The 68,906-nt window shown below is 39.6% G+C and overlaps 2 protein-coding genes across 3 annotated transcripts; both read left to right on the plus strand.

Annotated features, from left to right (window-relative positions):
* Positions 1–35,772: 35,772 nt before the first annotated feature.
* Positions 35,773–44,866, plus strand: LOC124137463. The gene is made up of 4 exons (XM_046503763.2): positions 35,773–35,857; positions 42,368–42,605; positions 42,957–43,296; positions 43,404–44,866. The coding sequence occupies exons 2-4, from the start codon at positions 42,396–42,398 to the stop codon at positions 44,864–44,866; spliced, it is 2,013 nt and encodes a 670-aa protein (XP_046359719.2). The 5' UTR covers positions 35,773–35,857; positions 42,368–42,395.
* Positions 44,867–44,879: 13 nt separating this feature from the next.
* LOC124137462 (sterile alpha motif domain-containing protein 9-like) lies at positions 44,880–51,307 on the plus strand. Of its 2 annotated transcripts, XM_046503762.2 has the most exons (3): positions 44,880–47,225; positions 47,721–49,208; positions 50,617–51,307. In XM_046503762.2, exons 1-3 carry the CDS (start codon positions 44,880–44,882, stop codon positions 50,692–50,694), a joined length of 3,912 nt encoding a protein of 1,303 aa, XP_046359718.2. In that variant the 3' UTR covers positions 50,695–51,307. The 2 variants fall into 2 exon arrangements, with proteins under 2 accessions (XP_046359718.2, XP_046359717.2); XM_046503761.2 differs by having other exon boundaries at positions 44,880–49,208.
* The last annotated feature ends 17,599 nt before the right edge of the window (positions 51,308–68,906 follow it).

Raw genomic sequence — 68,906 nt, forward strand, 5'->3', positions numbered from 1 at the left:
AGCACCATACCCGTGCTCGTGGGTTTCACCGTAGTGATAAACGTCACAGACCTGCATCACTTCGGGCTTTCCTCCCACATTAAGCTGACACGCCGCGATATAACTGGAATACTGTTAAAAGCGGCGTTAAACCCAACTCACTCACTCACTACAGCTTCAGTCGTGTTGTAACTGTGAACCCTGGTCTTCCGGAGACGTCTCCAGCAACCGATGCTGGTCGTAGCAGGCGACTATATGGACCGGATGTGGTCAGGCTTGCTGACTTGGTTGATAGCATGGCATAGTTGTTTACAATATCAACCACTGGACTTTCTGGTCTCGTAGTCTGGTCGTGTAATTACAGGCTGTCGTTATATATGTGGCATATTACTGAGTTAAACAACAAACAAATCGATATTTGTGTGAACTAGACCATTGTCTATTTGGGCCCTATCACGAGTGTGTAATTATCTTCCAGCTGGTAGTAGAGTGGTCAGGAGTAATGATATGTTCCTGGTCAGAAGAGGAGAGGCTTCAGTGATGATAAAGGTAATACTTCTAAAACTGAATATTCTTTTCGTTCCATGGCTGTAAACTAGACAAGCTACGTGAACTGACCCTGAGGTCACACGAGCCACACCGCAAAACCACAAACACGAAGCCATATATCGAATGTTCCTAATCCATGTAAGCCGAATACCGCAGGAATTGTGTTACATGACCCGAGTAGTTGTAGCAAAATAGCATATGGCTACCAGCTTGATCCCAGCAAGACGTCCGGTGTTTGCGGTCATCCGACCTTCACCTTGCTTGGCGTATACGCTCGGAGAATCCATTGATATTTCCCCGCCAGGTGGCGGGTCCTGATGCCAGTCTTGGCTAGCGATGGGTAAACGTATGTCTCGCTTACAGACCCTGGAGCAAATTTGTTATAAAACAATCACCCCCATTCCATTCTCATCCCCTTCTCAGCTCCAGCAGCCATTGCTTATCCCCTTTTCAGCTCTGAAATTAATATTCTTGAGGGTTCCTTTCCACTTAAATTTTATTTAACCTTAACTTTATATTGGGGACTATAATATGTTAGTGCATGTATGTTTATCGGATTTCATAATTTAAACGTTTCGGACAGTTTCTCTCCGATGTCATTTCTTAGACGTTAGTGCGGGTAAAAGGCAGTCCTACGTAAATTTGATTCCAGTCCATTTTGTCTATCTGCTCTCAGCTTGTGTGCTTATAAGTATGGAATACTGTAAGGGACATTTTGCGATCTCGCGTTCTCGTGTTTGGGGCATATTTACCTCGTTTCCAAAGGTCGAGATCGCGAGAATGCGAGATCGCGAGAATGTTCCTTACAGTATTCCATATATAAGTGACCAGCACTACAACAAACATTACATACGGTACAAAGTCAACATCTGGACTGGACATGGGCTCCAAGCAGCACAGGCCCCCTTTAATCACTACTCTTGAAAATCTGGGCGGCCTTCTTCATGACATAATGATGGAATTTAAGTCTCATATGCGGCATGTACTTTAGTATAAGACGACGTTAAATCATGTATTCCACGTGTTTCAACGGATGTTTTTATTTCTGCCGCTGTTTTAACTTTAGTTGTATACAGATTTTTATTGCCGGCTAATTTGCAAACAATCACCACCGACTATGGAGATGGTGTAAATCCTGCTTGGGAACCGTGCAGCTAGCCGAGGTATCGTCCATGTACATGCTGTTAGTCCCCATGGTCCCTAGTAACTTTGGTCTCGGGCAATTCACTAACCGCATTTAATATTGTGTCATTGATTTAAGGTTAAAAAATGTTATGATATGATATAACAAGTTTTGGGAATTAAAATGTGATCTTTTATACTGGTTATTCTACTGTGATAAGTTCGTTTATGTAATACAAATGTATTACATGCTCCAGTCACAAAATGGCAGCACTACTGACGACGTGACTTAACATGTTGACTCACTTTCTCACACTGGTGTGCGTGAGCACAGGATCGGTAAGGCAACCCGATAATGTATTGGCGATTTATTGGAATTCTTTAATCATGTAACTAATGACAAAGGATATCGATAAGCACTATTCACACATCTGTCAAACAAGTCACGCACGAGGAAGTGTTTGTTTGATCAAGACATTTCCAATTTGACAAACCGACGATCAAGGCGATCGAAACAATAATTGGTTCATGTTAAGTGTATTTGAAACAAAAACATCCATGTATCATTAGTTATGTCAAGACAGTTTCCTCTATGAAGAAAATATAATTATCAGATTTTGGTTATGTATCCAAGCATGTGCAGTACGTGTGTGTATTGCATGTAAATGTTTGTACAATCACTTGATTGTCTGGTCCAGACTCGATTATTTACAGACCGCCGTCATATAGCTGGAATATTGCTGAGAACGGCGTTAAACAACAAACCAACCAACCAACGATTAATATCATAGGCAGGTGGTCCCCATCCTAGATCGGATAGACGTCCACGCCAGGTTGACTCTCTACATGGGTGGAGACCTACTATACGCTCTCTGTATCCTCGTCCTCATAGTTCTATGATATTCGTAAAATATGTCACCCACTCTTGTCATATAAACCTAATATTATACCATGGACGGGGGGGGGGGGGGGGGGGGGGGGGGGAATTGGTTAGGATTATACCTTGGCTTTGTACCTAGATTAATCTAGTGATGCCTGGCTATATTAGTGTGTCATGGTTCACGCAGGAGTGGATCGATGTTCGTGCTATCGATACTTGGTTCGTCGCCTCCTGTCATCGAGAACATCTACGCACTGTAAATACAATAATGTTGATCAATACTTTAAGCCACCCTATCATTAAATATTCTACCATGCTTTTAAAGAGAATGATCGATTCTATTTGATCAGTTGGATGCTTTTGGTCCCAATAAGCATCTGTGATTGAAATAACTAATTTATAACCACTTGTGATTCAAGTAACTAATTTGACGGCGCCAAATTCGAATAAAGAATATTTCAACCAACCTCGCTGTACTAATTCACTAAGCATATGCTAAACTCTAAATTCATTAAATTAAATACCAACAAACATAATTTTAAGTTCATATTATTAACAGACTAAATGTACTAAATTCATTTAATTAAATACCAACAACTTTAATTTGCCAAATTCATTTTATTGTAGTAAATGTACTAAATGCGTATAAATAGATATCAACAAGCTTCAGTACGCCCCAGTACGCCATGTCTATTAGCTACTGAATTAAATCAATAGACACTCACATGTTGCAGGTTATCAGGGTTTGTAGCGACCGAAACACGCTGACCAGGTTTCGTATTAACTGACTCCTACTCACTGGATACATACTAAATCATGGGGATCGCCGGGGATTCCGGGGCAGGGATCTAGTCGCCAGTACCCCGGTATGTGGGTGGTTTAGGAACATATGTGTTTGGGCCCAGAGTGATGTTAACAGATAAAACAAGGCAAATGCCTGACCCTAGGTATAATCTCAAACCAACAGGGCAACCCGGGTAAGAGACTACGAAGCGGACAGGACTTTAGGGGTAAACAGATTAGTTTTTTCTGTCGAATATGCAATGTGGAAGAGGAAGTCCCATTTTACCGACACGTGTAGTTCTGTCTAAAGAAAAACTCTTAAATGCACTAATTACGATAATTTTATGATAAGACGTTCAAAAGCGTTACTTAATGCTTAATGAGAATTAAATGCAATGTTTTGTGAATGACATATATTGTAAGTTGAGTATATCCCCCCGTCCCCATCCCCACCCCCCCACCCCACCCTACAAAAATGAAAAACTGAAGTGTGCGAGTTGTGTTTTACATCGCAATATTTCAAGCCACAACACGATAGGGTAGACCCTGGATTGGCTTCACTTAGTGTACCTATGTAGGGAATTAAACGCAGATGTGTTTTAATCGATGTACAAACATTTCAACACTAGGCAACCACACTATACCCTAACTAACACTTCCAAGCGTGTTGATGGCATGGTGGAACTCGATATATGCCACATCAAACAAGTTAATAAATTTTCCAATTCGACGATGATTTTTTAAACTGAATTCATAAAATCACTTTAAGTTTGATGGTTATAACTTTCAGTGGATGATGTCGTGACAGAGATGATTCATGCAGATTCCATTTCAGTGCCTAACTATATATGCTTGCATTCAACAAGAAATATTGTTTTTATAATGTTGTCCGTTTCTTTTAGACATCGGTTTATATGCATTTTTACACGTGGAGAAACCCATTTTGGAGAATGTATGTTCATTTCAACACTGATCAAAATAAGTGAATAAAAAAGAAAAACTCTATCAAAACAACAGGACTATTTCGAAGTCATATGTTTTCAAATAACGTTTGACAAAGGGAGGTAATCGACTGCGTTAAGAATCCCGCTATGTTCTGACACGACCAAAAGGTGAAAGTGTATGATTAGCTAAGCGGGTTTATAATGGACTTTATCTCAAGTGTTTCACATCGCAGTACACTTGATGTCAAAACCACCAGTAAGATTGAGATAAATTATGGATGTAGCACCGCAGTGATTCCTGTGTATCTAAACACTGGCCTCTGAGTTTAAGCGCCACATTGACTTGTAAACATCAGGTTATTCCAACTACTGCTACACAACAAACTGGAATCCATGATTGATGGATATGTTTTTGGCAGGTTCCTATGGAATCAAAGAAGATATGCCGAGCTTTGTGAAAGTTCATATCAATAGTTTATTAAAACTTGTGATTGAATATTCCTATTATAGTGATACAGGAGCGTACGTACCTCGTGCGTATCGAGACATGATTGTCAGGATTTGTCTTCATCACACAAACTCAAACACAAACAACAGTAACACAAACACAACAGTAAAACCAGCACAACAAAACACTATCAACACAACGACACTCACATCGTCACAGCAACATCATTACAATGACACTAACATCAACACAACACAACACCATCAACGTTACGACAATAACATCAGAACAAACCAACACAACACCACCAACGGTACGACAATAACATCAGAACAAACCAACACAACAACACCAACGGTACGACAATAACATCAGAAGAAATCAACACAACAACACCAACGGTACGACAATAACATCAGAACAAACCAACACAACACCACCAACGTAACGAAAATAATATCAGAAAAACACAACACCACCAACGACACTAACATCAGCACGACACAACACTATCGACACAACGACACTCACATCAGCAGAACACAACATCGCTAACACACCGACACTAACATCAGCACAACACAACATCGTTAACACAACGACACTAACATCAGCACAACAAAACACCGTCAACACATCATCAGCACAACACAACGGCGCTAACACACCGACACTAGCATCAGCACAACACAACATCGTTAACACAACGACACTAACATCAGCACAACAAAACACCGTCAACACATCATCAGCACAACACAACGTCGCTAACACAACGACACTAACATCAGCACAACAAAACACCGTCAACACATCATCAGCACACACAACGTCGCTAACACAACGACACTAACATCAGCACAACAAAACACCGTCAACACATCATCAGCACAACACAACGTCGCTAACACAACGACACTAGCATCAGCACAACACAAAACCGTCAACACTAATGAGGACAACAACATACGCATAACACAACATCAGCATTAGCAACAGTAACAACGATATAAGAGCAACACAATCAACACAAACTATAACATCACGAACAACAACAAAATTACCAAACTCTCCACCAAAGAACACATGTACTTATAGAAAACATTGCATCTATAATATGGAGGGGGACAATGGTGGGGGTACCTGGGGTCCCTAATTACTTTGAGATGAGGACGTCTATAGCATGGCGGGCCGATGATTACTTTGAGATAAGGACGCATAAGCATGGCGGGCCGGTGATTACTTTGAGATGAGGACGTCTATAGCATGGCGGGCCGATGATTACTTTGAGATAAGGACGTCTATAGCATTGCGGGCCGGTGATTATTTTGAAATAAGGACGTCTATAACATGGCGGAGCCGGTGATAATTTGAGATGAGGACGTCTATAACATGGCGGGGCCGGTGATAATTTGAGATGAGGACGTCTATAGCATGGCGGGCCGGTGATTATTTTGAAATAAGGACGTCTATAACATGGCGGGGCCGGTGATAATTTGAGATGAGGACGTCTATAACATGGCGGGGCCGGTGATAATTTGAGATGAGGACGTCTATAACATGGCGGGGCCGGTGATTATTTTGAAATAAGGACGTCTATAACATGGCGGGGCCGGTGATAATTTGAGATGAGGACGTCTATAGCATGGCGTCTATATCATGGCGGGGCCGGTGATTACTTTTAGATACGGACGTCTATAGCATGGCGACTACAACATGGCGGAACGGTGATTATTTTGAAATAAGGACGTCTATAGCATGGCGTCTATATCATGGCGGGGCCGTTGATTACTTTGAGATAAGGACGTCTATAGCATGGCCTCTATATCATGGCAGGGCCGGTGATTACTTTTAGATGAGGACGTCTGTAGCATGGCGTCTATAACATGGCGGGGCAAGTGATTACTTTGAGATGAGGACGTCTATAGCACTGCGTCTATAACATGGCGGGCTGGTGATTACTTTAAGATAAGGACGTCTATAGCATGGCGTCTATAGCATGGCGGGCCGGTGATTACTTTGAGATAAGGACGTCTATAGCACGGCGTCTATAACATGGCTGGCTGGTGATTACGTTAAGATAAGGACGTCTATAGCATGGCGTCTATAACATGGCGGGGCAAGTGATTACTTTGAGATGAGGAAGTCTATAGCATGGCGGGCCGGTGATTACTTTGAGATAAGGACGTCTATAGCCTGGCGGGCCGGTGATTACTTTGAGATAAGGACGTCTATAGCATGGCGTCTATAGCATGGCGGGGCCTGTGATTACTTTGAGATAAGGACGTCTATAGCATGGCGTCTATAGCATGGCGGGCCGGTGATTACTTTGAGATAAGGACGTCTATAGCATGGCGTCTATATCATTGCGGGGCCGGTGATTACTTTAAAATAAGGACGTCGATAGCATGGCGTCTATATCACGGCGGGGCCTGTGATTACTTTGAGATAAGGACGCCTATAGCATGGCGTCTTAGAAAAGAGTGGTTGGTAGCGAGCTCAGAATAAGTCATGGTATGTACAGGTTTGAATACAAGGATCGGTTAATATTTTAAGGAAAGTTCATGCAGGTATGTGACAACTTGGAGGTAGAGGTTTACAAGAGGCAGCAGAGTAGTATAATGTTTGTAAAATCTATATACGTAGATTTCAGGTTATCATGAAAAGCACTGTCTTGGGGTACACGTGGTTAATATGACGTTTGTAAAAGAAACTTAGTATGACCCAACAATAAGGATTATTAGAAGTCATTCAAATAATGTCAGAAAACACAAGACGTCTCAGGAGGTTTCCCTTATGAACATGTATATACCACGATGGGATGTAATGTTCCAGCTATATGACAGCTATATGACGGCGGTCTGTAAATAATCGAGTCTGGACCAGACAATCCAGTGATTGACATCATGAGCATCTAACAATGCAACTGGGATACGATGACATGCATCGGGCCTGACCACTCAGCCTGCTTAGTCGTCACTTACATCAAGCATGAGTTGCTGAAGACCAATTTCAATCCGGACCTTCGCGGATATTTTGTGGCAAGGACGCCGCAATCAAGTAAGAAACAACTTTAACATTGTATAAATCTTTCAGCATTATTGAAATGTACTTATTCCAAGAAAATAACAGAGTGTCATTTAGCTTAAATAACTCTCACGATTATCAATTTCCTCCCAATCCATTTCCTCGTGGGTTTCACCGAAGTGGTAAACGTCTGAGACCTGCAGCACTTCGGGCTTTCCTCCCACATTAAGGTGACACGCCGTGATATAACTGGAATACTGTTAAAGGCGGCGTTAATACCAACTCACTCGCTCACTCACTCCTACCAATCCATATAACATTTTGTATGAATATAACGAAACTGCCGGGAAAATGAAGGTATACACTTGAAAACTGGATTTTAAAACTGTAATACATTCATTATAATTATATTTTGTGCGTATGAAGTTTTCTGTTTGAAAACCTCCATGAAATCGTCTTACGCTTTTAGGCTACTGCCTGCAAACCTGAGGGTTAGTATCTATATTTAGGATTGTCTTCAAATATTGATTGATTTAATATTTGCTAGTGAGCTGGCATTTCCAGGTGGGCCATAAAACGTGCCGGCGTTGGCCCAACAAATATATTTGACCTTGAAGCGCGCCTGAAGAGGGTCAAGTGAAGTGTCACCGAAGAGCGCCAGCTCCCCAAGCTCTCACTTACAAACAACACTTCCGGTATCAATACACAAATATGAACAGACCGTTTAGCCATCATTTCCGCTCAAGCTGCCATATTGACAAAGTGCCTTCCGAATCAACCAATCACAGCATGACCCATGCTTCAGCCCGGATAACCCAAAGCAAGCGGCATCGAGGCTTGTAGACACTCTCGCACCCAAATCTTCTTCCAACATTGTCTGCTAGTAACACCCACTGTATGTTAATGTTTGGCCCGTCTCAGAAGACGTCTTCAAAGTTTCTGACATTTTGAGATGTGGCCTGAAACCTCGCGACGTGTGCCGGTGGTCAACAGTTTGTCTTTCAATAAAAGAAGAGAAGGATTTGCTTTTCAATCCCTCGTTAAATAATCTGGCGGAAGTTTCAATATGATGGCAGCTTATCCGTGCAGGAAACGTACCCGCCAATGATGAAAACGGTCCATATTGTTTAACTGACATTTCCGTCGAGGAAGCGTGTATCTTTCAAAAGATAACACATCGTGGAATCCTCGTCTGGTTTTCTAATTCACAGGAATTGTGTTCCTGTGCACATATTTGTTTTGCAAATAACTCATGCTATCCATTTGAGGAAATAATGAGAAATATGCAATTCATTCATTCCTCTGAATACAACCATATAATCGTTATATAAATAAATGTAATTGAATAATATATAATAAGTTTTATATACTGCCACATTTGACCAAAAACTTACAAACGTTATCAAAACGTTACTAGGGGGAAAACAGTCGCCCAAACACTGACAATTTGAGGTCGAAAACACAACTATGATATACCCGTATCAAATACATCACCATCGAGTGAGCAATTTCTTGTTAATTTCTTTTAGTTACCATCAAACATGATTGTATGATCTCTTTTGCCCGGCCGTTGATAATGAACAGGCGAATGTAAATACATCTAGGTGTACAGGTTATACATCGACTTTGAATGAAAATGATTAAAATAATACATATTGGTAAGCAGCACGTATTGGCAGCCCCGCGACATGGCGAAGTCAGTGTATATAATGTCACGTACATCCGTCAACAACCCAAGTCCAAATACGTGCAGCAAGTTAGATTAGCAAGAGGTCTAGGTTAGCCTGGGTCTAGGTGGTACCATATAGGTTATTTCAGTACATGCTCCTTCAGGGATCCTTACTGACCCTGATGCAACAATGTTATTTCTAAATATATAAATACATTGCTAGGTATAATTTTGATGTCTAAGTTAGTGGCGGGGTATTGTACCCCAAAGAACACGGACCTTGTGCGATACACGCAAAACTAGTTTTAAGTAGATCGTATTTTTCTTTACAATTTTGTGCAAATATTTAAGCATATTATTTAGGTATTTTTAATCATCTGAACATACAGGTTGGTCAAGTCAACAATAAATATTGAGAATTATATTACTCGTTGTAAATAAAACTCATACGTCACATTTCTCAAAACCTCGTTTAAGTAGTCATAAATCAAAAATTGAAACCGGTAGATATTATACAAATGAAACCCATTACAAGACAATGCAATGTCTTGTATCTATTACAATCAAGAGAGAGAATCACTTCTCCAGATAATCCTTCCACTTTGTTGAAAGAAACCAGTCTTATTTTTTACCAGTATTTATCAAGAAACAATTTGCAAAATCTGTTATATCTACAATTTGAAATATAATTATAATTTCTTGTATGTACAACATCGCCACAATTTTGCGCAATTCTCATACTGTTTCAATATCATTATGTTACATGTGCTTTAACATGACACTGGTAGAGTTGCCATCTTTGTGCCTGAAACACATATGTGTTCGTATTCCTCGAGCTCATATATATATTTTGTAGTTTGTAGAATATTTACACTGTTTCTTCATGGAAAGTTATGCGATAAACATCTGACTCAATGTTCCTGAATCTGGGACTAACAACTCCTATGAGCCAAATAGGTTGTTCTCTTTCACTGAATTTGCAGAAAGAAGAGCAAACTTGTACTCATTTACTTACCACAACTACGAATACACTTTCAGTCTTTTAATCTAAATGGAAATGAAAGGGAAAGGGATTTTAATTCCCCTTTCTGTTAATGTTTACCGAATTGCCAAAATCTTAAAAGCTCTTCCACAGACAGTACATTTGGGTAAAAATATAACAGAAAAAAGGCTTTTAATTTCCACGTAAGTCCCCCGCGCATTATTAGGGATCTGTGGTCCACAGGCTGCCATTGTTGTAAAGTCCCCACGTAAGAGATGACACGCGGAACTACATGTTAATTCCGCGACAATTCACCTGCGGCCCTGTCAACTCCGGGGACAAGTTGGCAAGGCAAGATACTGTTTACCTAGCGACAAACTCAAGCACCCTGATTGCGCACAGGAAATCATCAGTGTGACCTTTCAATTGACACCCTGACCTTTGAAAGAAAACAGCAATTTGCACCTGTCGGGCGTTCCATTCACCATCTCGACGGCTACACAATGGGGCACAGGGGGAGACGGGAGGGGGAGGGGGGCGGGGGCGAACACTCAACTGACGGCGCGTGGGAGCGGGATGAGACAGGGGAAGTGTCGCACGAGGGGTGGATGTGTTTGGTTCTGAGGATGTATATTTTAGTTAATTGAGGGTACATGTTGACGTGTGTTGACTGCTTGTTAGGTAAGGGTGCAACAGTTTCTTCCAGTGTTTGTTATGGTATGTATCAACAAAAGTAAATACCAGAGGCGGATCAACGATTTTTTGTATAAGGGTGCTTCACATTTTCGAATTCTTTGGTGGGGGAGGGGCGAAATCTGGCTAACACATGCTAGCATCTACAGCTGTTCCCTTTTTTCTTCCCATGAGCATATTGCGTCTGTATGTGTATCCGTGCATTCAACGTCATCAATAAACTGTCATTTCTCACCCACTTCAAATAGAAAATGACGGTTAATTATATATTACTTCACATGCCGTCTTACTTAATCGGTTAGGTAATTGAGTTAACCTCAGTTGCGTGAGAGCGTAGAGGAGAGGGGTTGGGGGGTGGGGGAGGATGATGTGATATTAGGCTATTTCTAAGGTGAAGGAATGAGCAAGTGAGAGTGAGTAAGTGAGTGAGGGTATGAGTGAGTGTGGGTGTCAGTATAACTGTTAGAGTGAATTTGTGAGCAACTGTTTGAGTGAGTGTGTGAGCAACTGTTTGAGTGAGTGTGTGAGTAACTGTTTGACTAAGTGTGTGAGCAACTGTTTGAATGTGTGCGTGAGTAACTGTTTGAGTGAGTGCGTGAGCAACTATTTGAGTGAGTGCGTGAGCAACTATTTGAGTGAGTGTGTAAGTAACTGTTTGAATGTGTGCGTGAGTAACTGTTTGAGTGAGTGTGTGAGCAACTGTTTGAGTGAGTGTGTGAGTAACTGTTTGAATGTGTGCGTGAGTAACTGTTTAAGTGAGTATGGGAGCAACTGTTTGAGTGAGTGTGTGAGTAACTGTTTGAGTGAGTGCGTGAGCAACTGTTTGAGTGAGTGCCTGAGCAACTATTTGAGGAAGTGTGTAAGTAACTGTTTGAATGTGTGCGTGAGTAACTGTTTGAGTGAGTGTGGGAGAGACTGTTTCAGTGAGCGTGTGAGCAACTGTTTCAGTGAGTGTGTGAGCAACTGTTTGAATGTGTGCGTGAGTAACTGTTTGAGTGATTGTGTTAGCAACAGTTTGAGTGAGTGTGTGAGTAACTGTTTGAGTGAGTGCGTGAGCAACTGTTTGAGTGAGTGCCTGAGCAACTGTTTGAATGTGTGCGTGAGTAACTGTTTGAGTGAGTGTGTGAGCAACTGTTTGAGTGAGTGTGTGAGGAACTGTTTGAGTGAGTGTGTGAGTACCTGTTGAGTGAGTGCTTAAGTAACTGTTTGAGTGAGTGTGTGAGCACCTGTTTGAGTGAGTGTGTGAGCAACTGTTTGAGTGAGTGTGTGAGCACCTGTTTGAGTGAGTGTGTGAGCAACTGTTTGAGTGAGTGTGTGAGTAACTGTTTGAGTGAGTGCGGGAGTAACTGTTTGAGTGAGTGTGTGAGCACCTGTTTGAGTGAGTGTGTGAGCAACTGTTTGAGGAAGTGTGTGAGTAACTGTTTGAGTGAGTGTGTGAGTAACTGTTTGAGTGAGTGTGTGAGTAACTGTTTGAGTGAGTGTGTGAGTAACTGCTTGAGTGTGTAACTGTTTGAGTTGAGTGTGTGATTAACTGTTTGGGTGAGTGTGTGAGTAACTGCTTGAGTGTGTAACTGTTTGAGTTGAGCGTGTGAGCAACTGTCTCAGTGAGTGTGTGAGCAACTGTTTGAATGTGTGCGTGAGTAACTGTTTGAGTTATTGTGTGAGCAACAGTTTGAGTGAGTGCGTGAGCAACTATTTGAGTGAGTGTGTGAGTAACTGTTTGAATGTGTGCGTGATTAACTGTTTGAGTGAGTGTGTGAGCAACTGTTTGAGTGAGTGTGTAAGTAACTGTTTGAGTGAGTGTGTGAGTACCTGTTGAGTGAGTGCTTGAGTAATTGTTTGAGTGATTGTGTGAGCAACTGTTTGAATGAGTGTGTGAGTACCTGTTTGAGTGAGTGTGTGAGCAACTGTTTGAGTGAGTGTGTGAGTAACTGTTTGAGTGAATGTGTGAGTAACTGTTTGAGTGAGTGTGTGAGTAACTGTTTGAGTGAGTGCGTGAGCAACTATTTGAGTGAGTGTGTGAGCAACTGTTTGAATGTGTGCGTGAGTAACTGTTTGAGTGTGTGTGTGAGCAACTGTTTGAGTGAGTGTGTAAGTAACTGTTTGAGTTGAGTGCGGGAGTAACTGTTTGAGTGAGTGTGAGGGTAACTGTTTGAGTTGAGTGTGTGAGTAACTGTCTAAGTGAGTGTGTGAGCAACTGTTTGAGTGAGTGTGTGAGTAACTGCTTGAGTGTGTAACTGTTTGAGTTGAGTGTGTGAGTAACTGTTTGAGTGAGTGTGTGAGCAACTGTTTGAGGAAGTGTGTGCGTAACAGTCAGTGTGGTCGCTAATGGGTGGGTGGGTGTTTCTTGGGTGAGTGAGTTGAGTTTTATGCATCTTAATATTCCAACAGTAGTATCACGACGGGTACAGACATAATGGGAAATGGAACCTGGCAAATCGGAAAAATTGAAAAATCCAAGTATTCAGCATAAGATATGATAAGATAAGATTTATTGCAGAAACGTTCCATTACGGGACAGATGCAATTTTAAAAGACAAAACATTATGATTCAAATGTACAGACATACAGACATACATAATTTACATTACTGTAGACACACACAAAAACAAAAAAATCAATATTATATATTTGATGATATTATTATACATAAAATGGTTGATTATGAAAGGGTATTTATTGTTTGAAATGATAGACATGGAAACAAATGCAGTTGATATTGACGGCTTCATTATTTGACAGGATGTAGTGAAATAATTTGTCTTCATGGCTGTGGACATTTACATAATTTTACATTTTGTGTGGATAATTTTCAAAAGAGTATATTTCTTTCTTGGGTGTGTTTAATACAGTGAAGTAAGTAGTGTTTTTCAATGGTTGAACATGTAGAGCATAGCCTCTGATGTAGTGGGGTTGGTGCAACAGGTAGGCAGCAGGTGGGAGGATGGAGAAATGGGATATGTGGTAATGTGTCCCAGCTTTATGTTAATAAATGAATTTATTATCCTCGAAAAAAACCTGATTACTGAAATAATATAGTTTTCTTGAATCCCAATTAACATTATTTTAGTACCTAGTTGTGGTACTTTAAATGAATCTATTATTATATAATATATATGATTATTGAAATCTTTTCATTCAAATAACTAAGTCTTCATTCTACGTAACATTAAAAGGAAAGTTAAATGGTGAAAGGACGCTGCACGGTAGATGTTTGAATTAATATCAGTTAATATCAATTATCAATATCATTCATACTAATCTGTATATTCAGCATCTTCTACCCTGCACAGCGTAGGGTTCGTCAGAAGCGAACACGCCTCATTGACAGGCTGGTTGATTGATGGACACGGTGCAACAGGTAGGCAGCAGGTGGGAGGATGGAGAAATGGGGAGAGGAGCGATACAAAGGGAGGGGAGGGGGAATCGGACAGAAAAACATACCACCTGTCTTCCGGACGCGCTCGTGGCTTTGTGATACCTGGGAATAACCCTGGACTATTATTTCGAATAATTGCACTTCATTCTTGCATAAGTTCACAACTTCGTTTTACTTGTTTAATAATGAAATAGATTATTACATTGTAAGCCTACAACGGGAGATAGCAACGATTTGGATGCGTGCACAAAGTGTAATAAAAGTGTATTAACGATTCAGTTTAAGGTGTAACGTCGGATGAATTATTCATTAAGGAAATTGTTATTTATTTGCCTGGTTATTTGGACACAAGCTTTGTGCGGCGGTCTGAAGTCACACTCACGTCGACTGCCCGCGGGGAGCAGAGCTGCTGCACCCTCCACTGAGCGAGGGCAGGACTGACGTTTTCTTCACACCTTTTGTCGACGTACAAAAGAAATTTCATTCTTTCATAAAAGTGTGAGAATTTGCGACAGGTTTAGAAATTATATACTTGTCGAAATATGTGTAAATGTGGTGTCCTTTTCATATTGTTATAATAAGCAGTGGGAACCAAGGCCTGGTTTGACGTGTATCTCTAAATCTATCCCAAAGCTGCACATATAAAGCTTTATGCTGTACTCCTATATTTAATAGCTACGGTTATTATATTCGTATGCAAATCTTTATAATATGTGTAGGAGAATGCGATCATTTTCGAATGAAATGTTTTGTAATATTTGTGGGATACGACGATTACTTAGTATATTTATGCACTTTATCAGTAAGTTTCATACTGCATACACGGGGACCAGGTCGTATGTAAGATTTCATACTGTAACTCAGGTTATGACGTGTTTGTCCATATGCAGCAGTTAACGAGGTAAGATTTGGAACTGACCATGCAGCGGAATAGCGAAGCTGTGGTCATAGGTAAGACTTTAAACTGTACATGCAGCGGTACAGCGAAGCTGTTGTCATAGGTTAGACTTTAAACTGTTCATGAAGTGGTATAGCGAAGGTGTTGTCATAGGTTAGAGTTTGAACTGTACATGCAGCGGTATAGCGAAGCTGTTGTCATAGGTAAGGCTTTGAACTGTTCATGCAGCGGTACAGCGAAGCTGTTGTTATAGGTAAGACTTTAAACTGTTCATGAAGTGGTATAGCGAAGCCGTTGTCATAGGTTAGAGTTTGAACTGTACATGCAGCGGTATAGCGAAGCTGTTGTCATAGGTAAGGCTTTGAACTGTTCATGCAGCGGTACAGCGAAGGTGTTGTCATAGGTAAGACTTTAAACTTTACATGCAGTGGTATAGCGAAGCTGTTGGTAACTCAGGTTACGACGAGTTTGTCCATATGCAGCGGTTAACGAAGGTGTTGTCATTGGTAAGACTTTGGACTGACCAGTCACGGAATAACGAAGGTGTTGTCTAAGGTAAAACACATTCTTACATGCAGCGGTATAGCGAAGGTGTTGTCACGGATAAGAGTTGAACTGTACATGAATTGGTATAGCGAAGCTATAACTAAGATTTTAAACTGTACATGCAGCGGACTAGCAAAGCTGTTGTCATGGGTAAGGCTTTGAACCGACCTAGCACTGGTATTGTGAAGCTGTTGGTAAGACATTGAATTGTACATGCAGCGATATAGCGAGGCTGTTGTCATGGGTAAGAGTGAGAACTGTACATGCAGCGGTATAGCGAAGCCGTTGTCATAGGTAAGACTTTAAACTGTACATGCAGCGGTACAGCGAAGGTGTTGTCACGGATAAGAGTTGAACTGTACATGAATTGGTATAGCGAAGCTATAACTAAGATTTTAAACTGTACATGCAGCGGACTAGCAAAGCTGTTGTCATAGGTAAGGGTTTGAACCGATCTAGCAGATGTATAGCGAAGCTGTTGGTAACACATTGAATAAAATTATACCTGCAGCTGTTTAGCAAAAAGCTGTTGTCACAGGTAACATTTTGAACTGACCATTCAGCGGAATAGCGAAGCTGTTGTCATAGGTGAGAGTGTGAACTGTACATGCAGTGGTATAGCGAAGCTGGTGTCAAAGGTAAGGGTTTGAACCGACCTAGCAAAGATATAGCAAAGCTGTTGGTAAGACATTGAATTGTACATGCAGCTGTATAGCGAAGCTGTTGTCACAGGTAACATTTTGAACTGACCATTCAGCGGAATAGCGAAGCTGTTGTCATAGGATAGAGTGTGAACTGTATATGCTGCAGTATACCAGCGAAGCTGTTTTCATGGGTAAGAGTTTGAACTGTAAATGCTGCGGTATAGCGAAGCTGTTGTCATAGGTAAGGCTTTGAACCGACCTAGCACTGGTATTGCGAAGCTGTTGGTAAGACATTGAATTGTACATGCAGCGATATAGCGAGGCTGTTGTCATGGGTAAGAGTGTGAACTGTAAATGAAGTGGTATAGCGATCGAAGCTGTTGTCATAGGTAAGAATTTGAACTGCACATGCAGCGGTATAGCGAAGATGTTGTCATAGATATGAGTTTGAACTGTACATGCAGCTTTAAAACGAAGCTGTTGTCATAGTTAAGGCTTTAAACCGACCTTACAGTGGTATAGCGAAGCTGTTGTCACATGTAAGATCATTCAGCGGAATAGCGAAGCTGTTTTCATGGATAAGAGTTTGAACTGTACATGTAGCGGTATAGCGAGGCTGTTGTCGTGAATAAGAGTTTGAACTGTACATGCAGCGGTATAGCGAAGCTGTTGTCATGAATAAGAGTTTGAACTGTACATGCAGCGGTATAACGAAGCTGTTGTCATGAATAAGAGTTTGAACTGTTCATGTAGCGGTATAGCGAAGCTGTTGTCATGAATAAGAGTTTGAACTGTACATGCAGCGGTATAGCGAAGCTGTTGTCATAGATAAGAGTTTGAATTGTAAATGAAGTGGTATAGCGAAGCAGTTGTCATAGGTAAGAATTTGAACTGTACATGCAGTGGTATAGCGAAGCTGTTGTCATAGGTAAGGCTTTGAACCGACCTAGCAGTGGTATAGCGAAGCTGTTAGTGAGACTTTGAATTGTACATGCAGAGGTATAGCGAAGCTGTTGGTAAGACTTTGAACTGCCCAAGCAGGCTTCTTCTCAGATCAGTTTGCGAGACTGTGGTGTAATACTGATGATGACAGCCTTCTGGTAGGAGAGCCTAACCTTCCGGACTTTTCTGTTACCTCTATACACAAGGGACATAGCTCTTTAAGGTTGAGATTCGTTCGTCTGGAAGTTGTTAATGGGGTACGTCCGGACTAAAGGGTTCCACTATATTCTTCTTCGTCCGACTCATTTAGTGGTTAGTACTATAAGCTTTAAGCTATACACCATGCCATACGCGGACAGGATGTATGCGCCATTGGCCATCCTAACGTTTCTTATTTTACATACAGCCTGCATGGCATAGTGTGTGATGTGGGTTTGTCATATGAACACGCGAAACATAATAAACCGGAGAGGCTATCAAATACAATATGTGAGTATCCCAGCCCTTGATAACAGCGGTCGACATGCAACGAGACTTCTGCACATGGTGTTCTCGTAGCTTGGCTTCCGGAGGTGCGTGGAGTTCACAGCTCAGTATCCACATAGTGATCAGACAGGCGTTCTGTGTACTCTCCACATCACCGCACTCCGCATTCCGCGCATCCTCACGTAAATATGAAAATGACAACTGGCTGTAGAGATATGGCCCCCCATCGAGTGGTGCCCAGGATGGCGGATATATGTGTTTCCGGTTATATAAGCGTGTAAATGGGATTTAGGGAGGTATATTTAGTACGGAAGTCATAAAAGGTCTTGTCGGGAGTTGAGTTGGTTTGGTCTGACTCAAAGCGGATTAAAAGCATGTCAGATTTCACATTGGTCAGTGGACATTTCGGTTTGCGTTGATAGACGTCTGTGTGATCTGTGACCATTAAATGCTACAAGAATGTTCAAGTTCCAGTTTTATCAAAACTACATTTCTGACATATTGAGGCATTTTGGGTGTTCTTCCTAGAGAGAGAGAGAGAGAGAGAGAGAGAGAGAGAGAGAGAGAGAGAGAGAGAGAGAGAGAGAGAGAGAGAGAGAATGAGAGAGAGAGAGAGAGAGAGAGAGGGAGGACAATATATATATATATATATATATATTGGAGGGCAATATATCTGCCTGGTCAAAGTTGGACAATTTATATGCCTAAATAGTATAACTGTGGCGTAGAACAGTATTCAGTCACTCATCCTGCACACCGCTGATTAACCAATGCAATGATGCTTAACTACTTTCCTATGACGCGTCACTATTTACAATTCAGAGTGAATAAAAGTCCTTCTTCAGATGTGTGACTTATTTACAGTACTCAACAACCAGTGAAAAAAGGCTCACATATCTATTGCTACAAAACAGAACATGTTTTCGGCAAGGCCTTACAATAAACTCTGTTCCCGCCACCCACGACTGGTCCGTATCATCTTCAACGCTGACATTACAGGGCCACCTCCAAGACAATGACCCCCCCTCCCCCCAACACCCCCTTGATTGACAACAAGACGGAAGTTGTGAGCGGTGAAACAACATGTTGTTAGCGCGTCGATAAAACACTGTTTCCCTGACGCCAGGTTTTGACATTTTTCTCCCAAAATTTGACAGAGGAGTGTGGAAAACATTCAACGCGGGGGAGTCGTGTATTTGCACACAGCATCTTCCAAACAACCAATCTTTACTTTTCATCGAGCGTGTCGCGAGTGGATTTGAATTGCAATATTTGTGTAATTGATTGTGTTGGGGTCACTGTTAAACGACATAATCTTGTGAGGGTGACATATTTGTGTTGTGCGGCCTACAGCACACTTAGAATTCAAAGAAAATTCATTTACCGTAAAGCAAAATCTACACACTGTAAATGTCCATAATGAAAGGTAAGGCTTGAGTATGATCGAATTGCTGAAACACAAAAGAGGGATTAGAATTCATCGGATGTAGATTATATTTACTGAGCTCCGTGTTCACCGCAATGATTGAGAGATTGGTCATTGGTTTACTCCGCTTTCAGCTAAATTGCAACTTTACGTCTTTATCAGGTCAAGCGGACGTGCTACACACTGTACTGATCTCCCTCACTGCTTAACCCTTCAAACTGAAATACTTAATTTAAACAAAGAATATATTCATACTTTGTGCATACTTATTGAACTTAATGAATGCCCACCGGATGCTCTCCATAGATGAAACTCAAGAACTTGTATATGGAACTGAAAACCAAGGACGAATATGGGACTTGAACCACGATCAGAAGATCCTTCACTGCAGAGGGACACGACACTGTGCAGCCAACCGCAATGCCTTAGCCCCGTGCTGCCACTGTGATATATACATCACATCATGAAACACCATGAAACACTATGTAACACCATGGCACACAGCGAAACACCATGCAACACAGCGAAACACCCTGCCACACAGCGAAACACCATGACACACAGCGAAACACCATGACACACAGCGAAACACCATGCAACACCATGCAACACCATGACACACAGCGGACACCATGACACACAGCGAAACACCATGACACACAGCGAAACACCATGACACACCATGACACACAGCGAAACACCATGAAACACTAAGTAACACCATGCAACACAGCGAAACACCTTGCCACACAGTGAAACACCATGCCACACAGTGAAACACCATGACACAAAGCGAAACACCATGAAAATCTATGAAACACCATGGAACTCTACGAACCACCATGAAACGAAATGAAACACAACGAAACACTGTGAAACATGATGAAACTCTACGAAACACCATGAAATAGAAGACATTATGAAACACCCCTTAAGAACCCTAACATATGAAACAGCACTATGCACACTAAAATCATTAACTGTGTACACTATGTAACACCTTCAGGCATCATGCACCACTATGAGACGCTGTTGATTCTGAATCATCTGACCAAACACAGAACACCCAACAAGCCTAACATGCAATGTCAGCACGTATCCAACACATACCTATCATGTAATGTGTTCACACCACAGCTAATGTTAGCTTTATGCACTTATTTATTTACTACTATTCAATTATCACGTGACCATATCTTACGACAGCGCGGCGATTGTACGTGCTTTACGCCACACTCCTGTCCAATGCCCTGCGTTACGTGGGGAGGGGTAGGTCTTGGTGTGATAAGATACCTCTGTGTTATTTTTTCTTCATTCAAATATAAAATATTTACTGCTGTCTGTCTCGCCACATGATGTATTGCACAAGGCCGGGCGGGGATAGGCTTCAAGGATAGGTGTTGGCCTTCCGCTCTCTGTTATCATAACCGCGGACTCGTTCAACTTGCAACATTACAAGGCTGCGATGTCATATCTTTTAGCATTGACAGATGCATTATGTATTGAGGCAATTACCAAAAAATATCCATCTTATAATATGTAAAAGCACCGCAAAAGCCACACGTGTATATGTACATATGTTTTTTTTAATGTAAATATAACCGTTTGTGCAAGTTATACGAAAAAACGTTTATAAGGGGTATTGAAATATATATTATGCTGAAATAGGATTTTGCCAACATATGATATTCTTAGACATCTTATATGACTGTACATGACTTGTTGTACATGAACGAGTTGCCAGAGATAAAGTTATGTTATCATAAAATATATATATACAAAATAAACAAAATAAAATCCAAATGGAGCCCTGAACAATCCTTAATTTCAGGCCTAGAGCTGAGGATATCTAGACTTGCCAACTCCTTCTAAAATTGAGTTGGACTCCTATTTCAATTTATTCTCTAGGGTCTGGGGACTAAAGTTGCCCCCAAAAGAGACGACAGCGTCCTAAGACTGTACTGTCCGCTCATCTAGACTTGCCTATTAAAAGGATAGAATTACTTTTCACCCATGGACTTATCATTCAGTACAGTCTTGGAGCAACTCTAGTTTCATGTCAACACAGGGTATCCTCAACAATATGACACTGTGCAGAATTGTGTCCCATAGGCATGCCAGAAACCTATGATCGTTGGTTCGAATCCCGGTTCGCCCGGATTATGTTTCTAGTTTTGTTAGCACCGTACCCGAGTTTCACCAAAGTGGTAAACATCTAAAACCTGCATCACTTCGGACTTTCCTCCCACATCAAGCTGACATGATGGTACACTGAAATACTGTTTAAAGCGGCGTTAAACCAAACCCACACACCCTGCAGATAATCTCCACCTGTATTAAACTCATAATATGGATTATTTAAGTCCGTAACCCTTCCGTCAGAGAGTTAATATCCGTATTATCATACATGTTTATTTCACGTGCGTATTTGTCGCGGAATTAGCGCGGTGCATCTGTCGAATAAACGTGGTATGTGTGTGGAGGAACTTCAGCAGTGCGTTGGTGGAATAACATATCTTACCTCTGTTGTATCGTACAATACGGACATGAACAAATGTTACACATGATATATACTGGTCACTTGTTATATACTCGTCACGTGTCCTTCAAAGCCGATTAACAATCCATTTATATTCTCGAAAATTTATTCAGGGTTTTTATCATGGTTGCTAATGTGTACTGAGGTCGGTATTTTATCCCAACTCCATGGAATATATAAATTACACATATTCGTTTGTATTATGTTCTTTGAGTACCAGATATATCAAGATATATTTTCGACATTTTCTTTGTTTGGCAAATCTGCTCTCCACAGTTACCCATGAATCTGAGCACGGTTTCGAGTATGTATTGACAACTTATCTGTCAGCTGGGATCATCAAATATCTGTTTGATACAGATAAAAGATAAAAAGAAATACTCAACGTAATCCCCTCTTCTCAGAGGAATAATGTCCACCCGAAAATACCTTTGTCGAGAAAGACACCCGCGACAAAAGGTGGTCTTCACTCTATCGCGATACGTTGCGAGTTCTCGCGTGATTTGAAAGTTAATCCGGTGACTGATCCTCAAAGTAGTGTGGCCATTTGAACATGCTTTTGAAAGGAAACGCGGATTTACGTGTTTAAAACAACTGGTTTAACGTCATACCGTGTGATTGATTCGATAAGAGGTGCAGATTGAGCGACTTCAATTAGAAGAGCGAAATAGGTCACTGAGCAATCGTTGCTTTGGCCGGTGACAAAAAAGGTTACCCAGAACCATTCTCGACACTACGTTCGCGGCTAGGGATATAACATAACGATTAATCTTATATTACATCAGTTTGATTTAACTTTTCTTTTTGAAATATTATACTTAATGATTGTTTATCGATTATGAAAAAAAATAAATGGATAACGTAAAGAAAATAAAACAGCACGTTAGTTTAAGACGTGGAATATCAGTGTGTAATTAATGATAGTCAATCTAATACACTAACAAGTACTAATTCTGTGTGACCTGTTAGTTAATACCACAAAACGCGTTAACTCGAAACTCATTACTCTGAGTTGTACGATATAGACTCGACAGGATCATTGTAGGCGCTTATCTTGCAAGTCTGCTTGTCTCGAATTACCTATATTCGATGGCTTAATTGTTATTGTATTACTGTTACGCTTTATTTGGTAACGTTAACGCTTAACGTACCTCCGTAACATTGTAATTATACGACGTTTGCAGAGATAAGCCTTATTGTTGCAGACTGAGTGAGTGAATGAGTTGGATTTAACGCCGCTTTTTAACAGTATTCCAGTTATATCACGGCGTGTCAGCTTAATGTGGGAGGAAAGCCCAAAGTGATGCAGGTCTTACACGTTTACCACTTCGGTGAAACCCACGAGCACGGGTATGGTGCTGACAAACCTAGAAACATAATCGTGGTGAACCGGGATTCGAACCCACAATCATAGGCTTCTGGCGTGCCCAAGGGACGCAACTCTACACAGCGAATTGCGGAGCCCCAGACGACTGGGCCACCCGTGCTCCCGAGTCTTCTAAACGAAGCCTGGTGGGTAGCTGATATAGATACCCCGTAGGTCGGGGGTCAACAGTAGACATTTTGTTTGTGGTTTTACGCCGCACTCAGCAATATTCCATACACAATGGCGTCCTGTAAATCATCGAGTCCGGACAAAAAAAACCAATGATTGATATTATGAGCAACGTCCCACACCGTCAGTGTACGATGACGCGCAATGCATTCGACTTTGGCCACCAGTAAGTTGCCTCTCACGACAGGCCTTAGTTGTTAGGTCCTATCTTGACCCCATGTAGCACCGGGGTGATCCGGGGTGGAATAGGTCTTCAGCAACCCATGTTTGCCGTCAACGGCGACTATGCTTGTCGTAAGAAGCGACTAACGGGATCTGATAGTCATGCTCGCTGACTTGGGTGATCCATGTCATCGATCCCAATTGCGCGTATCGATGCACATGATGTCAATCACTGGCTTGTCTGGTCCAGACTAATTTATCTACGGACCCCCGTCATATAGCTGGAATATTGCTGAGTGCGACGTTGAACAACAAACCAATCAACCAACCATGTTGCACCGACAAGCGGTTACACCGACACTACACTACAGCGACATCTAACTCTGATGGTGCTCCCATTATTCACCACAGGTTAACGCTGCTCCAGACTGCACGTGATGATGAGTGGGGGATGAGTGGGGGATGAGTGGGGGATGGCAACCCCAAGTTTAAAAAACAATGTCGCCATACAATTGAGTGAGTGAGTGAGTGAGTTGGGTTTATTTCGGTTCAGTCAGGACGTGTCACTTCAATGAGGGAGGAATACAGTTATACGTAGGTTCACAACTTTGGTGAAGTACTTGGCCATGGTACTGACAGGCCAAGGATAATAGTAAGGTAGTCCGTCTTACAGACCCTGATACAAATATATCAAATACAACCCATGCAAGTCTATAATGTTACGCAAGTCTAGATTACTGCAGTATCAGGCTGAAAATGAAGGGAGTCTCTGGGCTCCTTTTTATTATATTTTTATTAAGATAATTGAACAACTGGTTTTTTTCTGTACGATATGTTCATTTCAGAGACTAGATGTTAGTTTAATGGTAAGGGTGCATTTGGGATTTAGACACAAGACAAGCCGCTATTATCACTTCTACAACAGGCAACAATGCATGCGTTTTAAAGATTCCCCAGTGTCTAAACTGCACAATAAGTTCAAAACAACTTTGACCAAATGAAGAAAGTATATGATCACAACATGTATAAATAGACCACACGGAAATAGAACGGTATACGACTTATGTACCTATATAAGAACAAGTTCTACAACAATTCGAACACTCGACTCGTCCAAAGCATGTCACCGGCGTTTATCGTGTGCTTCCAGCTTAAAGTACAGGAACAGCCTACCTATAACTTCAACGGGCTATGAACTCAAAAGTGTACTAGGATAAACACACAGAGTCATATTACAGCCAACATCAAAGACCGACCTTCCCCAGGTGTTCCCAGGTGTATGGAAGATTGATTGTGATCAGTGGTGGTTTCTGAGTACCCCTGGTTTGGTCGTGTCTTAGTCGATGTAGCTTACAGATCAAAGCGGAAATTGACGTGTTATAGGTATATTTGCATTTGATGGACAGCTGGTGACAAGAAATTCGCGACCTCTGTTTTAGTAGTGTTTTGAAGTTTGGAACACTTGTGGGTTCTTGTGAAATATTCTGCTGGAGTGTTTTGCAAACACTTGAAAGCGTCGGTTATGGTTGCCGGATTATGTGTTTTCTTTAGACACAACGGCGAAGGGACCCCCATTTTCATCAAGGGGGTCTTATTAGTTTTAGACATACAAGGATCTGTGACGTAAGCAAATTATGAGGAGTTCTTGTACACTGAATGCTGAATAAGCGAAATCTTAAGTTTGTCCTCTTTCGTTCTACTGATCACACGTGAAGGTTCAAACCACTTTGGGAAACTGGATTTTGCGTTATGAACGGGATCCAGGATTCAACACGTATTTGGAAAATAATGTAATTGTTTCGTTTTCATTGCACTAAAATCTTATATTTTCTGTCGTCTCCACAACGTCAAATTCGCTATGTTTCTATAGATTAGCAGCACGTACTTCATTCACATAGCGAAGAAAGTATGTTGAGAAAGTAAATTAATTCGCAGAATATCAGAGCTTCAATTTTATATTCTAACAAGTTCAATGCTTCAAACATTAAAAGACATCGACTGTAGCCTACCGGCAAGTTTAGATCCCATCATGAGTGAGTGAGTGAGTGAGTGAGTGAGTGAGTGAATAGTGTCAAATGTGCAGCTATTCACCATGCTGACAGTCAATTCAATTGTTCAATATACTTCAATTTTACCGTCAGCCCAATCTCTATCTGATATGTCGATATAACGTCTGTCTCGAAGGTGGTATCAGGTCCCGAAAACATTTCCCATATTTTACTCTGATTATGTATGATCTGTCTCGATATAACGTCTGTCTCGAAAACAGAACCTGATCCTAAGGCAGTTGACTACGATTGTCATTACAACTAATGCTATGTTTCGATATCACGTCTATCTCAAAGTAGCATCTAGTCATGGCCTAACATGGCCATATTGTACTCTGTATATCTATGCTCTGTCTCGATATCACGAAGTAGCATCTAGTCATGACCAAACATGGCCATATTGTACTCTGTATATCTATGCTGTGTCTCGAAAACACGGAGTAGCATCTAGTCATGGCCAACCATGGCCATATTGTACTCTGTATATCTATGCTGTGTCTCGATATTTCGAAGTAGGTCTAGTCATGGCCAAACATGGCCATATTGTACTCTGTATATCTATGCTGTGTCTCGATATCTCGAAGTAGCATCTAGTCATGGCCAAACATGGCCATATTGTACTCTGTATATCTATGCTCTGTCTCGATATCACGAAGTAGCATCTAGTCATGGCCAAACATGGCCATATTGTACTCTGTATATCTATGCTCTGTCTCGATATCACGAAGTAGCATCTAGTCATGGCCAAACATGGCCATATTGTACTCTGTATATCTATGCTGTGTCTCGAGAACACGGAGTAGCATCTAGTCATGGCCAACCATGGCCATATTGTACTCTGTATATCTATGCTGTGTCTCGATATCTCGAAGTAGATCTAGTCATGGCCAAATATGGCCATATTGTACTCTGTATATCTATGTTCTGTCTCGATATCACGAAGTAGCATCTAGTCATGGCCAAATATGGCCATATTGTACTCTCTATATCAATGCTCTGTCTCGATATAACGTCTATCTCGAAGGGAGAAGCTCATCATGAGGCAGATGGCCACTTGTCCCTCAAACAAATCATTTGTCTCGATATAGCGTCTACCGTCTACCTAGTCATGACAGCACTTGGTTATAACCATCTTTATTTCTATGGTCAGTCGCCAAACACTGGTTACCACGAAGTGGCGATTCTAAACCCCTGTCTCGAGTTAAAAGGAGGAACTGAGCGGCTTACAGAGCAGATAAGGAATAGTAAGAGAAGGTGCAGGAATCAACTCCCAGGTGTTCGGTAGATTCGTGATAAAATATGTAAGTTACAGCTAAGTAAGACAGTTGCGATGCAAAAGGTTGGATTCTTATCATATTCAAAACGAAAGATTCCTATCTTGAACTTGAACAAATATAATACTCACCAACACTCCAGATCGTTCATTTCATATCCAAACTTCTTATCTTTCAGCAAATGCATCGTGTCACACTAAAGGAAACACTCACTTAAATATTTGCCCAGACTGGATAAAAACACATATAATCTTAAATATCTCACCGTTTCGTAGATCCATCCCTCTTCAAAAGTGAACCTAATACACTCAGACATATTAATAGTAGTTTAGCATATCTTTACCAAATAATAAACCCACGTTTAAAAATTATTTAATCGAACCCTAATCAGTTTTGACAATATTCTATGATATAAAAATCAGTTGCATGGCAAGTACAATGTTAAGACCGATGTCTGCCCGCACTACACCTTTGATCAACGATCAAGATGAGGTCTTTTATCTTTCTTCGTACTATCTCCCTGACAGTATATCTACACTAATAGATTGTCTCTTCCGGTCGTTGCCAATTTGATAGACATTTTGTAGGGACTACACCCATGGTGGGTCCCGGTGCACTTGAAACGACGAGTTGGGTTCATTTCTTTTTGGCAGCAGGCACTAACCTGAAGAGGGGGGCTTTTAAACTATATTGTGCCTGAACGTTTTATTTCGACCAGTGAAAGCCACTTCTCGTTTCACTGAGAAAATATTCATATCGGGATTCCGGGTGAGAACCGGTCCATGTTTTGTAAATTCCGATTAAAATGGGGATCGGGTGGTCAGGGTCTGTCACGTGGGGGATAGCGAGTCAAACACGGAGTCAGGACGCCATTTTGTGATTACAATCTGCAAAGCAGTTTGCATTTACGAGATCACATATATAATTCTGCCATGGATATGTTTAATATGCTCAAAAAGGTGTGTGTGTCTCCATGTGAGTGTGTGTGTATGTCGGTGTATGTGTGTCTCCGTGTGTGTGTGTGTGTGTGTGTGTGTGTGTGTGTGTGTGTGTGTGTGTATGTCGGTGTATGACTGTCTCCGTGTGTGTGTATGTGTGTGTGTGTCGGTGTATGTCTGTCTCCGTGTGAGTGAGTGTGTGTGTGTCCGTGTGAGTGAGTGTGTGTGTGCGCGCGCGCGTGTGGGTATATAGGTGTCCCTATTAAAATATTCCTGCAATGTCACTGCGGGGAGACACAAGAGACGTGTGTGTGTGTGTGTGTCTCCTTCTGCGCGCGCGCGTGTGTATGTGTGTACGAGTTTGTGTGAGTATGTGTGCGTGTGTGTCTCCCTTTTCCAATATTCAGAGCAATGTCATTGCGGGGAGACCCCAGAAATTGTCTTCATATATTGTACTCATGTCAGGAATCAAACCCGTCATGACAAACGAACGCATTAACCACTCGGCTACCCCATCGCCTGCATGGACAGATAGTAGTTGGTTCGAACACTCACGTGTCCCTCGTCGCGACAATGTCACCGAGGCCCCTAGTTGCTGTAGGGTTAACTGTAGGGCTGGGACGGGCAACTCGGGTATGGGTCGGGTGGGTACTGAGTAGGACCCGGGTACCCACAGGACTAACCGGACCCGTGGTTAGTCACGTGATATATTGTTTAATGAGAAAGTTATCTAGAACTCTATGGTTACACTACAAGTCACTAATGTTCGCATTTCTTTCTGACTATGCACCCACTCCTTCTGATTTTCCATATGGTTGAATAAATATATAACTTAAATCAACTTCATTGTATGAATGACCACATTCTTTAATACATGTATCTTAATACGTTTTGCCAGGGCTATGCTAAACATGTTCCCAATAGGACATTTTGAGACATCTCCTGATACCTACAGTGGGTACCCGGGTAGGGTCGGGTAATAGGGGGGTGGGTACCCGGGTAGTAAATTTGGACTCAGCCCATCCAGGATTCAGGCGATGAAACAGACGGGGACAGCAAAGTCAAATCCCCCCCCCCCCCCCCCAATGCAGCAAACTGAAACGTGTTGATACATATGCAGGATCGGCAAATTATGAGTATGTAGAATCGGTTTTAACGCCGCTTTAAAATTTTCGTTTTCTTTTATGACTGTGAGGCCCATCACGTCAGCGAATCCTGCTACAAAGTTCCAGATAATCTGCGTATTTGCGAACAATACAGAAAATAAATTAGCACTACCCATTTTGTTAGTTGCTTGCGTACGAATACGCATGACAAATGTGAAAACTCCAATAGTGTAACAATACCCTGCGTAGTTTCCCAAAGTGTCAATTTCAACTTACGCGGCTGTATTTCTGTACAGATTTGTATTTGCAAACCACACACACTTGAACTCTTCTGCAGTGAATAATGCATAAACAAGGCGCCACGTCTCTCTTATTGTTAATTAGACCTGCATATCGATATCAACACAGAATAGAAATCACATGAAACAGTATTGTAAAAAGCAATTATTTTACATTTATTTACGAACATTTTATTGCATAAATACCATCAGATGGGCTTAAGGTAGTACCAATAAGTTGGATAGACAAAGTGAACTATCAAAACGTAATGTCAAATGATAACTTGTGAGTTAATACCCTGACTGCTGTAACGAATGACGATGCTTCGTTATCAGACCTTCCGTGCCCTATTGGAAATCATGACTTTCCGAGTGCGTGCGTGCGTGCGTGCGTTCGTGCGTGCGTGAGTGAGTGCGTACGTGTGTGGATGTGTGGGTGATTGAGTGAGTTGGGTATAACGCTGTATTGAATAAATAGTACATGTATTTCAGTGTTATATTTAATATTGTATTATTCAGTTTTATTTAGGAGAAAAGCCCAAAGTGCTTAGACAGTTGGCGAGCTCCAATAAAGTATCACAGACCAAAATTCGTGCGAGTGTGAGATTCGAACGCACGACCAGGGGATCACGGTAGGACTAAAGGAGACCTTTTTTCGTCGAATCCGGCACCTTAGACCACTGGACCACCTGTGCACCACCCATGGATCGAAATGTATACACGAACACTGATAAACAAACATGTCTAAAGAAAATATTCTTTTGAAAAACAAGACTCCATTATGATACAAGTACGTTGTGTTTATTCAATTTATCACACTTTAAAACTTTTCTTTTAAATAATTGAATATTCCTGATTCTGAAAACAGTTTCTACTTCAAATTAATGTTTTCTGGCTGAAGATGCATGATAAATAAAAAAACAAACCCAAAACCCTGCCCCCTTGAACAACGTCTCTGGGCCAAATGTTATGTCTTAGAGGAGTGAGTGAGTGAGTATGGTTTTACGCCGCTTTTAGCCATATTCCAGCAATATCAAGGCGGGGGACACCAGAAATGGGCTTCACACATGTCTTAGAGTATGAGCAACACTATGCAATGACTTGTATCAAATATAAAGAAAGAGAATCACTTTTCAAAACAACCCTCAACCATGGTAAGTACTTTGGTACACTTTGTGAAAAGGAACAGTTCTTAATATTTTTTACCAATAGTTATCTGGAAAGAATTTCCAAAGTTTTCTACCATTTTAGATCAAGTTTCTGTATGTACAGCATTATCCCAATTTTGCTCAAGTCTCCTATTGTTTCAATATCATTAGATTACATTTGTTTCAAAATTACTTTGTCAGAATGTACCTGCATTGAATCTGGAATGCATCAGTACACTATATGCAAATATCCTGAAGTTTGTAGAATGTGGCCATTGTTTCTACTTGGAACGTCACGCACTAAATATCGAATCTTAATATAACTTTTTCATCTGCAAAACATGTTTTTAGACCATTCGGATATTGATGCTGTGAAACCTCTGACAAAGCGATGCTGGTTTTAACAAGCGATGGCCATCGAAGAGCTACACAGGCGCAGGATCGGAATAGACAATCAAAGGGAGGTAAGTCTGTCTTTAAAAAGACGCTAAGTGCAGCACGAGTTCTTTTTCTTTGTATGTGGTGCACTTCCTATTAAGATTGGTGCTGGCAAGAAAATGGATATTTTTAATGATGTTGATTAGCTTAGGGGCAATAAGAACTATTGTGACATTAAAACCGTATATGTACAATACCACTGATCATCATGCCAGAAGTAAAACTAAATATGTTGCATTAATCTTGTAACCGTCCACATCTTCATAAGGAGTGAGTGAGTATGGTTTTACGCCGCTTATAGCAATAGTTCAGCCACATCACGGCGGTGCCACCAAGAATGGACTTCACACATTTTGTGGGAGGTACCGTTTTAATTCTATTTGAAATATGATTTATTCTTCCTCACATTTATTGTATGTTGTGATGTCATTCATTACCATGTCACTAACAGAATATGTCTTTACCGTTATCTGTTTATGGTACATGGCCATGCTTTTCCGACAGGGCAGGACACGTTTACCCTTATCGCGATTTACAGTGATCCATTCATGTAATTTCCACCGCTATTTTGCCTTTTACGTTCAGGGGATATGTTTCGTCGGATAATGGCGACTTCTTATCATCTTTGAATGACGTTTAATGATACAAACGTAACCTATGTGTAAGGATATGGATTTATTGTAACTGAGTAAATTTTAACCATTGGAGTAATGTGTTTGCTATGAAGAGCAGACAACCAGTAATTGTTGCTTCCCAGCGATATTATGTCTCGACCGGGAACCGGTTTTAGTTGGTACTTCTTTATTGCATCCCTTTAACGGATGAACATCATAAAAAGTTGCAGAAACAATATGCAATGGAACACGAATAATGGTATATTATTTCTTCTTCTAAACACGTTTTTTTAAACAACTGATCCTTGTTACTAATATTTTCAGTTGTCATATAATTCAAATGACTTTATTAAATTTTGTATAATTATTTCACATTAATAATTATTAATGCTCCCTGTTTCAAAAAAAATTCTTCATCGGTACGTTCTTGCGAATGATGGCGCAATCTATATTAAATATAGCCTTTTTGTACAGTACAAATGAAGGTGGATTTCAAATATCGGAGAACACATGTTCATCCTTTTCAAATACTACTCCATGGTTTTATTACAACAACACCTTTAATAATGCAAAGTTGCCTATAACATGTACGACAACTAAACATAGAATTGTTGAGAAGAACAACACATTTACTGCTTCGGAATAGCCAGTTCACAGTCGAAGGCAGGTAGCCCTGTTTTAGGAAAAACGTTATGGGCTACACGAGTTATCTTTCTTTGCACGTGTTGAACCTATTGTCATTCCTCAAAAGGAATCATTTTTTGACATAAAAGTCAATTTCACGGAGAGTATGATTTCCAGAATAATTGTAATAGTTATTGATAATATTCTATTTGTGAACATTTAATAAACAATGAATTCAATAAATTGAAAAAATGCAAGCTTAATCGTAATTAATAATATGATTAATAATGCAATATTGATGAACGAACAGAATAAATGCTCACACAGTTACCAAACTAACATTGTTTAATATTTAAAATTAATGCGAACTAAACCTCGTGCAAATATATGTAAAAATGTCCATGTTTATAGCTGCCATATAAAAGGTCAAACTTGCAAAATGATTATTTCTGAAAACCAAAGTTGGCATGTAAACAGAAAATATAAAACAATACAACCAAGAAACAAGAAACATAGTTAGATATATGACTTCCTGATAGTAACTATTCCCCTATTTGGGGAACAATGAAGTATTTGAAATGATAAAAGAGAACTAAACATATACATATTTTTAATTAGTTTAGGCTCGTAACATTGAAGTAATTACAAAATAATTAGAAAATGTTTTATTTAATGAAAGATAACTTTACTATATTTCATCACAACACACTGAATACCAAAAAGGCAAACTGCCAGGGTACTATCAATGATCGGCCAGTGGACGTGATGTGAAAGTAACAGTATGGACATTAGTTTTTGTGTGTTGCTGCTTGTACTAGTCCGAGCTTGTCTTTGACGTGGTGTTAGTGGTGCGCGAACTGCTGGACGTCTAGAACGGAGACCAGCAGAACGCAATCTGCTTTGCATGGTGGTTTGGCTAATGCGGACGGTGTTAAAGTGTTCATAACTTATCTGACGTGACATCAGAAATCGGTCACGAAGGGTAAGGTTCACAAGGTACCTATCCTGCCTCTGTGTTGTGACTCGAGGACGGCCTGGTGTTTGAGCATAGGCAACTGTTCCAGTGGCCTGGTACCGCTGCCACAGTCTCCCAATCACACTCTGAGTGACGTGAAAAGGTGTGTGCAGCCACCTGACGTTGACTATTGCCAGTTTGGAGCATCATCCCAATAGCTCTGCCTCGATTTCCAGCTTTCAAAAATCGAAACATTGTTACGCGTGTTTCCTGTCATTCACTACTGTTAATAGGGTTTAGTGAGTGAGTGAGTATGGGTTTACGCCGCTTTTAGCAATATTCCAGCAATATCACGGCGGGGGACACCAGAAATGGGCTTCACACATTGTACCCATGTCGGGAATCGAACCCGGGTCTTCGGCGTGACGAGCGAACGCGTTAACCACTAGGCTACCCGACTGCCCCTTAATAGAGTTTAAATCATGTCTCCATACTCTGATTTGCACGTACAGCAACTGACAACTTGTGTTTGGGCGATACGATTGTGTGACCATGAACATAATGCTTAACTTTGGTCAGTGTTTACCTGCTCCTGCAATAATTACCATGGTTTAAATATGGTTTTCATTAATACAGCCACAAACATTCACATTAATGTGGTCTTTAACAACTGGCGCTTTGCTAATTATTAGTTTTAGGTTTGAATAGGATACCTTCAATTGTATCGTCCATAAAACTAAATGGATGACGCTTCAATAGTTGTGTTGAGTATATTACAGGCAGGCTTATTATGCAGTTTTATGCTTCGGTAACAGTATGGACTCAACAGTTTCGGGTTTTAGTAGAAATTAATAGTAATACAAAAACAAAATAATATTTTTGAAAATGGATTGCGATTCATAGGTGTGTGTTTAGGTTAAATTAAATGTCCTCCCTTAGGACAAGATTTCAAGTCCACTAATAAAATAAACAAAACTTATTATGCTAAAGGTGAACAACTTCAATGACGACGTCGTGTATTCATTCTGTTTGTATTAATGAGTCACTCTATTTTGCAACCATATAAAAGGTTTTTGCAAACTTGCAGTTAGACAATAATATAATTCGTGTCATTGATGTTTCTGGATACTGGACCCGCCTGTAAAAGTACGGGACACAAAGTACACAAATACACAAATATATCAGTTATCATGCCCATGGTTGTTATGTTGAAGTTATCTTGTAAGAAGGGTAAACATTAACTTTATGTTAGAAGGGTAAACATTAACTATAAATTAGAAGGGTAAACATTAACTACAGGTTAGAAGGGTAAACATTAACTATAAATTAGAAGGGTAAACATTAACTACAAGTTAGAAGGGTAAATATTAACTATAGATTAGAGGGGTAAACATTAACTACAAGTTAGAAGGGTAAACATTTAATATCAGGTTGTTTAGGGAAAGGACTTGACTGCCTCGACTGATCAACCCGAGACTAATCCCCGTCTTTAATATGCAAGCAATGGTATCAGAGAGAAAGGTTAAATCCCTAGAAGTGATGCATCGAGTCATCTACGGTTGATATGCAGACATTCCCTTATGTAGTGGAGCAGCGGGGTTGTACTGTACTTTAGAGTACCCGGATATAGCAGTGACTACTGTTGTCAGCAATAGTCCAGGCATGTCACGGCGACATGATAAACGAGCGGCTGACTCAACGATAAACGATCCACTTCGTCGGAGTACACATGCCCAGAATCATTTGGGTCAAATATTAATGACGAACGACTTTGAGAAAAGACAACTCATTTACATTTTCTTTCTTGAGTAAGTTGGGTGAGTTTGAACGGTGTTTCATATTAATAAGTAAATTCCTTTATGTAAAAATGCTGCGACTATTTGGGATTGGTTTGGTTAACAGCGCTCATAATCTCTTTTACTATGGGGATTGTAACCCTTTCGCTGACATTTACCGCTTTACCATATGTTTTGAAACAAACGTATAAGAGTTACTTCCCTTCGCTCATATTGTGAAGTCTCGAATCTCGTTATAAACGGTACATACGCTGACTAGTTTAGCGCAATAAAAGATCTGATCTAAACACGTGTTGTTATAGCTTAAGACTTGCGTATATTTCGTCTAGATATTCTGTAAATACCGATGTTACTTCCGGTGTACCTGTGTTATTCATTTAGCAATGGATGATGACATAAAGTCCCCTCATGTGACCAATTTACGAAAATCCATCCGAATGTCGACTGCTTATTGTAATTGTAAGAGAACATGACAAAGAAAAATGTCAATTCCTGAATGATACAAACGATTATTAACATATTTTATGTTTACAAATATTCATATTACAGACATACAGTATACAATCGATTACTCCTAAACTCAAGTACATTGTCTGAGTAGTATTAAAGGTTCTCCCTGCTTTAAGCAGATGCTATTTTACACGTAGCCGATAACTTCAGTCATTTCAAATCAGTTGAATGTTTGTACCTAGATAAAAGGTCACTCTGACTACAGCATCTTGCGTGCACTCTGCGTGTGTTCCATGCACACGTATAGTTAGTTCCTAATTGGGAACAATACGCATGTGAATGTGTGACAAGCTGCTCTTTATCGACTACTGTAACAATATTTCAATAGGTCATAAGTTATATGTGCACGTGACGTATTACGTCATCAGCTATTCATCCGGGAACCAGCAAAACAAGTTACACAAACGGGTGTCGACGCCTTTCTCGGGTCAACATGGCGTCATAACTTCGTGTCTGAGGACAGGATAAACTACAGGTAGGTGTCTGCTGTGGCTTGTTATGTTTCTTACCGCTTTATCATTTCTTTTGTGATAATGTTTCACTTTTGATAAGTGCAGTATGCAGGTTGCATGTGTTCCTTCACACGCCATAAATTGCTACGATGTTATTGTTATTGTTGAGTAACAGTATTGTGAGCAACATAGCAGTAACGGGTAAAGCGTAGCTCTTAAGATAAACGGTGAGGCTTTCTGGTTTTAAACGATATACATTGCTATTTTGTCATTTTGAATTGATGTTACGGGTCACATTATACTGTTTCTCGGCATTATGATAATAACACTATGACCTACATTGTTTAAGTTGACAAATGTTCACGAGTATGCATCAGATATCTGATGTGCATCTGATATACAACGTCAGCCACAAGAATAACTAGTCACGATTATCCGACGAAACTGGGCGTAAAAGGTGAAATAGCGGTCACAATTATATGAATAGATCAGTCAAAATCAGTGATGACACCCAAGGTGTTCGCGAAAGGTGTAACCAGGTCCTGCTTTAACTTTAATATCGTAAAAATAATGTAATAACTGTAATTCTGTGTGTGCTTTAGTCATGTGTCTTATTTGTATTCAAATCTTACTGAACAAAGCTCCTAAGAACAGCACGTCTACCCTCTCAACTCATTGGCAAAGCATGTCGGTTTAAGTATAACTCTTACCTGTAGGGTATTACAAAAGCCACAGAAGCCATGGTTCCTTGTGAACCCTGCCCTTCACCACTACTGCTGTCGTTTCATTCATTCGTTCACTCCATTTCAATCATGAGAACACAGTTGTTGTTTATGCTCTAAATGCAACAACCAAACATGCTACAGAGGAAAACAAATTGAAAAAGAAGACATCAATAGGCAGAAATATATTTTACAAACCACATTTTCTGATCACATGTTTGGCGCGTGCATGCAAGTTACATGTACAGTGTAATAGTCTTGTTTACATAGAAGACAAACATATCATCTGAATGTAATGGCATGTTGCGAGTGGTATATATATACATATAAACATCTAACACATGATGTTTTTAAAACAACATACACACAACATGTACAACTGGAACAACTAGTGATTTGGAAAAAAATGTTCACATTCCTACCTAGATAAACTTGTTATGCAAATTCATAGACATTATGAACATGTTCCCTTGTGGGACCATTGGGGACCATTATGTTGATGACATTGTGAGGAGAAATATTCGCAGCATATGCACAGAATATTCCCCAGAACACAATCATGAAACAATGGGAACAATATCAGCAAAATCGAACAGAGCATCAGTTTTCAATTTTCCGGGTAATAGATAGTTGTAATAGATTATTATAGATTATTGACATTATTATGCATGCTGAAATATTTTGAAATAATGTTTTTATTACATTACGAACTAACGAGAGAAAAATAATATATTTGTGTACAGTTCGATTTATACGGAAGTAAATTGACGTCAAACGTCTTTCTTTATGAAAGTACAATTGTGTCCTAGGGAAATCATTCCGGCCTGTATGAACCTTTTAGCGCTATCTGTAGCTATGACGCGTATGTAGATCTGTAAAGTCATAACTCAATATTAACTTATCATTAACATGTCCGTTAACAAGAAGCTGTACGTAAAAGACAATGCAGAAAGCCGTGAATTAAATATAAAACTGTTGTCCATTGTGTTTCTTTTCGTTCATATTCCAGTTTTGATCGACCACATTAGTGAGACTCGTGAGAGTCATATTAAAAATATCTCTTTCCGTGTGTGTATCTAGATAAAGATCTACTTCCTTGATCTACTTCCTTCCGAGGTCACTCTGACAACAACATACTTCATGCACTCTGCGTGTGTTCCATACAGTTAAGGCAGTTGAAAATGTATAGTTCCCAATGAATCATACACAATCCATGTGCATACAGCGTGACAGCGAGTATCTAATCCCTACTGGTATCATTTTTCAATAGGCGCAAAGTTACCTGTGATGTGACGCAAAACTTTATCAGGTAATTCCGAGGCAGATCAGATAACACAAATGGGTCTATCTCGGGTCAACATGAGAAGTGAAAAGCCTGCTGTAGGTTTATGAGAACTACACGATACCTCATTAAGTTAGGCATGCCGGTGTGACATGCTAGAGTGCCGGCTATAAATCCTTTCAATCGTGATTATGTAATTAACGATACTACAATTATCGTTGCGACACTGAAATATAAAGAGACGTTTTTTCGAATAAACGATCAGCAATTTGATCGTGATTATCATAATGATAATTGTTCACAATTTCTTCATAATTATCAGAATCTAATATATTGATAATTATCGCATTTATTAACTGTAAAAGTAAAATATCAAAATTCTTTGTTATTCTAAGTGTACATGTAACTATATAACATTCCTAAAAAAACAACTGGAAAAACCAGTCAGAGTCTAATGGAAAATGTAGTTTCGAAACCCCTCAAGTATAAATTCCAGTCAGCATACAGAACTGCTCATTGAACAGACCCAACATTGACCCAACAAGAACATCTGCCATTGAAGACTACCATAGCAAGACTGTCATCATCTTAAGCAGCACGAGCCTCAACCAGCAACACATTGCAGTCCTGGCCAAAGGGTGAAGTTCTCACCCACCAGTATCCGGGCCAACAACGATGTGTTAATCGCCAACATCGAGAAGGGCTTACAACAACTTGCCCCAGGGGTCGATGTTGACTTCCCGAGACACCGGATTGCCAGCATCCTGAACAAAGACAAACTCCAGAAACCCAACCTCATACATCACGAAAGGAAAACTTTGAATAACTTAAAACCGACAACACTATCATCATCACCCCAGTTGAAGGCAACTGTCGTCATGGACAACATCCTCAACTATCAATCCACATATAAGCAGCTCAAAAAGACCCTACTAACAGCCTACAGAAAGAGCACAAGATCATGAAGACCAATTTCGCGACAACAACGAAATCAGCCCCACCCTCCACAAAAAGCTCATCAACCCTAACCAAAAGCCACCTCATGGGTTCGTGACGAGCGAACGCTTTAACCACCAGGCTACCCGACCGCCCCCAGTTTTTAAGAGAAGTAACAACATTCAAAAACACCATTAAAGCCATGGGAAACCACCATCCAGCCAACAGAAAGAAGCACAGGAACAATGAACCACAATCCATGTGATTGTCGACATGCCCATCTGATTGCGAGCAAAAGGTGGTACTTGGTAAAAGATGGTACCCTGCCTGGTGGTCGACATTGAGGAGCTAAAACAAGGACTGGTCTGTTCGGAGTCAGTATACTGTGTCTGAGTGGGGTATTCATGTTAAACTGCGGCATGGTATCTCAGTGGGCTACCACTATAATTCGGCATTAGGCCGGACTAGCACAAGCAGACACACACACAGGTGCAAGCACGTCGCTATATAAGTGTAATAATCTTGGACGCGACGTTTAACCCTATTTCACCTCACTTAACATCACTGGCTTCTCCACACTATTGTTAGTACATCGTATAAACCCTACCTCACACCTGTATAACTTGTCAGCCATGCTCTGTACAGCACTTGCTTGATAAAGGTGTTAGAACAGGTACCAAAACGTCGCTCTTAATTGTAATAAAGAAGTTGTTCGCTTGTTGACGCTGCGTTTTTGTATTAAAAGAAGGGTCAATGATATCCCTTAAAGCACCATTGACTACCTAAACATTTACGAAGGAACTGGTGTGACGTCAAGCAGAAGCAATTTTTAGATATTTATTTGAACCTTCATTACTGTGGCCCTACCAGTCGAAATTGATAAGCATCTCTTCACGCTGTTTGGCCTATAGCTTCTGACATATGTTATGTTTTATGCTGTTTTAATGAACTAATGCATTCAGTGAGTGAGTGAGTGAGTTGGGTTTAACGCCGCTTTTAACAGTATTCCAGTCATATCACGGCGTGTCAGCTTAATGTGGGAGGAAAGGCCGAAGTGATGCAGGTCTCAGACGTTTACCCCTTCGGTGAAACCCACGAGCACGGGTATGGTGCTGACAAACCTAGAAACATAATCAGGGCGAACCGGGATTCGAACCCACAATCATAGGTTTCTGGCGTGCCTAAGGGACGCAACTCTGCACAGCGAATCGCGGCGCCTTAGACGACTGGGCCACCCGTGCCCCCTAATGCATTCAGACAGTCTTCAATCAATTATGGTCGCCAAACGATGCGGCATTGGCCCACAACTATGCCAACTGGTCTATGCAAAACTAAAAAAGATACGATTTTGTTAAAGCAAAGTCTATGAGAATCGGAAGTAAAATCCGCAACCAATCGAGATATAAAAAAAGCGGTTAGAGATTGTTGATGTAGAAAGTACGGAGATTATCTCTGCAAATTGTGAGTACTGCAACTTTTAGAGTCAGAGAAAACGATTGCGGAATATGTCTTCCCTACAAAAAAAACGGCAAATGAGCTCTGAAAATGTTGAATCAAATATTACCACAACATCAGATGCCGTTTGACATGTGACCAAGAACAGAAGTTCTTCAGCATCCAATAAAACACTATATCAACCCCTTTTGCGACTACTTTGCGTGATAACTTTCAATGCAAAATGATAATAGAAAAGACATGCGAAAATAATTATGATTTGGCCTAGAAGTAGTATATAGTAGTATCAATATGGCAGCAATCGAAGACATATCTCAATATGTTTTCCGGGTGCATTGACACAAAGTATGGAAAGTTTGGAAGCGTATGATCGGATAGTCTGAGAGGAGCATATGGCCCAAACCTTTAATCCAATATGGCTGCCAAACGAAGCCATTTTTTTTTGTAGTTTAAGGTTATATTCCATTATATGGCGGCAGTCTGTAAATGATTGAGTCTGGACCAAATACTCCAGTAATTTATACCATTGGATCAAAGCAATTAGGATACGATGACAGGCATAAAAAATGTCACCGAGGCTGACAACCCAATTCCGTTAGTCCGTTAGTATGAGAAGCACAGTTTGGTGAATATCAATTCTACCCCATCTTCACGGGTCTGATGCGATTTCGCGTCAAGGCGTTGAGACGAAATTGAAGGGTATCTGATGCAACTCCCAAATTTGGAAGCCATCAGGCAATTACTTTCCAAAATAGTTGCTGGTAAAAGTTGCTTTCAGAGAATTATCTTTGAATTATGTGCGCTTAATCCTTGAAATCTGTTTGATCTGTTGAGAGATCCATGTAACTAAGCCTGTGTAGTAAAGAACGAAACACTTGGTCTTCTGAGAAATAGGAAGTAAATGCAAGGATAGAATTCAGTGTACTTTCAAATGTGTTTTCCCATGTTCTTTTCAGCTTCCTATCGGTCAGTTCCTCTGACTTTCCATGTTCTTGATACTTTTTCTGTATGAGTTTCATGTCCTCTTGATACATATCTTAACACGGGCCCTCGCGCGTTGCAGGCCAGGTTATGTTGAACCCTGCGTCCTCTATGCACAGACACGTCATTGCTGTCGCTGTCCTCGTCATATATCGCACGTTTTCGTTGACGACATCCATTTGTTCTCGGGGCACTACGTCTTGATGGGATGTTGCAGGTCTTGCATGTTGCCAATCAGAACTCCACATGCAGTTGATATGACGTGGGAACTTGTGTCGTCAGAAGAGTCACTCGCTCTGTCATCAAGATTAACACTATCAAAGTTTTCGTGCTGATGTAGTGGTGTGATGTCGGTGAGAGTTGTCATGCATCTGTGTGCTACATGGTTGAAAAACCTCTTTTACAGAGCTATTGTTACTGATCTAAACAGGTAGTGTTGAGACTTTTGAGGATTGATGTTGTGAATCAACTGACGAATTGAATAGGGTCACATAATGAGAGTTCAGAGCAATGTAACGTGACTCTTAACATCTCGGAAACAGGTTTTGCAATATCAGAAAATTAATAACATTTTTGTGATGGCAAACAGTTGAGAGATGCGTTTATCATATTTAGTTTCAAACATCAGGTCATCTTAAAACAGTCATGTTGTTCTGGGCATTGAAAACAATGTTCATCCTGTAGATTGGAAGGAAAGCCTTTCACAAATTTCACGCAATATATTATTTTAATAACAGTATCATAAACATGTTGCCACTCGGTGTAATGGTGTTGTTAGGAAATAGCAAATAAAGTTATCGTTCTAGGGGACGTCAGGATTCTGTATGGAAACCATTACACAGCTATGTGTTCTGTAAAACTGGTCAAAATATGTGTCAATGCGTAGTCTGGAAGTTGCCAGTTTGAAACCAGTGCTGGCTTATGTCCTGATGGTCATTTCATTGGTCAGTAAAAGTTCGTGAAAGGTCGCTCTGACGTGGTCTGTAATGGGATGTCCTCAGATTTTTGTGTAGCAGTAACGAGCACTATGGTATGATTTTAATGAGATTGGGGAACAGTTTATTTCATGAAAAAATTCAATATATTGAAATTTTAACGATAGTGAAGTTTGACATGCACTTTCTTGAATACATTTGCAAACTTTTCATATCCCGTAGGTATAAACCAGACAGTTCAGACAAGCATATGAAGATGAAGTCGGAATATGAAATATACAGATCACAGACGGATCCTTTCTGGTCAGACATTCCTCACGAAAAATCAACGATGGCGTCCAAGAAAAGGAAAGCAAAACGAAATGCCTTGTATTTGATGAAAGCCAGACCATCATTAAGAGATGTGAACATTTCACCCCCGGCACGCAAAAAGAGGATGAAAACATTCATCAGGCATAAGGTCACTTTAAACTTGATTCCTTTTTCTTTTTTTCCAGCTATAATGATATACTTTAATCAAATATCACAACACGCTTGTTCCGATCGATACATATTAGGAATATTTCTGAACCTGAACCGACTACAGTTTCATAGAAGTGAGTGAGTGAGTGAGTGAGTGAGTATAGTCTTAGGCTGCTTTTAGCAATATTACTGCAATATCACGTCGGGGGTCAGTTTCGTAGAAAGATTTCAAACTAGATTATTATGACTTCATCCACCCTCTTATCACATGCCATCTGTTGATATGAATGGTCATTCGTATTCCCATAGATGTGTAACACAAGTTGAGATGTCAAGTTTTTACTTTCAGAAGTGCCTTTCAAAAGAAGACTTCCGAGTTGTTCTACCTTTCGGCCATGTTGAGGATGAAATATCTGCGACAACTAGTCATGAAAGAATTTCCCTTTTTGTGAAATCAAGAACTACATATAGAATATTCCTGCATGGGAAACTGAATATGATTCAGTTGAAGGAGGCGATTGAGTACAAAGACAATATTCCTGCTCACCTTCAGATGCTGACTCATCATGGCAAACTGATACGGCCATCTACACTGAAAAACTTACAGCCTGATGACACCATCCATGTCATTGTACGAAGTAAGGGGGGCATGAAAGGTGCTGCAACAAAACTCTCTGTTGTCAAGAAAGGTGAGACTTACTTCCTTTTCTGAAACATCACACATAGACATAAATGAAAGAACTGAGTATCATGTTATATATTTGAAACACTCCAATAAATAGTTCCTTTGTTTTAGGGGCCGGTTTGCCAAATTCTGCGACTGAAGATGAAGTTCAGGAGTGGCTCCTAAGCGTCATCAAAGTACCCAGGCTTCTGATTAAAGATGAAGTTAAATTAGTAGATGGGGAAATGCTGAATGAGTACATGAAAGCGAGTGACATAAATGAAGAGCTTGGACTCCCCATGGGTTTTTGTCGGAAAATTCTATATCTAAATGAGAACCATACAGGGGATAGGATATCTGGTATGAGTAAAGAATCACTTGAATCATTTACACCTGATCATATATGTGGCGTTGCAAAAGAAACTTTTAAGGACGATAAACACCTTGATCAGATTCTGCAGGCTATCAGAAATGAACACATTGATGGTTTTGTGGCAATGCTGTACGAGAATCCTGAAACACTTGCTACTGACTTGAACATCAAAAAGGTGTTAGGTAGGAAGTTGTTAATATGTATAAAGAGGGCGTTGAAAGAGTTTACCAAAGATACAATAGGAACAAAGAATGTCAAGGGAAGAACTGACATAGAGACAGAGATTAAAACTGCTCCAGAACACGACATATCAACTGAACCTACAGCCCAGTTAGTGTCTAAAACAACCAGTGAACATACATCAGAATTATCGCCTGGCGCACCAAAGAAGCCAGCTGATGCATCACAACACCTAGAAAGTCCATCTATCGCCTTTCTACGAAAACATTTGGGATTAGATATTGAGCAAACCAATGATGTCAGACAAAAATCAGATCATCAACTTATCGCAATTCACAGTTCTTGGGAACCAAGTCACCAACTCGCTCGGATGTTTTTGTTTTGGGTATTATGCAAAGGAGATCAGTTTGATAAATCTTGCGACAGAAAAGAGCTGTGGAAGGTGATTGTTCAAAGCACATCAACCTGGTTACAGACATTACCCGAGGTACTGCAATCTGATTTTGTAGAAGGGAAAGGAGAAAATCAATTTCAGTTCAAAGGACAAAAATCAGTTCGACTTTGTCCAGTTGGAGAAAAGGTTATCAAATATGAACACTTAACTCCAAAACAGAGGGACCAATACAAATATCATATTCTTATTTTACACGAAGATATTATTGACACCAAAGACCAGGTTTATAAGATCTTTGATGGAAGATGTTGTTTGACTGCTTCCGTAAAGGAAGTCACAAACAAAATGTATTGCATTGACAAAACAATCACAAATGTGACAACCTTGACATTGAATACACCAACTAAAAGCCTTTCTCATACACAGAAATCAAGAGAAGCATTCTCTGAAGGAGGTGAAAAAGATAATGAATTTGACCTGACCTATCATGGTGAAATGAAGGAAAGATATGGAAAGACACATACCTTTTCTCAAAAACCTACCATAAATGATTTAAAGACTGCCATTCAATTCCAGAGACCAAGGCCATTTAAACAAGACTGCCTCTCAACGGTATATTTTCAAAGACTATGTAATAGATATTCCTGAATGTGGAAGTGGAATGATAACACCTTCCATAGAGTTTAAATACTTTTGTTCGAGTCTTGACACTGTTAACCAAAACAGTCCAATAGAAAAGTTTCTGAAAGAAACATTGCGTTTTGCCTGTGGCTGCCTAAATAGACGTCGTAACGGAACAATATACTTTGGAATAGCAGATGACAAACCAGTTGATGGGATTAAACGCAGACATGGCCAGGTAGTTGGATTCCCCATCATGGAAGTAGACATGGATAGCAAAACTAAGTACGCAGATGCACTAAATGAGGCCAAATCAAAATGCTTTGACTCACCAGAAGCAAATATAGCAGCAAAGGAATGTATCAAAACACCTGTATTTGTCAAAGTTGCCCCCTCCTCCGAACAGGTACCATTGTTTGTTATGGAGGTTGACATTGAACCATATTCATCCTTTTGCGAAGGCATAAAATTCAAGTTGGATCTGACAAAAATATGTAAAAAGAAACTAAATCCATTTCTATTCGTTCGTGATGATGCAGAAACTAGGAGGATAGATAGCAAAGAAGAGGAATTACATTTTGTACGTACCCTAAGTAAATGGGATCAAAAACGCAAAATTGAAGAGAGATCAGTCAGTAGACAATTTTCCACTGAAAACGACCATAAATACTTGGCAGAAAAACTCTGTAACAAATTATGCAGGCACAGCAATCATTTTAACCTATCACTTTGGCCTATTTTAGTTTCAAGCAAGCCATCAGATGAATTGAAAGAAAACCTTTTAAAAGCTCTCAGTTTTATTTCAAATATTCACTGGTCTGCAGTTTTTGAATTTGATGATGAATCATCCTGCAATGGTTTATGCAAACATTTTTTCAGTACACCTCAAACAACCCTTACAAGTGGAGAAATCTTTAGGGATGTCGAGAACAATAATGATTTAAGGGACCAATTAAAACTACCAGAAAACAATGTATTCATATACTGCAATGGACGCTCTGAAATAAGAAAACCCCACCTCAGAAAACGCGACTGGAAGAAACAGTATTCTCCAAATGTTAAAGCTGCAATAAACTTTTTTCAACAGAGATCAGTAATACCACTTGGGAGAACAATAATACTATTTCTGCTTCAAGGCAATGACTTTGACGGGTTTCTTCATATATTTGGAGAGATGATAACATTCTTTGACAGTCAAACAATACTGTTATGTGAAGACAGAAACATTTTCAAGTCATTTAAAGAACAAGCACTACTTCAGGACATTGTAGACCTTGAAGACCTTGAACGTAACTGTATTGTTGGAATGACATGGGAACAAACTAATGATACTATCAATGCTTTACTAGGTGTTGAGAAACAATCTGTTACATCAATACCTACAAGCACTGGAGGTGCAGTAGATGTAGAACTAAAAGTTCAAGAAAGTTGGAATACACTGCAAATCTTGAGCTACAATCAATGTGAGGATAGACAGTTTGAAACACCATTGGATAAACAACAGTTTGGTAAAGAGAAGGAACTGAAGTTTTACCAAGGTAATAGGGTTGAGTGGTGGAACTTTTTCTTTGAGGGACATGTTATGACAAGGCACTGCTTTAGGAACTTGAGGAATAAGGTTCATGATGCTCTTACAGGTCAGAAATCAGATAAAACAAAAGTTGTTCCTATTATTCTTAACCATGAACCTGGTGCAGGGGGTTCAACTTTAGTCAGACACATCCTTTGGGAGTTCCACAAGGACTTTAGATGCGCAGTTGTAACAAAACTACTTGAGAAAACGGCGGGGGACATACTTTCATTTTGGCGTTACAAAGAGAAAGATATCAGATATGCACAACCAGTCTTGCTGGTGATCGATTCTGTTATTGAATATAAGCTGGACCTTGATGAATTGCATCGCCTTGTAACAATAGAATCGTGGAAGATGGAAAGCAATACAAAAAAACCTGTATGTGTTTTCCTCATTTGTAAAAGAGAAGAGTCTATCAACAGTTTCCCTAGAACACACCACCAAGACATTTCTGCTTTGGTCTATCTTCCACAGAAGGTTGGGAAGGCTGAAAAGGAATGGCTTACGAACAAAATACAGCAGCTAGAAGACACAAGCAGAGACCTTGGCCTTACACATTTCAAGGGAGAATATTTCATTTCCTTCATGATTTTGCATTCAAACTTTGAACAGGAATTTCTTCAAGAAACAATTCACAATTTACTGAAGGATATGAACGTTGAGGATAGACTATTCAAACTACTTATGTATGTCGCTCTTGTGATCAGATATGTTAGTCCGCCAAAAGGAGGGGCAGCTATAGCAATCCCAGTTGAATGTTGTAGTGAACATATGGGACTTCACTCGAGAATAGACACTGGGCTGCAAAAAAACTCCCTTTGGGAAAACAACTTAGATGGCCCCCTTAAGATATTACTGCTGATTGAGATGAAAGAATATGGAAGTGGGAAACAGATTCGGATGGCACATCCAAACTTAGCGAGAGCTGTTATTGGATGCATTCAAACTAAATATCTTTACTGTGAGCTATCAAGTATTGCTATGGATTTTCTGAGATCAGATCTTCTCAAGACGACTTCCTATGGTAAAAAGTTTCTGAACCAACTGACCGTTGAAATGCTCACGCGACGCAAGAAGGAAGAATATAATGATGATGAAAATACCTATTTCAGCCCATTGATCGCAAGCATACTTTCTGAAAGTGGTCAGTGCAAACCTGCAGCAAATGTTTTAGGGAAAGGTTTTGAATTATTGAAAGACAGTTCCATTGCACATCAACTGGCTCGTTTACACGTACACTACAAGGAATATGATTTGGCCAAAGAGTGGGCAAAACAGGCTGTGGAACTAAGTCCCAGAAGATCAATATTTTTACACACTTACGAAAATGTCTTCAAGCAAAATTTTTTGAATTTAAAAATATGGGATTCAAAGAATCCTGTAAATCCAGCAGATGAAGCAACAACTGGTGCATTAGATTTGGCATTGGAAGCACTGAGGCATTTCCAAAATGCATGTACATGTGAAAAATTTGAAAAGAACCTTTTGGCACATCATGATACTCTTTCAACAGTTTTATGCATAGCGAGGTTCATCAATGAAATAGTTGGCATCAGGAGAGATGAACTATCTAATTATTTCACAGAAGATGTTGTTCCAGAAGCTGTAGTTTGCTGGGAGAACTATCACAGTAAACTCAAAATGCTGTTTTCTATAGGTTTTGAAGCAGTTGAAGAGTTAGATGAACACATATATTACAAACAATGTTCATATGCGTCAAAGTATAATCAACAGAATGACGCACACAGAATTTCTAGATGCATAAAAGGTAAACTTCCGGACATGTTTGAAGACTTTATAAATTTCTTTTGCCCAAGAACAGATTTAAATGATCCGCCTCCTTATGTGAAATCAGATGAACTCAGAGATGGGTGGCATAGGCGGTGTATTGTGAGTTTGGGTGGAAAGAGATTAGTTGACATCTTCAGAATTACTTTAAGTGACACCAAAGACGCTGCTACTCAACTACTGTATACAGTCCGTAGACACTTGAAGGAAATCAAAGAGGCTTCTGCGGATGACTATCTAACTCTTGTTGCAGTGAATTTAGCACTTGCACAAATGAGAGCTGCGAAGCAAAATAGCATGACCGATCTGTACGGATATTGTAAGCAGATAATACTTGCCGAAAGAAAACGAAATGTGATACATATGGCGTATATGTATATAGTGATGTTGCAATGGCCACGAAAGACACAAGAAATACAGTATGATCATGACCTAATGAAGAAAGCAATGCGTTATCTTTTTGATGAATCCAGAGCTAAAAAGCATCAAAAACTAAAAGCTGAAAATGAATTTTTCAAACGTGAAAATAATATCTACCACAGTGTTACTCTCTTTTTCCTTGGAAAAGAGAGGGGACTTTCTCGGTTTATATACCATTCTCATCTGTTTGGTAAAAGGAAACAAAAGGACCTCAGAGAGGAAGTGTGGGAGAGACATGATATCAAAGAAAGACTTCAGTTAGTATATGGCTACACTAAGATCAGACACAACAGTTGTGCTATAAGCATTGTTGCTGACATGGAACAATATGGACTAGATAATGAAATAGAAGTGAGGAACCTGAAATGTAGACCTCTTGAGCTGTCAGAGAGACCTGTATCGTTTTACCTGGGATTTTCCTTGTCTGGCCCAGTTGTGTGTTACGTATGTCCCACAGAAACGAATCTTGGTGGTTTGCGGTTTGCTGTAGATAACATTGAGTATTCACAACTCACAAAGGCAGAGTTATTAAACTTACAAAGGGAAATTGAACAACTGAAGACTAAAGCCCGCCTGAATGAAAAGGAGGTAAGCATTCCTTATCTTTGTTCATCACACAACACAAAGCAATAGTGTAACGTATTATACTATTATTTTGTCATCATTTATATTTAATTCCTGGTAACTAGCATTGTTCAGCGGAAAGTCCACACAGGCACATATAGTCTAGTTGAATACACTGTTTCGTTGGTTAAATAGTCATGGTCTGTTTCATGAAGGGGGAAGGATCGTTACTCAGAGGCAGCCAATCAATATTTGATACTGATTACTGATACAAAACCTCTGATTCATTGCTATAAATTGCAGAACGTTAAAAGCGCTGCTGCTATATATGTCAGGGGCCAAGCATTGATATTCTGGGGAGGTGTGTGCGTGTGTCTGGTGCTGGGGTGAGGCTGGGTTTGGAGGGGTTTGGTTGGGAGGCAATATCAAGAATTTTCAGGGACCAGCTGTTACCACCCCCCCCCCCCCACACACACACACCCCACCCCCCGCCGACAAGAATAGCAAATGGTCGGTTCCTTAATACATGTATTTTGAACTTTGAACAGTTCTGTATGTCTAATATTAAATACTTGGTTCATTGTGGTTATTATTTCATTCGCTTTGTATTGTACATCATGGCCGTGATTCTATGGGATCAAGTATTTTAGATGAACAAGTTATAATCACAGGCCGAAAAGGCGGTATCATATAGAGTAGATATGTTTGAACGGAACCCTTGTATAGTCAATTAACAAGAGGGAGATATTTGTCTGTCCATTGAAGTATGTTATCACAACACAAAAATAACACTTTGACAAACTATACTGATATACATTTTTGAACGTCTACTTCTGACAACTGACAATTGGCAAACACGTACTTGAGATAAAAACAACAACAACAACAACAACAACAACAACAACAGCAACATTTGTCAGGATGAATAGGCTCAATAAAGGCAAAAACATACACTTTATTGTCAACATATAGAAAAGTATCCGACAAATGATACTATATTTGATTATTAATTTATGTATAACTGTGAAAAATGCAATTTATATATTGCTAATTTGATGTTATGTTCTATGGTGCTCTATACACGTAATAGTGAGTAAGTGAGTGAATATGGTGTTTAGCACGGCGGGGACACCAGAAATGGGACTCACAAATTCTACCGATGTGTGCAACGAACCCGGGCCTTCGGCGTGACGGGCGAACGTTCTAGCTAGGCTACACTTCCGCCCCCAAACACGTTATTACGAGGCATATTGATATAGACATGTATATATGACGGTAACTGAAATCATAAATGCATACAATTATTCTTTAACACAAGGACTGACCTATACATGTGTGGATGAACGCAAAACCGAAACATTGTTATAATGGTAAAATTTCTCTATTTTGGGAAATTTTAATGTTGCCTTGATTTCTTTCATTTAAATTTCAGGAAGTCCTCATCAGGGACGAAAGAGAAATCGCGGAAGCTCTTTGGAGATTTGAATCAGATAAGACCATCTTTGACTGAAGATAACACAAGGTGTGGGCAATGAATTTGAGAAAGAAAAAATTTCAAAGAAAACTCATTGCGCACACACGACTGGATGTTATGACTTTGAGTATGAAATTTCATAGACAAAGTTAATGAACACGGTTTTACGTCTCCTGTCCTCATGTCGGGAATCGAACACGGGCCACTGGTGTATCCAGCCCACGTTTTAACAATCAGGCTATCCCTGCCCGTGTAAAGGCTAAACATGCACACAACTCATACCAGCATACCTGTCGACATGCAGAACTTTGTCTCATTAATTCCATATATAGGATAGCTACGTGATAAATCGCAAAGAACAATGAAGAACGAAGCGTGGTTCTTTTCACCAAAAAACATTGTTCTCTAATGACGTCATTTCTGGAGATTCGAAAATGCACTCGCAACTTGATGACGTCGTAAATTGGACGACGTTATTTTTGAGAGGAAGTGTCTAGTGATTTGTTCCACATAGATGTAGCTGGACAGCGCAGATGAGCGTTCATCGAACGATGGCACCAAAAAGTGGGAGAGACAATCGTTATTGGTAGTAAAGGCACAGATAATCGACGTGAAACTTGTAAGAATATGCGGGAGAGACCAAATCCCCCCCCCCCCCCCCCCCCCTTGTCGCGGTCGGATTCTATTCAGGGAGTAATAATTACTTAAATATGGGTAAATATGTTTAAAGCGTGTACCTTAAAAAGGCTGTACGTAATGTTAATATCTCCTATAAGAAATAAACAACTAGTGGTTGTTGTTTATCGTACAATAAAACACTGCAGGGAGAATAAACCATGGTAACCCTCATGCTGTATTCTCCCTGCAGTGTTTTACTGTACGATAAACGAGTCGTTTATTTCTTAGATAAATCAACTCTGTTTTAAGCTGAATGATTGAGTGTATTTAAGTAATTTAGAAAACTAAACGTGGGAATTATTACGCTTTTCACAAATAACCTGCACTATCCCTGAACACCGTTGTTCGAGTGACAAAGTCGTTAGGTACCATACTATGTAAACTGACGAGTTGCTTGTACGTGCGTGCTTGATATTACTGTAGGATGTATTCACATATTAGATTGTTGTGGTCATAACCAGTATGGCCAAAGGTATAGTGACTGTATCTAGGTTTGCTCAGTATTATATTGTTATGTTCTACGTTTTTGCTTTCTGACCATGCTAAATGCTGACTGGACATCGTGTGGTATAAATCTTTATCTTTAGTATATGAATCATGTTTATAGTGTTGCTCTGACAATGACAATATTTGTGTTAGTATAGTTGAGTTGTGTTGGTGGGATACCTTTTTGTATATTATGTAAAATTGGCGCTAATATGTACAGTTACTGAGCTTATTTACCTTATATTATTATGTCATCATTACATTTTCTACTATTCCTATTCGTTATTTCATACTTAAATCAGAAAAAAGCACACAAAAAACAAATCTACATATATTGAGGGAATGTTATAGAGAATCGGCTATTACCGCCGGTGACCATATTCATCAATACTCTGATAATAGATAATTTCGACCTAAAATATTATATTCTATGACTCGAATTTTACAATAATGCATCACATGAAGTGCTGAAACAAGTGATGTGGGTAAAGGATAATACAAAAATATTCGGCTACTCCTTACAGAGACAATAACATCATATGACTTGAAGTGGGGACACAACAAGAATTATACTCCTAAGAAATCACGAAAGAGCCCTCCGAATATGAAATATTAAATCTGTTTTAGAAGGAACTTGACTACCGCAGTAAGACTGTTACGTTTGTTTTCCTGTGAAAATGGCTTTTGGGCAAAAACATTTATGAATCCAGTGAGACAATGTAATTTGAAATTAATCATATTTTCACAATGGCACAAATCAAAGGTTACAGATGCTGAAGTAGTTTTTATTCTTGGCCAAAAACTGTTAATTTCATTGTGTGAAGTTGATATATTTATCAGTAGCACAGCATTTATTAGAAACCAATATTCGCCATATGAAACAAACCTAAACCAAAAGCTATTCGTATGTGTTCAATATGTTTGAGGTAAGATATGTTAGCATTTACAAATCGATGAGTTGGGCCAGACAAATAGAACATTTATCAGTGCTCAGTATATTATGTTGAATTCCGTTGAAGGATTGCTTGACCAATGTAATGCTACAGGTATCAATTTACTATTTTCATAGTATAATACTATAAATGTTTTGGTTACAAAATTCATTCCCAGACTGAATGTCCACAAATATCCCGAAATACTTCGACACACAGGTGAAGTCAAAGACTATTATTGTACTAAGGCCTCTGGCACATTAGCAGGTTTACATTTGGGTTACAAAGGCAAGTATGTATAACGATACATACAATAAATTTGATAACTATATAAACTGACGTCGTATGTTATAAGCATAATCTAAACACCTAGTAAATCATCTGAACAAACCGGTATCTTCTATCCTCATTAAACTTTAAGCTGAGAAGACGAGACTTGAATCTAGAGTTTACAAAGGGAAACTTCCTTTTCATTCAGAAGTTTTTAAATGCATCTATGCTTTAAAAATGGAAATTCTTTATACATAATACACATTGGGATGTTGTGCAATGTTACACAGAAGCTTTCAAACATGTTGTCTACTTGGACACTAAAGAAAAGCCATGTGGTCACCAACTGTCCGCAAGATCCCAAATCACGAGAGAATAACAATAACCCACTTTTAAAGGCGCATGACACACGGCCACAAGTTTCCGAGTATGGTATATGTAGTTGTCCCCAAATAGAGTGGGAAGCGACCACATTCACCATTCTATAAAGATATATTATGAGTTCACCGACAATTCAAAAATATTTACAGGCTAAAATGTGGACCTTCTTTGATTCAGGATATTGCTGAGAACCATGAGGGAGAATAATCTGAATCTGTCTACAGATAATCCACCTATGGAAGTACTTTACAAATAAGTGGTGAATTGTGTAGTGATGAAACAATGGATATATTAAATTCCAAAATTAAAATCCAGGATGTTCTCAGGAATGTAATCTGATAATGAAACATATTTATTAAATCTGGCATTAATTTCCATAAATCATTATTAGTTGAAATACCATAATTATTAAGTACATTTTACGTCCCCAAGATTTGATGATATTATTTCCTTATGGCTTCTCATGATATTATCATATACTGTCAGCACGTGTTATCGTAGCGTAAATTCTTTACTTGGGTTTGAGCTTCGGTTGGCGCATGAGACGCATTTCAAATAAAATAAATACAATAAATGATTATACTTTGCCTATAGATTTTTTAACATCCATAAAGCATGACATGGTTTCACCAAAAACGTATATACGTCCGTGGTTTCACGAACCTGAATTTGTGATGTGTTTTGCATTCTTTAACGACTTATTATTTGTTGTTTACATGTTACATCTCAGCCGAGTGTCTTTTGAGATATTTCAACACGAATCCATAACAGTTTTAAACTTTAAGCGATTCGTGTTCATATATTTCATATTAAAAGACATAAGAGTGACATTCTATTTATCATCCGAAATCCGAGTTTGTAAACGGTTAAAACAGTGTTTTGGTTGTAAACAAAGTGTACAGTTAACCAGCTTCAGTTGCATAGAGGTTTATGATGTCACGTGATTGTAACGGAAGACGTCACAATAGTCAGCAAAACATTGTGAAGCAATTTCATTGTGGCGATCATCCTTGGAAGCCAGTTTAGGATGAAACAGTTTACTAATGTGTGAATGAGCTGAATTTAGAGTTGTAGATGTTGTTCCATCTGACAGATTGTGTTTGTGACCAAATCATATGTGTGTTTACTTCAAAATTCTGGAAACTGAAAATGACATAGATATGTGTCTTATATTTGTGGTTTGACCAAGTCATGACACGCACAACTTTGCCTCAGAAATTTCGGCGGGCTTACCCTTCTTTGGGACCCGTTTGTGAGTCGGATCCACATATCAATTGGAATGTTAGTATTGGTAAGACGTCTGTTTGAGTATGGATAAGGTTTATTTTTTCGTGCAATATTTGCTTTTAGCAATTGATAAGATTTGATTTGCTGCTGGGTTTAGATACGTTCGAGCAGCTGATCATCTTTCAGAAAGACTACGCTGCTGCATCTCTTGGCATTAGGAGAGCTACGAACAATAGCGGATTTAACTGTAATTCCTGTTTCAACTTAGCCCGGGCTGGGGCATGGTCTTGACATTCCCGTAACACGTGAGCGATAGATGAACGTTTCTTTTATTTGAATATGAGTATGTTGTTTTTGGCTTTTGTGTTGAATTGTGCATAGCCCTTGGCCTATTGTTTTTGCATCTCATAGGGCTTGCAATGGGGCTATGGAGGCTTTGATCTTGTTTTTTTATCATCCGTTTGTTTAAGGAAATAGGCTGATACTCCGCTTTGTCTGGAGCTTGCTTTGACAGTTTGTCTGATTTACCTTGACACTGAATGTGTATGTGTTTAAGTTGTTGTACTGTTGCTGTTAAACCCAATGTATGTGTTAAACTACAGTAACATTTTAGTATCCTGAATTCTGATTGGTCCGCCTGTACATTTCGTGTATGTTTGAACTTTATTTTAATTTAATTATAATATGTATTTTGATTTCTGACCATATATTTGTGTGCGTATGAGTATACTTTATTTTAATTAAGCTATCATATCCTGTGTTTGTAGCTTTTCTTTTCTGGTTATTGAGAATGGACCAAATAGACAATCGGCATGTCGCACATGTCCTTGTCATATATTGTCTAAAAAGATGACACTCGGGTATAAGGGAAGGAACAGCAATGAAATAAAGCTTGAAATAAAAAGATGTTTCTTTTAGTTATCGTCTTCAGCAATCAACACTTTTTACATCTCAGAAATTGAATTATCACATGTTGAGACACAAATTTTTATTCTATTAAAATAAAATCTTCTCGTGAATCTCGTGGCATTGAATGGGAAATGGTGTCCATCTTTTAAACAATGCATATACACGAGGCACAACCGTAATGCTCACGATCATAGGGCATTTAATGCACATTTACCATCATTCAAGTGCCAATGTCATGCTTTGGCTCAGTTTGCTTTCTAACAAACAACCTACAACACAGAGGACATAGTTCAACGCACTCCACTTGAGTCACACACGGGTACCAAAATAACCACGAGATAGGAAAGTATGGTGAAAGTATGGAACTCACATTAATTCAAACAGTCAAATCCTGCAGGATATACATACTACAAATCGCTCAACGTGACAAAATGCAACTTTGTTAAGTATTGAAACAAAGTCTGTGTAAAATTGTATTGAAGCTTCTAACACACTCCTAAACCCCATACTCGTAGATGCCCAAAGCGCGTACCATTATTGCCAAGTCAATGAATCAATGTGTACCAGGTTTTTCATTCTCTGCTCCCTGGGGAATATACAACTCAAGCTTAATACTTTAATGCATCACAAGGTAGAGGAATCGACTTGAAATGTTGTCTGATAATAATGTTTATAACCAAGACTATACACCGAACACCATTGTTTTACATGCACGTGTCCTCAGACCACTCAACATAAAGAGGAGACGCTTAAAACAACATGCTTACGTGTTATGATAAGAAAGCACGGCTCAGCCATGGTCACATGTTCCAGGAAGGTGACATAGACTTACGACAGTCGTAGCACGAAGATCGCTTTGTGGAACGGGACCGTGGCTGTCTCAGGTGGCAAAGAAATAATAAAATATAAATACAATATGTTTCATGGGTTGTTAACCGCTGCTTTTCAAATTCTGGTTTCCAGTTACAACGTATATGTAGCCAGGTCCACTTTATAGTCATAACACACATCACTTGAATTTAATGTCTGTTTATTAGTAGAATTACTTATAAGAATTTGTGAATTACAGGGTTAGATAAGGGCGGCAGGTCACTAGCCTGCCTCTGACAAGAAAACCTGAAAGCACAAAAAAACAATTAGATAATGCCTTAGTATCAGATAACTAACAAATATATTCTGACATTCTAGTGTAGCTAAGCTAAATAGTATTAATGACAACACAGTTCAAAGTACCAGCTACATAATCATGATAATACCAGTAATCATTACATACTGGTTAAAATAGCCTGTGAAATATTGAAATAGAGCATAACGCGTTAACCTATAAGACATCTAATCTAGTACAGCTAGGCTATATAACACAAATAACAAAGACAATTCATTCCTCTCAAAGTACCAGAAAGATAATGGCAACCAATATTACATATTAGCTAAATGGCTTGCACAATATTGATACAGAGCATAACGCCATAACCTCTGTGACATCTGACCTTTGACCTCTAGCGCTGATATTCATCTACATTTAGGCATATAACTTCCATAAACTACCTGACAATACTACCACTGACTTAAGGATGCTACCTGATAATATACATCAACATTCAGTCACGAAAATTAAATGCCATATTGCTACAGACTTTTAAAGGGGCTCTGATCTAACGCAATTCCCCGGGCTGGTTGTTGCCTTTGTTATTGTTTTTTCCCCCGTGAGTACCCGGATGATACGCAACGCAATTGAGCGTGATCAGAGACTGGGCTACCGTCTGCAAGGACAGCTAAATAAACTTGGAGGCTGGAGGCAATATTTGTTTTACGCATTTTTGCATAAACACTGATTGGTTAACTGCGATCTATAAAGATTTCGACAAAGGGCGCATGTTAATTAATTTCTTCAGCCTAAACAAGCAGACAAAAAGAACAGCGGAGCTCATCGGATGTCGTCATTTGGAAATACCCCAGATGGTTATAGTTTTATACTAAAAAAAAGTATCCATGCAGTGAAAGCATTTTCGGATTTCGGCTTGCGTCGATAATAGGATTACTACTCCCTTGTTGTCATCCACGTTTTCTCGTATAACCCTTCACTTGTGTATTTGTCGTCATTCACTTGATGCTCAGTTAATGAATTTATTACAGGTACAATTAGTGGTAGCACCACTTAGATTACCTGACAAAGGTTCCCATTTGGCATTTATTGTGTCTGGGGTAATTATTCAATCTAAATCCAGGTTTGAAGTGAGGTGAAATGTGTGTTATGTAATATGCACGTGGCAGCCCAGCAAGAGATGAATGATAAGTTGATTTATTTTTTTGTAAATCAACGGAACGTTCCTAGTCATCAAAGGACTAACAGAAAATACGTTGATTGATTAATCACTGTCATCTTGCACAGTGGATATGTCAAGAGTGAGTGTTTACATGTCTAGGTTTACTAAAACAAAGGGAATACACTCATACCATGGCGTGAAGTGCCGATGTAAAAACAACATACTTTGTTCAAAGGGTTAACTTATAATACGTTGATTGATTGATCATTGTTATCTATCACTCAATGGATTTTTTAGGAACCGTGAACGTTATGAAAATAGTTGTCACGAGGGCTTTCTCAGTCGACCATTGAGAGTTGACACCTATGTAAAAGACCTGAAACAATCCAAGTGATCAGTTGAGAAACGAACACGGGTTCTAATATCCCGAAACGATATATATCTATTAAAATATTTGATTGTTACTGAGACACGTGACATCGAATAAGTTTCTTTGTACAGCTGCAGACGAGTGGGATATTGTTCCTTTGTGTGGATATTCACGGATACATTCCTCGAACAAGGAAGCTGCCTAAAATTTATACACATATATTTGGTAGGTTGTAATTATGATATTTGCATTTTGTTTTCCTTCATTTGAACCGATTCGTTCTTGTTTCTCTACGTCTTGGTTGGGAAATTCTTCAATGCGCGATAGACGTTGTTTTCAGTTCTTTTCCTTTGTAAGCGTGTATATATTACCGTCAATTTGTAAAATGTGATTCTCTCAGGCAATTTATAAAATGTGTAAATATTTCAGTCATTTTGACTAAAAAATCTGTCCAGATTGATTAAGACGATCAAATGGGCCTACAAACATCACAACAGATTATTATGTAGGATTAGAAGCCAAACAACATAGAAATGTACTTTTCTCAACGTAACATTTTCAGTCTCTTGGTGATGACATTAAACATCAAAATGTTTGGAATTCGTTATCATAATAATACAGATGGAAATGTTTTCAGTCGCTTTGTAAAATAACTGAATATTTAGACGTTTAATAAATTTGTAACACATTTGACAGTAAAAAAAAATACACACTATAAAAAAAGCAATGCTCAGGTGAAATATTTAGTTTGTGTTGCAAGTCAAAATAGTGTAAACGAAAATCGCAAAATTACCAAGCAAGTGACTTATCAAAACTTCATCACCATTACCGATGCTACCCACAAAGATACCTACATTTCCTTATTATCTCGAAAACTGTATTTCATTTTGTTGATCAATGTGACCATACGCCCTTATTACTACCCATAAAAGCGACTAATGCTCTTACGAATGGCGCAGCAGAGGTCGCGAACTAGTCTAGATTTCTGCTATACATCCGGGTACTCACTGGAAAAAAACAATAACAAAGGCAACAACCAGTCCCGGGGAATTGCGTTAGATCAGTGCCCCTTTAACTCTAATCATGCCAGCTAAACATCACGCATGAGGTGTCATCTACTCGATATACATAGCTGTGTGCCTCATTTACCGGCAACACAGCAGTACACGGGTCAGTCTTATGTCTTACATGGTGCAGTTAACTTGTGCTGATATCTACTTATACCAATAACAACACAGAAACAGTATCTTACAGTGTTTGCCATTATCAATCAACTCGTAAACATACAAATACCGCTAACGTAAGGCGGGAAAATTGACCTTGCGGTACCCAAAAGTCTAACTTTATGATAAACACTAAACTATCCTGTAACTATGTAAAATACCTATATACATGGTCCCAACACATCATTATTTAGCAGAGGAATAAATATAGTGATTATTGAAATGCTTACTTGGAATATCTTGAGGCAGAAGGTGAATCAAGCGGCGTGCTTGGTGATGGGTGTTTTATAAAAAAACTCGGCCAGGCAATAACAACCGAAATGTGAATCTTAGTTTGTGCGGAAACGGAATAAGGAAACTATTATTAAAACTTAGATTCCACTTGCTCACATATAGTCCGTCATCTTAACTTTCGGACACCTTTTTCCTCAGTTATCTTCAAATTAATTCAAATTCATATAATCATATTTACACACCTCGAAATGTTTGCCTGTGTCTTTATAGAAACCATTTTTTTGAATTCTTGAACACTTGTGAAAAATAACTATCAATAAAATTTCGCGTTTAGTTGGATGACAACACTGAATGTGTTCTAGAACCTGATTGAATGTCCAACAGGTCATCAGGCAAGTGAATCTCGTGCATGATCTGAGGTCATCTTACAAGTGTAATGAGGAATATGCATGACTGGAAAACGGAATCGATCCGACAGTTGACTTACATTGATCAATAGGCTTGTTTTCACTGGAATCATGCACTATAATTGTATGCTTTGCAATGGCGGTAATGGTAAAAGGTAAATTAAATAAATCTGAATAAATATACGTAACATCAATCAATAGTAAAGTAAATATACGTAATGTTATTGGGAACTCAGTCATCTGTGGTGAAATGTACAAACAGAAAGGTTTCATCGCCTTGTTCCCATGGCTACACCAAGCTTGGACGTTGATACCAGTGCCTTTTGTTAAGTATAAAGATTGACCCAATGTACTTAAGAAACAACTCAGGAATACATGTACCCATATAACATAGTCCTCGCTTTGGCATACATTGATTGTACTTTCGGTACCCGGTTTCTTGCTTGCCGTGTAAATGGTATCTCGTCATGCTTATGGAATAACATTTCACATTATAAATAACGCATTGTTTGGTGACAAGAAATATCAGTCTACTGGTTTTCGATTCATGGATCGAGTAACATTATTGTTAAAAGCTTAAGGTTATATTTATGTTGCCTTCGCGTGATGGAGAAGTTGTTATCCACAATAATACTCACTGTCATGTTTACATTTAACTTCTAAATGCCAACAGAGACTCGCCTTTTCAATGGGTTCTTATGTTTCACTTACCTTTCTCTGATGGACTTTTTGGCAAAAGGTTTGGTTTGTTTGTTATCTATCTGATAGCTGTCTGTTAACAATCCGGCGATGGACGTCATGAGCATCGATATACGCAATTCGGATACGACGACGTGCATCAATCCCAATCCCTTGACAAGCTATATCGTCGCCTATCCGGCATGACCAACACACTACCTGTGCCAACTATGAGACAGGGAAACGTGTAGCATTATAGAGGTTCATAGTTACGAGGTCGTATAGGTACGTTAGAGGTTTCCACAGTACATTTTTGTAGTTATATCTTTCTTGTTTTGGCATTGATTTATCACATCTCAGATGAACTGCTTTTGAACACATGCCATACCGACATGCGTTGAACACTAGCTTATAAACAAAGACAGAGTTACAAAATTGTTTGACTGGGCGTATAACTTATTCATAATTGATACACTCTCTTTAATATTATTAATACATTCACAATGGAACAAAGAAATACGTTATATTTTACTGAATAGTGTCATACAGACTGCAAATTCAGGTTCTCTCGTCGACATAATTCTTCATCATGACATTCACGTGCGATGTGCTAATAAAGCCCAGGACATATGGGTATGTAATGACAGCAAACTTCACCACGGCACCGGTGTGTGTTTAGTGTTTCTGTCGCCCCTGTGTCCCTGCTGTTGAAGCTACTTACACACCTTTAAGATTCAAAGTCCACCTTAGATTTATCATGTATGTTTGCTGGCTTGTTTCCACAATACTTGTTCAGTAAGCAGCTGATGACCCCGAGTACAACAGCCTCCATGATCTCCACCACTGTGACCAGACTGGCCCCCAGGAAGAGCCCCATCTCACCCCCGAGGGTACCTACGAGCATAGAGTCAGCATGGAGGAACAACGTTGGACTCTCCAGTGCAGTAACGTAATGATAGAAGTAAATATTGACCGCTGAGAAATCATTGCATAGTTCATTAAAAGTTGAAAATAATTCAGCATTTGTTAAATATGTCAAATCACATCGATCGATAGTCATTAGTTACATCATTACGGACGAGGCAGTGATATTGGCGACTTGCTCGTTTTGTATAACAAGTCAGTGAACTCGCTTGTCCAATGCAAAAGCCAGCATGTATGGAAAGCAGTGCTGTATGTATTTGCACTCTTTTCAAACATTTGTGTGCAAGTAGGAAGATCTGTGGCTCGAACCTCCAAACATTGCATCTGACTGATTGTACCTGTTCATATAGTCAATAATACTTATTATAGTATAAACTGTGGTTGTGGCCTCCACACTTCATATCACACCACTTCTTATTGTTTCCTACGGTATTTCGTACTTACCAGAGTTGCATAGATAAAAATGCCTGAATCTATCAATTCTAAATGCACACTAAATACTCAAGTTGAATATTTATACGTCAATCGGGATTAATTGCAAAAGACAAAGTAAAAAATCGTATTATATGCCAGAGAAAAAACGATACTTATAACTGCGTTAATTTTCTTTTGAATTCTGCGACGTTTGCAAGACTACATTGTTCTAATGTTCTACTGACAACTTTATGCTGAGCGAAATTCAAATGTTCTTTGAAATGATCTCGCTACATCCAAAATTAGAAATTTACATGGAAAAAGTGTTGTTACGTTCTGGTTGGTGGATATGCTCTCGGTGTATAGCACCCCTGGTGTATCCTGCCACATAAGTCTATAGACTCACCAAATATGGACGTGGCACTGTACTGCGGCACATACGTCACGACCCTCTGCTCCATTTCCGGAAAGTAGAGAACGACTTGGAGCAGATTCTTCCTGAAATAATACAACATGAGCCATGAATTGAGTCATGTGAAATTGTTTCAAAAGTGATGTCAATGTAGCGTCGCATCAGTAACATCACGATCCTACATTATACAGGATTACAAGTTTTGGCTTTGAGATTACAACATTTGTTTGTGTCAGAAGAAAAATAGATAAATCTAAAAGGGAAATGAGACCCCGGAAAACAATTAGTTGTTGTGGTGTTGTGGTGTTCCGGAAACCTATAATCTTAAAAATTCTGGGTTCGAATTCTAGATACGCAATGATTGTGTTTCTGGTTTCGTGAGCACCATACCCATGTTCGTGGTTTTTACCAAAGTGGTAAACGTGTAAGACCTGCATCACTTCTGAGCTGAGACACTGGTATAACTGAACATCTTTTCATCTCGGCGTTGGACCGAATTCAATCACTCACTCACTTAGAAATGCAGAAATATCTGTATGAATTTAAAACTGTGAGGATGTATATACTGTTTTCTCTACACCGTGGTATCATCATTTAGATGGAACAGCTTTTGAGGAACTGGATTTGAGGACAGATCACAGACTCAACTTAAGAAAACCATATGATCGTGAGTTCGTGAGTGAGTTCGTTTAGTGGGTTCGTGAGTGAGTTCGTGAGTGAGTTCGTGAGTGAGACAATCTCAGTCAGTCATTTTTCGCAAGATGACGATGGTCTGCAAGTGTAACAGTCAAACAAGCACCTGATGATATACGTTACCTGGCATATTCCTTGCTTTCTATCAGGTTTTTCCGGATGTAGAGATCCAGGGCAGGGGAATGAGGCAAAGGAAATATCTGTTTCATAGGACGTCATCTTACACGGGCGTGGACATGCGCACATCTCGCCTCGTTGTAATTTCTCTTCTCCTAGAGCTGGAAGGGAATTTCACAGACATACATGGATTAATTTACGTTTCCGTTCATTTGAACCAAGGATTATTATCTGAAATATATTATGCCTCAGTACGATTTATTGCAGTGTTATAACTTTTGGGAAAATAAATTGGAGAATACTATACTCAGACTACACAGATTTGATATCGTGCATCATGGAATGAACATTATAGACTTACCCATTGCCGGCAAAAAACAGTCGGACGTCTCCCGAAATGAGCACATTGGCAGGTCAGGTATTGCTGCAGGAGAATGTAGGTGTTCCATTAATCATAACAATAGCACATGCCACGATAGCTATAATAACAAAAACATAATAGATTGAAACATGGATGAATGAAGGAGTGAATGAGTTAAATATATGAACGGAAAACTGAACAAATCCTGGTATATAATTAAGTGCTATCAGTATATGAGCTACATCACAGTATGGTAATCTTGTACAGTAGCACAGAACATTGACGTAAATCCAGGGCAAGGCAGGGCAATCGTAAATTCGAACCAGTGATCAGCAGATTCTGACTCGATTAAGGGACGCAACCCTGAACAGAGAATTTTGGTGCCTTTTAGGACGTGGCCACCTGTTGATCCCGAAGCAGTTGGACAAATAAATGAAAGACATATAAAGACAAGGCCTCAATTAAATTAAAACAATGAACACAAAGCTTGATCAATGAATGAAGAGAAAGTTACGAACAAGTTAATTTTTTTTAGAAAGTAATCAACATAAAAAAATTAATAAACATAATCCTCTTTGCTAAAATTTCTTCTTCTTTCCTTCTTCTTCTTCTTCTTTACAGATTAAAATAAATAAATGCAGCAAAGAGGGTTTGAGTGATCCTGGCACAGTCAGGCTTGTTTGGCTCATCATCAGCCGTGTCCCCTCTACACGCAGCCCAGATAGCGAATTGGAATTCTCCCAGGAAATGCCGCCTAGTCGAACCCACCCAGAACTTGGCAGAGAGTGTGAAGACTCCCCAACACTGCAGCCTTCTGAATTACCCAGATTGTCAGAAGGGCTGTATTCCTGGCAGCAAACCCGGGTACTCTCCCAATGCCAAACAACAGATTGGGAACCTAAAGCACCGAGAACAATGGGGAGTCGGACAACTTGGTACTTGGGATGCAAGCGTGACATTTCGAAAGCGATGTTTTCCCAGAATCTTGTCAATCACATTAGTGTCAAACAAAAGGGACAGAAATTTCAATGATATAAATGATTTGATTTGATTTATCAAAAAGGACACGATCAGGTTTGTTGGTCTGGATAGGTCTGTAGCTACACTAGGCACTATTCCAAAAAATATTCCAAATTTTGTATTGTTTGTGCCAAAGCTGGGCGTCTCATTAAATTCATTGCATAAATGAATATCACATTTTGATGCAAAATGACACATTGGCGGTTTCGAGTGGGAAGTGACTGTTCCTTAGCAGCAAACAGAAACGCTTCTGGTTCACTTTTCAGGTGACACTGCTTCATCGAGGCGAAGGATCTGCAGGGTTGCTGATCTTCTCAACACACTCGATGCAGTGGTCGTTCAGATAGTCTCTCTCTGAGACTGGGCCGATTTGATATGGCACTTCGCTTGGTTGACACTCATTTCTGTACCGCCCAGCAGTACAAAACCATCAACTAAATCAACATTGACATTAAGACTATGTCCAACATCCTTGGCTCATTTAAGAAAACTGTGGAATGCCTTGTTTGCATCAAACAAATAAATGTGTGCAAAAGTGCACAATACAATTTTATCACGAAGAGCCTCCACGTTAATGCAACCACGCACCATTATTGGTAAATATAAGCGATTGAGGAAAGAGCGAGGGTGTAGGGATCCACTGTCTGACAAGATTCTTCGTGTGAGGGTGTGATTGTCGTGAATTTCTTGTTTCGTCCAATCAACAACACCAAAAGGATACACAAGGGCGGGTACAGCATAAATATTTGTAGCTTTAACTTTATTGCGAGTGTTCAGCTCTGAACTCAAGATTTTCTTAAGTCTACATTTGTACTCTGCCCGAAAGTTTCCAATGATATGGGCATTCTGGTCTGTGTCCCTAGCCTGCATCCCTAAGTACGTATAGGTTATTACTATTATTATTATTAGTAGTAGTAGTAGTATTAGTAGCAGTAGTAGTAGTAGAAGAAGTAGTAGTAGTAGCAGTAGTATTTGTTCATAGAATTCTCTGAAATTACGCATTGTAAGACACTGCCAATAAAGTAATGGTGTTAATTTTTTTTATACATGTTACAAGTTTGGTGGTTATGTTGGTTCAGTGTGCGTTTACCGTTACCCGGACTTGAGATACATTTCAGCTATCGGTGTCTTGGGGAAAACATATCAACAATACCTTTCTGATAGACTGCTCGACATCCGCACTGCTCCGCTGCGTACTGGAGGAGACAATCCCTGGCACATGCCAAGTAGCTGTATTTCGTTCCCGTGTGTGTACAGTAGATGTCGCTGTACGCCTTGTACGGGTATGGCAAAAAGTTGATCTGGAAATATATTCTGAGTTAGTTGTATATGCCAAATACACATTGGCTTAAAAAATAATTGGTTGAGTGCAGCTTGTAACGAAAAAGAATGTTAATAGAAACCCCACCAAGCTGACGAATTTAGCTGAAAACTTTTACTTAAATATACATTAACATACAGTTTCCAGTGAAATAGAAATCCGCATGATATACGTGGGAATAAATAATACATTTTACTACTACCCCCAAGGGTGGAAGAGTTTAAGTATCTTTGGTATTAGGGTGCGGTCACCTTCACTGGTTTTATCTTCACAAAAGTAGCAAATCCTGGTGAAAGGGCCACACCCCCTTTCAGTGTGTAGGGAATATCGTGCGGTTCGTGAACGAAGATCTGTAAAGATAACATTCGATAATTATTTTTGATTATCCTTCAGAGCTGAGGTGAGGTCACGTATGGAGACGTGCATTTGGCTGCTTGTAGTAGTCGGGACTAGCGTCGTTTTGTTTTTGTTTGTTTGTTTTTTAACACCGCAATCAGCAATATTCCAGCTATATGACGGCGGTCTGAAAATTATCGAGTCTGGACCAGACAATCCAGTGATTGATGACATGAGCATCGATCCACGTAAATGGGATACGATGACACGCATCAACCAAGTCAACGAGCTTGACCACCCGATCCCGTTAATCGCCTCCTACGAAAAGCAAAGTCGCTTTTACACCCCTACTCCCCCAAATGCCGAGCGTCAGGCAGCGCAACAATAAGTACCATCTGTTAACGTATTTTAGTATGACGCGGCCAGCGGATCGAGTGAATCGTTTTTAAAAAAAAGAACAATATAACTATGATATGTTATACATGTTACACTTGATCACAGCCTCTTACGATAAGATATGCGTCTTTCAGTAGTTTCAGAATAAATGGCTCCGCCATTTGCCATCAGGTCGTTGATATTGAAAAATAACAGATTTTTTGTGCGAGCAGTGTGTGGGTTACTGGATTCAGGCAAGGCAAGGCCCGCGAGGCATTGTATCAACTGTGATCAATAACCTCAAATCGAGGTACCGTTGCTTAGTACTCGACCATAGGATAATGTGTGAGTGAGTATGTTTTTACGCCGCTTTTAGCACTATTCCAGCACAGCAATATCACGCTTGGGGACACCAGAACTAGGCTTCACACATTGTATCCATGTGGGGAATCGAATCTGGGCCTTGACGAGCGAACGGTATTTGACATCACATGAGCCAGATTTTCAACAAGCCGGAGTTAATCTGACTGACTTTGCCTCAATAGATACTGGTGTGATAACCTGTGCCACTACGACTGACGACAATTGGATCCGTCCGTAGAAACCAGGTCTATTCCCTGCCTGTCTATGCAGTTGAGAGTAGTTCTGTATATATTGATCATGTTTTATTAATTAGCTTTCATACTTGAGTATGTTGTTAATAATAATAGTTTGTATATTTCAGATACGGCAACAACTATCGATTTTTATTGTATTTCTCATTTCAAGCTGCATAAGATATTTAAAGCGCATGTTTCATGGGTACATTCAACTTTCTAGATTTGGATAGTTCGTAACATCGGTAAAATGCAAATATCGTTTTCCAAACATGAATGCGGCGTGTAAATAAGGTTTATTTGCACGTTTTTCAAGGCTATCAATTTCAAAGTCTGAAACGAAAATACAGCTGACTGACTTACTATTTGGATTAAAATAATTTCTTGATTGTTCATTGATCTTCTTTGGTCATTTACTAGAATTCACAATTTAGTTCTATGCAAACCGATTTTTGGATTAACACTGCGTTTCAATTTGGCAATCAGGTCGTAACAATATGCATACCCAGCCAAACAAATTCAATTATTTGTGAACCGACCTTGTTTGAAAAACAACTAAAGCCTAAGTGAATCTTAAGGTCTCTGAAATCCGCATGGATGTGGGTATGACACGCCTACCATTGCTCCGGCAATGAGATCTGTTCCGCTGAAATACCCTTCCTGTGATATGTTCAGAAACAGTGTCAGTCCTCCTCTGAATCCATCCAGTCCAAGTTCCCTCGGCCGTCCATGCTTCGCAAAATACCGCGGGCCATTAAACAGAAAACAACGGCCTGAGAAGGTATCCACAGCTTCAAAATCATCCCTTGCGTTAAGAGAGTGATAAACGTTCCACTTAGAATGAAATATGAAATCCTCTGCACGATGTTACAATTGCTCGTGGAACTGATGTAAATCGATGGCTTCGACCGCCTTTCCTTCTGATGTGTTCCAGCTGAAATCGTATTTGTAGAAGGGGCCATGACTCCAGCTGCTAAAAAGCCTGTCGACGGCGTCGGTGTCGTTACGAAGACGTGTTTTATCGTAGGGGCTGTTGTTACAGATGGTGACTGCGGGGAAATCGACCCTCTTTGGTCTCATCATTTTGACAGTGGTGAGAGTATTGTATTGGAAGTAGGCATCGTTCAGAAAGTATATATTATAGAAAAGAATGACCACCATCGACATCACAAACACGAACCAGAGAACCCTAGGGAATGGAAACAAGGCGTGTGGTATTACTATCGTGAGTGAGGTAGTCTGATTTAACACCGCTTGGAAGTTCGGTTTCATTTCCTTCTTCTGATTTTGGTTTAAAAAAATGTTGAAACTGTGATATCTTGTCAAACGTTTTTCTTAACATCAAACGTGTTCTAGAAAGAGTATTAAAAATGGCAAAAGCTTGGTGATGCTACAAATGGAGTGGAGACATATACAAAATAGAATATTCATCCTATCAATAACAAATTAATAATAATAATAACGGATGACGTCCTAACTGTGTACCAGATGACGCCCTACCCATGCATCAGATGACGTCCTACCCGTCTATCGTTTAATTCCCTACCTGTGGATCAGATGACGCCCTAGCTACCCGTGTATCAGATTACGCCCTACCCATGTACCAGATGACGCCCT

This window comes from Haliotis rufescens, unplaced genomic scaffold (assembly GCF_023055435.1).
Source record: "Haliotis rufescens isolate VD_foot unplaced genomic scaffold, xgHalRufe1.0.p SCAF_7, whole genome shotgun sequence".
NCBI classification, from domain to species: domain Eukaryota; kingdom Metazoa; phylum Mollusca; class Gastropoda; order Lepetellida; family Haliotidae; genus Haliotis; species Haliotis rufescens.

Excerpts from the sequence above, each read along its gene's own strand:
- LOC124137463 (XM_046503763.2), top strand. The coding sequence starts at position 42,396 with ATGAAGATGAAGTCGGAATATGAAATATACAGATCACAGACGGATCCT. Across the intron at positions 42,606-42,956 it reads AAACATTCATCAGGCATAAG|AAGTGCCTTTCAAAAGAAGA; the intron begins GTCACTTTAAAC and ends TTTTACTTTCAG. Across the intron at positions 43,297-43,403 it reads ACTCTCTGTTGTCAAGAAAG|GGGCCGGTTTGCCAAATTCT; the intron begins GTGAGACTTACT and ends CCTTTGTTTTAG.
- LOC124137462 (XM_046503761.2), top strand. The coding sequence starts at position 44,880 with ATGATAACACCTTCCATAGAGTTTAAATACTTTTGTTCGAGTCTTGAC. Across the intron at positions 49,209-50,616 it reads CCCGCCTGAATGAAAAGGAG|GAAGTCCTCATCAGGGACGA; the intron begins GTAAGCATTCCT and ends TTTAAATTTCAG.